Below are 72,089 nucleotides of genomic sequence, written 5' to 3'. Positions count from 1 at the left end.
CTCCTCTCCTTCTTGTGCTTCCTAATCCCTCCTCGGTTGTCACATTGTAGCCGCGTTTGTTGCATTGCAAACGCAGGTAAGAGCTCTACGCATTGACGTAAACACATCACAGTATTTTGTAGCTTTTGGCATCGCCGACCCGTGGCCTAATTTCATCATAACTATGAATTTATCACTTTCATATAAAAAACTAAGCATAGGTGGGGTATTGGGGCATCATTGCTAAGCATTTAGATGCATTCTGGGTCGAAAACAACTAGGTCAAAAATCCACTGATGTTAATAATCGCGATTTTGGAACTTGACCTAAAGTGGGGTTTGAGACCATAAGCATGTGTGCTTAGGTCTTATAAACATGTCCTAGAAGTTTCGTTATGTTTGGATGTCATTTGATGTTGTGAAGGATGTGATCTGTTTGCCGATGAGCGATTGGCTTTTGGTGATTTCAGTCGCTTGAGTGTAGCTTGAGTTAGATGCGAGTTGTTAGTTGTTTTCCGAGAGATTGGCAACCTCTTGTAGCCTCTATGCAGTAGTCAAGTCAGCTTTGTCCCATGGATTGACAATTTAATCGTGGTTCTCGCTAATTCTACAATAAGATAGGATGGTGAGGTTAGACATGCGTCCCACATTTGGCGCCGCTGCTGGGGATCGAAGAGACCAAAATTAGGGAAAAACACGAGTGTCTTGTGAAGTTATCCTTTAACTTTCTCTAGGATCGCCTAGAGTTCAAAACTTTCTTTTAGAAACCGCATAGCTTAATATTGTCGTCTTTTGCTGTGCAGAGATAGCTTGGAAGTAATCGTACTTGCTGAGTGCCTTTAGGATTGTAGAAATAGACTAGGATTTTGAGAATGAGTGGTAGACGAGACAAGTCTTAAGATCAATGCTCAAAAAACCATAAAAGACAAGAAAACGAGTGTTTGTGGACACTTTCCACAACCCCATTGCATGAGAATCTAGGAGTAGGGTAAGTAGGATCCGAGGTGGATTTCAGAACATTGCTCTCTCTGAAAGAATCAAGTGTGAGTTATTATTGGAAGCTGCAAAATTGCAGGTCTACGGCTAGAAATAGCTCGAAAAGACTTGAAACCACTCAATCTTACTGGAGAGTAAGCTTAAAAGTTGTCTGAATCAATTGGTAAGCTCAAGGACACTTAGAGGTAAAAATTTCAAGAGTTGGCAAAAACTCAGATTATTTACTTTTTCATGACATTTTAGACCAAATTAAGTTTTGACTTGATTCATAGGCTTAAAATAGCTCATGTAAAGACTGTCTTTGAAAAAATTGCAAAAAAGTGTTCATTTCAAGTCTGAAGTTAATAATCGTGATATTAACTTTTAGCTCAGATTTGACCAAGGTTCATACCATTGACTCATTGCATGTGTACAAACAACTTTTGTAAAGGCCCAACAGATTTGGATCACCAAATTTGGCAAAAAACTGGGTAAAAACTAAAGTTTGTACTGACTTTTTGAATTTTGAGTGTAGATTGGGAAAAAATTTGTCCAAACTTGTTGAAAATTGATTCATAGGCTTATATTGATGTGATAAACATGTGTACATGCTCAGTTGACCAAAAAGATGCAAAAAGTTGTCAATTGTAAATAATCGTGATTATTTCATATGCCCCATTTTTTAACTTTTTTGATCAAGTCAGTATACCACTAGTTTTACCATGTTATATAATAAGCCCACAAACCAAATTTGGTAAGATTTGGATCACTGGATTGAAAATTGTGACCAAATTTGCAAAGATACTCTGCACTTGACAAAAAAAATTCCAAACTTGATGAAACTTGGCTAGTGACCTTAACTTGAGGTGCTTAAAAGATCTGTGTCAAAGTTGGGGCAAAAAGTTACAAAAATATAACTGGAGTAAATAATCACGACTATTTACATCTGCTTCAAAACTTGAAAATTTTGCAAATTTAAGTATACCACAAGGTCAAGCATATCAAGTAGACCCCACAAATGAATTTTGGTGAAATTTGGATCACAAAAGTGAGACTTAAGTTAGATTCTTGAAATCAGAGTCTGCGGACACAAAACAATTGATAAACTTGATCAGATTTTGTCCAAACTTGTTGAAAATTATCCAGGGACTTTAACAAGTTGTATACTTGCCAAACCAATCCAAAAAGTGCAAAAAACTAGCAAAAGTAAATAATCATAATTATTTACTACTGCTACCCAGGGACACCAGTTTTGACTTTTGAACTTGAACAGTGTTAGACCAACATAATACAAAGCCGGCGGGCAATTTTGGGTTCAATCGGATCCAAATTGGTGCATGTTCACTCAATTTCCAGGTTGCAGATTAAACCTTTGATTTTTGCTAAAGTCAAATATGAAAGTCAATTTTTGACTCCCATAGCTCGAGTTGAAGTGATACACATAGACCAATCACGAGATTTAGCAAAAACTACATTGTCTTTATAGAAGAATAGCTAACTTGATCAAATTTGTACATGAATCAAGTTGCAGATGAGGAATCAGTGGCTTAACAGAAAGTTTCAATCAAATCATGTGGAAATTGACGGCAAGTCAATCCAAAGGTAAGTACTCTATCCAGGGCTTCATAAGTCTATATGAACCTTAGATCTGATCGTGTACTAGGAAATCAGGGCATACTGGGAGAAACCTCTCGTAGAGTATCCACCGAAGAAAGTGTGAATCAAGGCAATTCCTTGCACACAATTCTTGAAGAATTCTCAAACACTTTATCAGATTCAACATCTGAAATGTCTTCTTACTCGACTCACTTGAAAATCGCAACGACAATGCGCTATAAGCATATACTCTCTCTTTACAAGACTAACCGCCATGGAGCCCGGGTTTACTTGGACCCTAACAAGGAGTATGATATTTGCATTGATGACCATGGTATTGAGCTTGAAGAAGAGATTAGGGCAAACAAACAAGGAAAAATGTACATGGAAAAAAACGGAACTCGGTATGTACAGGTCGAAAACCCTGATGTGGTAGACAAATGGGGGTTAGAAATAAACACCATAATCCCAGATATGTCAGCAAAAGAAGAACCACCAACTTTAGAATTCGAGGGATACAATCAAGTAGATTTGAAGCCTTTGAAACGGCTTAGTACGGATAATCCTAGGATCGGAGCCTATTGATGGGAAGATAGAAAACCGGGTGGCACTAAGGCCAGTCCAGGGCTACATGGGTCACTATTTCCAACAGACTGGTTTGAAGGACTTGGAACGGGACCAACAACCAGAAGACCGGGGGTTGAACCAAACAGACGTGTCATACCAGCTGATTTTCAGAAATGGGTCAAAAAATACAGTGGTTCAAGGGATCCATACGACCACTTAGCAAGCTTTAAGCAAGTGTTAAGAGCAGAACGTATATTTGATTTTCATACTCAATTCGAGGGGTTTGGAATGACATTAGAAGGAAAAGCATTGACATGGTTCCAAAACATTCCACCAAGGTCAATCATGGACTTGAACACATTAGCTCAAGGATTTGTAGCTGCTTGTTCCAAAACGTGGATCAAACATAATACGGTAGCTTAAATCTATAGCTTTAAACAAAAACATGGTGAGTCTGTTAGGGATTGTGCAACTCAAATGAACAATACATTGCCAGATGCCCAGGGCTAGAGATACCTGCAGAAGAACGACTTCTATCTTTGTTTCTAGAGGGACTGTTAAACAAAGAACTTCATGCTATACTCTATAGTAAAAAGCATACAACCCTAGAAGAGTGTGTGTCATATGCTATTGACTTAGGAAACAATAGTGATATTTTTAACGAAGAAGATGTTCCTAAGGATAACCAAAGCAAGAAAACAACATCCACTAAACCAACACAAGTGGAAACGCGGCTCCTGCTGTAGCACCACTTTCAACCATAGAAGACATGCTCAAACGGATGAACGACATGATGAACAACATGCAAAAAGCACCTATGAGGGGACCAGGACAAGGGATACCTCAACAAGGACAACCAATTAGGCCACAAAAATGGTGTGCAATTGAGGGTAAATGGACCAACCATGAGACCCGAGAGTGCTACTTCAGACCAAAGTATGATGGGAATGTTCAGTAGGTGCCCATGAGGCCACAAGGACAATCCATGTACAAATATCAGCCTAATATGGCCCAAGCTCAAAGACCACCAATGGGTATGAAAAGACCTCAACCATTGTTGGGTCGACAACCTCCGTATCCAAGACATAATGCAATGCTTGTAAAGTACATGCACTCGGAAGGAGCATTAGTGCCTGTTACACCCTATGCAGAGCCTAGTCCATCTACAATAATGGTAGAAGGAGATTGGTATAATTCACATCAACCACCAATCGAAGAAACCATGACTTATGCTCCACCAGAGCTCGCACCAATGTATTATGTAGCTAATCAAGGTGTCAGACCTCCCATGGTAAGACCCATGATTAAGCCAAGAACGAGAAACTGTCACAACTATGGTGCTGATGATCACTGGAAAAATGAATGTCCAGAGCCTGACAAAAACCTCAAGCCAGTTGAAGCCTATTGCATACAATGTTGCAAAAAGCCAAGACAATTTCCGGAAGATTGTCCTAAAAATCCTTTAAACAAGGGTAAAACAATAGTAAACTTAGTCCAAGTGATACCTAGTAGCTCATCAAAGAGTGAACCGATTGTTCCAATCATGGTAATCACTAGAGCCCAGGCAAAGAAAAAGAAACACAACTCCTCTGATGATTCAAAAAATATGAAAGTTTCCTCTCAAAGAATCAAAAGAAGCAGAAGCAAAAGATACGCGATGAGAAAACAAAAACAACGGGTCAAAATTGAGGAGAAAGCAAAAAGGCTATTCCTGGAAAAGTTGAAAGAAACTGGAAGTGAAATCAAGGAAACAACCATGAAATCTGGAGGATTCATTTTGGTTGATAAAATTTTTTAGCCTATTAATGCCGCCTTGGAAGCCTACCAAGCAGGACTTAAAGCATGCCAAAACATGAAAAACAAATGGAAAAACTATCCTTCTCCAGACATGGAAGCAGCTAAGCTGGAAGCTTATCAAAATTTGGTAAGAATCACGCAAGAAATGCTGGAAAAACAAAAACCCAAGCATGAAAGTATCGCAAAACCTGAGGAGCTTGTGGTAAGAGACATTAAAGAAAAATTTGATGTGGTGGCAGAACCCCACCTTGAAACAAACCAGAACTTATAGTGTCGGACAGCGAGGATGCCTTAGACAAAATTCCATTCGTAGAGGAAGACTGGCCAGGACACTTATGGAAAAAAGTTAGAGAGATCAATGATGGGAGCCTAACTCTAAAGTCAGCTCCTACAGAGGAAGTCTGGTTGGATAACCTACCTTCTGATGTAAATATGGATGTAAAATCCTTGTATGGGGATTGCGGATCTGAAGCTTCAGGAATGTCGAAACCATTGACCTTGAAAACATTACCTTCTTACTTGGGAGATAACGAAGATGAATCCATAGTGTGTAAGACCACTCAAGTAAAAAGAGTTGAACAAACCCTAGAAGTAGACAACATTCATTCAATCATGTCTACACCTATCCAATGCACTCTTACCTTGGGAGAATTGTTAAAACTTAGACCATACTTATGGAATGATCTACAAAAAAACCCTAGAGAAGGTGGGGATAACGGGGTTAATTTCCAAAAAATTGGGAAAATTGAAAATAAAATGGACAACAAAGAGATTTGATATGTTCCCATGAACAAAGTCAGAGAATATTACGAAGGGGAAGAAGGAAACACCACCCTTCCAGTGAAATACTGGATAGTGGAGCAGGCATAGCCATAGCCACAAAAGTAGTATGGGAATCCTAGTGACAACCAACCATTAGACAAACTTGAACAAAATTGCAATTGGTTGATGGACACATTGAGAGACCATTAGGGCTACTTGAAAAGGTGATAGTCAATTCCTGTGGAATTGAATATCAACACACTTTGGCCATAGTAGAGTTTGGGAAAAAACTCAATTATGAAATCATATCGGGAAGACCTTTCATGCGATAGGTACAACTTATCCAAGTGGGGAAACAATTATCTGTACTTGAAGCAAATGGGATCTATAACAAGAGTAAATCTAAAAGATCACACTTATAGAGATGTCTTGAAAACACCCATACAAGAGTTTGATTCAGTCTCTTCTGCTGAAACTAAGCTTCCATCTTGGTTAAACAAAGACACTCCTTTTTGGATGTGTGGAGCTTCAGAAAATGGGAGTTTAAAACGAGAACAATGTATCCTAGAAAGGGACTGCACAGATGAAGCCTATGTACCTAAACCCTTTCCAGAGCATTTGTTTGAGCCATTCCAGTGGCCTCAAATTTTTGCGACCATGGATGTATGTGTGATACGTCTTTGCCTACTCAATTTTGCAATGAGGATGGCTACGACATAATTCCCATCCAAATGATTTCAACCCTCAACATTGAAGATGAAAAGGAGGAACCCAATGACTTAATGAAAGCTCAACAAATCTTTTCAGACCTCTACTATGATGCAACAGATGAGTTGGATGAACACTCAGCTACCTCAGAAGGTTCGGGGTCAGAAAAAGAACATATGAGAGCTAAGCTACTCTTGAAAGGAGGGGAGGAAAAGTTTTTTGACTTTCCAAACCAAAAATCAAGAAGAAAAAAATGGTATAGACAAAAAAGAGACACTAGAAATGTGAAAACACAACCTATGCCATCAATCTCCAGTAGAACACAATTTCTGATGCAGATAGATTCAAATGATTGTGTCAAGGACAAATCACTAGCATATATCCGTCAAACAAAAATTCTAAAATGTCTAAAACATCGAGAAAATCAAGAAAGGATACTCTTGCTAAGCAAACCCACAGGATAAGAAACCACTCATGACCCGAGTCGAGCGGAAAAAGAAATATCAAGAGTTGAAAAAAGCTCTGAAGGAGATATATACGACCAAAAAGGAAACCACAGAAGAGGTTGGTAAGGATGTAATGAGCGTTCCATCCCATTACAAGAAGTATACTTTCCAAGATCGAAAAATCATAGTCGGACAACCTGTTAGGGAACTATGGAAACAGGGCGAGTCCTACGAAGGGCCTGAAAACGATAAAAAGAAAGACCTGGCTGAACCAAGAGAAGAACCCAAACCTGGTTACATTGCGAATGACCTAACAGAAGAAGAACAAGAGCTCTTGCTGAGCTTGCTAAAGGAATACCGAGATATCTTCGCTCGGTCTTACAAGGATCTCAAGGGTGTTGATCCAAAAATCTGTCAACAGACCATACCCATGAGACAAGAATGTGAAACCAAGTAGACAAAGGCCATACAAGTATAATGAAACACTTGCCAGGAAGATACAAGAAGAGATTGAAAAACTAAAGGAAGCCAAATTCATTTACGAAATTGAACACACAGATTGGGTGTCTCCAATTGTGGTAGTACCCAAGAAGAATGGAAAATTACGAGTGTGTGTTAATCTCAAAAAAGGGAATGCAGCTACCATTAGAGACAACTTTCCTCTTCCAATCACTAAGCATGTTTTAGATCGAGTTGCAGGAAAAGAAGCTTACAGTTTCTTAGATGGTTTTTTGGGATACAATCAACTTTTGGTTGACCCAAAAGATCAGCATAAAACTGCTTTTGCAACAGAATGGGGTATTTTTGCCTATAAGGTTATGCCATTTGGTTAACTACTGCTCCATCCACATTTCAAAGGTTGATTGTCAAGACAACGGCAAGGCCGGACTAGACAAGGGCAACACCGTGCTAGACAGTGTGGAAAGGGAGTCCAACTAGGGCAAAGGGCTAGGAGCCATGCTATATAGTGGGTGGTTGGGAGGTGGACTCCAAGGTTCTAGTTCCCCTTGTCTAACTTGGTATCAAGAGCAAGGTTCCTATTTTTGGAAAGACAGGCCTAGTGTTTGAGAGCCACACAAAGCTTTGCATGTTGGGGTCAAGAGCACCATGGAGCTCATCCCCTGTGAGGAGGATGATGAAGAAGAGACTGCGTGGGCAACCCCGCTTGCGAGGAGATGGGCTGAAATAGGACAAGCAACAAATCTTCCCCTCTCGGGCTTGACAACATCGGGAGGTGTTAGAAGTTGGACACACCCCACGGCATCTAACTACTCGACGGATTATTATTTTTTTGTAATTAGTCATTCATTGAGGAAAACCCGGTTTTTCACCTTGTAAATATTGGGACTTACAGAACTTTCCAGATTGTATCCTAGTTTTGATCGTTAGATGGAGTAGATGGATGATTTTGAAACTTTAGGGTTTGAGAAGTTGTAAGGTATATATATCACTTTTTGACCCTAATGAAAAACCTTTTGTCATTTTAAACAAGTTTAAGTTTGTGAGTGAGCGTACTGTGTACGTGAGAGATAGTGTGAGCTTTGTCTTGATGCTACGTGTGCAACGGTGGTCGGAATCGAGTGCGGAGAAGTGCAGCGTGTTGCCCCCGACTAGAGCTACGAGCCGATACCAACATTACGCGCGTACGGCCCGGCTTTGGGAGCTCCTTCTACGAGCTTCATCGGTTGTTTGGGTGAACATACGTTGTTCGATTTTGCATTGCAGCATATCCATGCGTTCACAATGAGTAGAACTACACATTAGGAACTTCATATTTTGAAAACGAAGACCTGCAGATTTCGGCCAGACATCCTACGTATTTCTGCACCGGGTGTTTAGGGTCGTGATTTTGGTGCACAGACCTTAGGGAGAGTGGCCTATAGGTATTAGTAGGGTCTCCTTCAAGTTCTATGGTGTTTCGGAAGTGTTTGATAGGTATTCGGCTCTAGCAAGCGTTGTAGGAAGCATCCTCTTTTGTTCTCTTGAAGACTGTGACTTAGACAAGTGGTAGGAGCCTCTGTAGGAATTAGTTGGGATTCGATCAAGTCTAGGTTGACACCTTATGCTTGCTTCCACGCGCCTGCGGGTTGAGCTTCGTCCTTAGCTGACATTACTTGTTAGGTGAGTTCTCGCTATGCTAACGTCCGTCGCGGTGAACCCGTCCAACATTGGCGCCGCTGCCGGGGACGAAAACCTTAGGTAGGTGACCGAGACTAATCCTTGAGGATTGGTATTTTTGGCTTGCCAAGAGTCTCGCTTTACATTTAGATAGGATCAGAGGGTGGAGGACTCTCTAGGTCTTAGAGGGAGTCTAGGAAGCGTGTATCTGGCTTAGATCCTTCGACTTAGGTAGAGGAGGTAGACTTAGGTAGTTTTAGGTAGTAGTCGAGTCTAGAGTAGAAGTGGGAGTGGTAGAAGCGGTGAGAGTAGAGCTTGAGAGTCCGGAGAGGCCAAAAAAGCAACCAAAAACACCATTATCACCATTTCCTCATGGTAGGTAGGAGTAGAGTAAGTAGAACATCATGATTCAAATCTAGAGCATTTCATGCATGTATACTTGCTTGGTAGAATCATTACAAGTTTGTAAAAGACGCAAAAGTGTGGTTGAAAGCCTAATTGAAATCCAAAAGTTACTGTGAGTGTTTCTGATAGGCCTACAGAGCATCAGGAGCATTTCTGTCAGAAAAAACTTTAATTTTAAGCCAGGAGACATCCTACGCGTAGGATGTCTACAGGCCAATCTGGGAGGGATTTTGGGATTTTGAGTTGACCAGTGTGTTTTGAAGGTAGGGTTTACCCTAATTTCAACTGGAAAGTGGAAACTTGGCCATCTCTTGACAGGATAAGGCCAGATAGACTGAAATTGCTAGACATCCTACCCAATTAGTGCCAAAACATCAACTTGAAACCAAAACCATAAGATGGCTGCATGAGTGTGTCTTTCATGATATATTGAGTGACTGAAAGGGGTTTCACCTCAGTCGGGTAAGAAAATTGGGTTCAAAGTGGACTTTAGCACTTTTGACTGAAAAAGCAAAAACAGCTGAAGTTTAGGACTTTTGACATCCAAATCAAGATCTAAGCATACCACTGGGATACTGACATCAGGGGGAAGCTATGGAACAAATCTGGGGTCAAACAGACCAAATAGACATCCTACGCGTAGGATGTCTTCTGAGTGATTTGGGACTCCAAACTGAAATCTGAGTATACCAAGGTGATCATCAGCTCAAGGAGAGCTTAAGTCTTGAGTTTAAAGCCATTCTGATTAAAAAGACATCCTACGCGTAGGATGTCTAATGCAAGAAAATGAAGCCATAATTGGACTTTGACAATTGTAAGGTGTTATATAGCCTAAGGCAAGCCTGCTGGTCAATTTTGGTCCAATTTGGAGTTGATTAGACTGATCAACACCATCACCAGGCCGTCGGAACAGATTTCTGACTCATTGACCAGCTTCTAGAAGTCCAAATCAAAAAGTAAAAAACAGATGTAACCTCAGCACAACGAGGGGAAAATACAGTGCAAAAATCTAGGCAAAATGCAGCAGGAGACATCCTACGCGTAGGATGTCTATTGGGGCATTCTACAGGGAAAATTTGACCTGGCCTAGACAGTGAGGTTCTATTTGGCTTACGGGTTCCAGAACTCCTTTCAGAAGTAAATTTGGACCTTGGTTGCCCATTTGACAAAGCAAAGACTGAATTCAAGCTTTTTCGCTTAAATTGGCCAACATCAGAGAAAAGTATTGTTTCAGGTTAGCAACCTAATCCGGAACATCAACAGTGTATAAAATACAATAGTGGTTGAGATTAACTCTCCAGTTATACCAATCATTACTAAGATAACCTCTAGCAGATAAGATTGGTGATTCAATTGCCGAAATTAAAACTCTTGTGTATAGGTCTATTTGGCAGCAAAGCAAGAAGTTGTGCAGAAACCGATCCATTGCCAGGTTAGTGGTTGAGCTTGTGATAAGTTGCATTGATAAGTTTGATGAATTTGAGATCAGGAAGATACATTGTTAGAGACCAGAAGGTGGCAGGTGACCAAGGTAGTGTAGTGTCCACCGAAGAGAGTGTAACTCAGGCAAGGTTAGATCCGCTAGCACCGATTATTGAGGAAGGTAGTGATACTGACACTTCGTCAGACAAATCTTTCTTCATGATGGGTAGCCAATAGCTAGGAGGTTTCACCTATGATGGACCTATGCGAGGAGGAAGTACCTCCCAAAATCCTTTGAATGATTACAGGCTTACGGTGATCTTCTTGGAGGGAACAAACTAAAGAGAATCCCTAGTCTATTCTGACTATCGAGGTCGCAAGTGCATTTGCATTGAAGAGAAGCCAGCACAAAGATTGGAGATAATCCACGTGTATGATGATGGAGATATATTCCAAGACAAAAAGGGGAACCACTATTTAATAGTTAGCAACCCTGAAGATTACAACAGATATGGAGACAACGTGGCTAAAGGGAAAATGGTTTCAGAAACTCAAGAGCCGCCACCAAACATTGATCGGCACAGAGCTATTTTCATGTATGATAAGAAAACAATCATGGTTCCAACTTATAACGAGAATGTGGGAATCTACAAACACGAGAGCGAGGGTATTGTCTCTTACTTTCGCAGTAAAGAACCATACATAGACGAACTAAGCAAAGACAAGGTTCTTTACTTATTCTCTTATGAAACTGCTACGGGGAAGGGCATAGTTTTTGTTGATAGATATGGGCGAGAATACCAACGTATTCTTCCAGAGGAAGTAGAAAGAGCAACAGGTCCAGGAGCATCAGCATACGCCCCTGAGGAAATACCGAGAGACGCCCACACCCCAAGCAAGTCAACGAATCCGTTTTCAGATGAGTATGACGCTACATCACATTCCACCAGACCACAAGCATTCACCAACCAAGACCAACCAGCAAACCAGCCATCATTGCAGGCATGGCTTCAACAAAGTGCAACAATGGAACCAGACCGAAACCGAGAGGGTTATCCAACTTCACGAGGGCTCAGGGATTTGCAAGAACCCCCACACTATTCAAGGTATCAAGCAGAGAGTAAGCCAAAGACACAAGGTTCGACAGAGCTTGGAGGACCACCCATGGAACGAGTTCGAAGAGAAGGACCACCTCCGGTGAGAACCGTTAGAAATTATGGCTTAGGAGCACCATTGGGCGAGGAACCAGCCTATTACAAAAGGCCTGAGGAGGGGTATAGACTTGGAAGGGGTGATCCAATGATGAGGTTTGTAGACCATCGCAGAATTAGACCTTCTCAAGTGCAAAAATGGGTAAACAGGAAATACACAGGAAATAGAGACCCAAGAGATCATGTAGCAGCCTTTGTACATGTGATTAGAGCCGAAGAGGTGTTAGACTTTCCTACCCAATTCGCAGGGTTTGGACTAACCCTAGAGGATGATGCTGCAACTTGGTTTGACTCTGTGGAGCGTAGAGACTTTGAGTCGATGGAGGAAGTGTTTGACGATTTTATTGAGGAATTCTCTCAAAGGGAAATAGCTCATAATACCGTCTCACAAATCCATAAATTCAAACAAAAAGATGGAGAATCTGTACAGAAGGCATCCCTAAGACTAAAGAGATATGTTAAGTTCTATCATGTTGAAGAACTACCAACTCAGTCCAGACTTATGATGATATTCATCCAAGGACTAAGGAATGCAGATCTCCAGAAAGAATTACATATGAAGAGGAGCACTACATTGAATGAGTTGACCAAGGAAGCTTTGTACCTTGTGGAAAATTGTGATGTCTACAAAGAAGGGGAGTTCAAGGACCTTGATGACGATTCATCTTCACAGCAAAGTGGGAGCAAGTCCTCCAAGACAACACTGAAAGGAGAAATAGCGGTAAACCAGGAGCAGCTCGTAGATGAAGTGCTAAAAAAGATCAACTTGTACACCAAACCCCACGCTAAACAGCCCAAGTGGTGTGCTATTGAACAAAAATGGACAAACCATGGGACCGAGGAATGTTACTATAACAAGGGATATGTGAGGGAGAGACCTTATGCTCCCCAAGCTCCTGTAGCTTCCCCTCAAGTTCCACATATGCCTAGATATCAAGCAGGCAACTTACCAGGACCTGTAGGTGTAGAGAGACCACAACCGGTGTTGGGGCAACAACCACCCCTACCAGGATTACGACCAGTTGGTGTAAGATACACCCCAACGGTAACTGAATCAGAAGAAAAGGCTTTGGTGCCTATGCATGCATATTATGAGGATCCCAACGGATATGCGGAAAACCCTGTCTATTATCCGCCGGAAGAACCCTCGACACCAGATCCATGGAGCATGATAGGGAATCAAGGACCTCCAACTGCTGCACAGGCCGCAGGAGAAGGAAGATATAGCTTAGATGAACGAACATTGTTGTTCATAGCCAATGGAGGCATGGGCGGACAGAGATAGACTTACCAGCAATGAGGAGCTCAAGGAGCACCTCAACAACCCAAGGGCCCCTGTTACAAGTGTGGCGGAGATTGGATGAGAGATTGTCCCCATGATGAAATCATTAGAGTCAATGCGTATTGCCCAGAATGTGGGATTACTCATTTGATTCCTGATTGCCCTAAAAACCCGAGTAAAGGAGCAAAAGCCACCTTGAACCTGTTGGAAACAGTACCCTCCAGTGAAGTATCAGAAAATGAAACAGTCATACCTGTTCAGGCGGTGACATGGGCCCAAGCCCAAAGAAGGACGAACGAACCCATAATAGAAGAACCAAAAACAGATGCCCAAAGTTCAGAAACGAAAAATCCGAGAAGCACTTGGAAGGCAAGAAAGGCGCGTAGGAAAGCCAGGAAAGAGCAAGAGCAAACAGCCCTATCCGATGAGTTGAAACATACAAAGAACAGGTTGGAGCGGTTAGAAGATCTAGCTAGCCTAAGCTCACACACCACAGCAGCCATAGCACCAAAGGAATTAGCTGAGCCCAAAAGTGCAGGATCACGAGGATCTGTGCTGGTAGACAAGGTAAACGAGCAGCTGGATGCGCTTCTAAAAGCCTATGAATCTCGACTTAAAAAAAACCAGACCCAGGAGCAAAGGTGGATGACATATCCATATGCGGAAATAGAAAAACAAAGGTTGGATATGTGTAAAAAGATGATCGATACAGCTCAATCATTGATGGAAGACCCGTTGGGAAAACCGGCAAATTGCCATGACGCACCAGCTCCAACCCTATCCAACCAACATTGGAGAAACATGAGGAAACAAAAGAAAGACTCACTAATAAATATGAATCCAGGGGAGAGCCTATCATAGTTCCCAATACCACCGATGAGGCAAGTGACGGGGTCCATCCTAAAATATTGGCAGAAATGGGAAAGGACGATAATGGTCTAGATGATCTGTGGAAGCAAATCCGAGAGGCCAACGAGGCTAATAGGATGAATGACCACATGAATAGCACGAGAAAAGAAAAGAATGTGATCCTACCTCCTATTGAAGAATTTGAGGCAAGATCACAAATAAACTTTGAGATACATTCACAAGGGGGAGACCAAGGATCTATTAGTTCGGGGAACAGCCAACCAGACTCTTTGAGAACCTTACCCTCTTACCTAGGAGAATATGAAGCTAAGTCGGAAGTGAGAGCAATCCCATCTCAAAGACTTTCGTCTAACAAGGTGATGGATTCACAAGGATTGATTGAGCTGTTATCCACCCCGGTGGCATACAAAATCACGTTAGCAGAACTCCTAAGGCTAAGGCCAAACATGTGGACCACCGTAGGAAAATGCCTAGAAAAATTTGGAGTGAAGGACCCCACCTTGAAACTACAAGAAGGAATCAGGGAATTGGACAGACCTAACCTAAACACTAGGCCGGTACCATTGAATAAGGTTGGAGAATATTGTGAGGGAGAAGACGGAAACACGACGCTACCTGTAGAATTCCAAGGAGTAGTTTCCAAAGCCATTCTTGATAGTGGAGCTGGAGTTGCTATCGCCACCAAGGAAATCTGGAAAAAATGGGGAAAACCAGCTCTGAGGGCTACCAGAATGAAGCTGCAATTGGCAGATGGTTTCATGGAAAAGCCTCTCAGACTCTTGGAAAAAGTAATTGTCACTTCGTGCGGGATCCAGTATGAGCATACATTTGCAATAGTCGATTTCGACAAAAAGAACAATTATGAGATAATCTTGGGACGACCATTCATGCGACATCTGAAGATGGTCCAAGATTGGGGTTATGACCACATATACCTCAGACATGGCGAGACGACAACTAAAATACAACTGAAAGACCATAGTTACAAAGATGTAAACCAAACACCGGTGGAAGAGTTTGATTCGGCTACAATAGCAGGATCAGAGCTACCATAGCAGGATCAGAGCTACCAGCATGGTTGGGGCAACCAAAAGAGCTATGGATGTGCGGAGCTTCACATTGTGGAAGCTTAAGGAAAGAGGAATGCGTCTTAGAGAGAGCAATTGAGGACAAAGAGTATATTCCGGAACCATTCCCTGAAGATGCCTTGGAGCCTCTAGAATGGGAACACATACTGGAGACGTTAGATGTCTGCATTATCGACAGTCTAAAAATAAATTTTTGCGATAAGGATGGTTACGATGTGCTGCCCTATTACATGGTAAGCGTGGTGCCAGAAAAAGAGACGGTAGTACCTCCAGAACAAGAAGAGTTTTACAACTCTTCTGAACAACTGGAAGTAAATGATGAGGCAGATAATGAGTGTTCGGACACCTCCAGTGAGCGTGGGAATGAAGCCGAGAATATCAAGTTTTATGATTTTGCTAATCAACACCCTAGACGCCAAGAGCGCTATAGGAAGAAAAGAGCCGGAAATAAAGTGAGAGAGAACCTGATGCCCAGGATAAAAGTTAAAACTCACTATTTGATGCTTGTAAAAGCAGAGGATTGTGTGAAAGATCAAATATCAGGGAAATTCTCAGAAAATCGAAAAGGATGAACGCGAGAAGAAATAAAACAGGAAAGAAAAGCTAGGGCTGAAACAAAATCACAAAAATCTGAAAAGTCAAAAAAAGAACCAACAAAAGACCAAGAGTGGACCAAACTGGAGCGTAAACAGAAATACCAAGAACTGAAATGGTCTTTGAGGGAGATATGGACTACTAAAGAGGATAGTGATGGTAAAGGGGAGTCAGGAAAGGGCAACATGAACGTACCACCACACTATAGGAAATTTACTATCCAGGATAGAAAAATCATCATGACACCACCAATCCGGGAGAGAACCAACCAAGAATCTTACGATGGGCCTGAAAATGCAAAAAGAATAGACCTCGCAGAACCAGGTGAAAAGCCCCAGCCGGTCTATATAGCTAATGATTTAGAGCCTGAGGAGAAAGCACAGCTAACACAATTTCTCACAAAATATAAAGATGTGTTTGCTTGGTCCTATAAAGACCTTAAAGGAGTTGATCCATTAATATGCCAACATACAATTCCTTTAAAATCGGATGCAAAACCTAGCAAACAACGCCCTTATACATATAATGACACATTTGCCAAACGAATCAAAGAAGAGATTGATAGGCTGATGGACGCAGAGTTCATCTATGAAATTGAACATACAGATTGGGTTTCACCTATTGTGGTCGTTCCCAAGAAGAATGGAAAACTGCGAGTGTGTGTAAACCTCAAAAAGGTGAATGCGGCAACCATAAGGGATAATTATCCCTTGCCAATTACAGAACATGTCCTTGAGCGAGTGGCCGGGAAACGGGCTTATTCCTTTCTGGATGGGTTTTCAGGATACAACCAATTGGCAATAGCAAGGGAGGATCAACACAAAACAGCTTTTGCCACAGAATGGGGGATTTATGCATATCGAGTTATGCCATTTGGCTTAACAAATGCACCAGCCACTTTCCAGAGGTTAATGACTCACGCTTTCAAGGTATACCTAAGAATATTCTTAGAAATATACATGGATGACCTGTGTGTACACTCTCTTCTGCGAGAGGAACATATCAACCATTTGCAAAAGGTCTTTGAAAAGTGCAGAACATATCGAATCTGTCTAAACCCGGAAAAGTGTGTATTTATGGTTAAGCAAGGACGAATCTTAGGACACATTGTCTCAAGAAACGGCATAACCACAGACCTGGACAAAGTCAAAGTCATTGTAGACCTGCCCAGGCCTACTAATGCAAAACAAGTGCAATCCTTTATGGGGCACTGTGGATATTATCGAAGATTCATCTACATGTATGCGGTCATCGCACAACCTCTGTATCGTTTGCTAGTCAATTTCGAATGGACCAATGAGTGTGAGACTTCATTCCAAAGGCTGAAAGAAAACCTTATATCCGCACCTGTGCTAAAGGCACCAGATTGGGACAAGATATTCCATGTGCACATTGATGCTTTGGCATATGCCATTGGAAGCATTGTAGCTCAACCTGGAGACGGAACAATGGATTTTCCAGTTTGCTATGCGAGCCGATAGTTAAACAGTGCAGAAAAGAACTACACAACCACCGAGAGGGAAGGGTTAGGAATGATTTATGCTGTAAAGAAATTTCGGCATTATTTGCTTGCAAACAAATTTGTGTTCTTCACGGATCATCAAGCTCTTTTATACCTAGTAAATAAACCTTGCAACACAGGGAGGATCGTACGCTGGTTTATTATATTGCTAGAATTTGACTTCACAGTGGTGGTCAAAATGGGAAAAACTCATCTGCGAGTTGATCATCTTTCAAGAATACACAACAGGGAAGCTCCTCAAGGGGTAGATGATGACATACCAGATGCTTATCTTTTCAACATTGAAATGGTACCCAAATGGTCTTAGAAAATAGTTAGCATTCTCTCCTTTGGAAGTGAGTTTGATAATATAGGATGTAGATCCAAACGGTGAACAATTCGACAAACAAAAAAGTTTCAGTTGATAGCAGGACGGCTGTATCATCTTGAATCTGACCTAATCCTACGATTATGTATAAATCCGGAAGAATTCGAGTGCTACCTGGAAGAGGCTCATGTCCAAGGTTGTGCATTTCATTGTTTGACAGTGAAAACACACCAAAGACTGAAACAATTAGGGGTTTATTGGCCAACTATGTATGTGGATACACATTCTTATGTTACCAATTGTACAGTATGTAGTGCCAAACGACCAGTGGATCACGCAACTTTGTTTCGGGTGAACATAGCACCTGCATGGAGTCAATATATCATTGACTTCCTAACCACCAGAACGTTCCCTGAGAACACTACAAGAGCACGGGATAAAGCTATAGAGCTGGAAGCTCGTGACTTTCAGCTAATTGGAAATGAACTCTATAAACGAGGAAAGGACAACCAACTTAGAATCTGTGCAAGTGAAAGTGAATACCTGCTGATTCTAGAACATGCACATAGCGGAGTAAGTAGAGGCCATTTTTCGGGCGATAAGACGGCAAAACTTGTCTTAACCGCAGGAATTTGGTGGCCTACATTGCACATGGATGTCGAGGAGTTTGTCAAACGTTGTGATGCATGTCAACGCACCAAGGTACCAATCAAAAGAGATGAGATGCCATTAAGGCCAATGATGGGGGCAAGGGCATTTGCAAAGTGGGGCATTGATTTTGTGGGACCTATATCACCCCCTGCATATCGCACCCATACCCAATATATCATTGTGGCTACGGATTATCTCACAAAATGGGCCGAAGCCAAAGCAACACAAAAAGCTGATGCACGCACCACGGCTCAATTTTTGTATGAGAATGTTTTTGTACGTTACGGGTTACCAATAGAAATTGTCAGTGACCGTGGAACACACTTCCTCAATGAAGTCATTGAATATCTACTAGAGGATTTCATGGTCATACATAGAAAATCAGCACCATACCATCCACAGGCCAATGGGCAAGCGGAGGCCACAAATAAAACACTATGCACGGTTCTCACTAAAATAGTGTCACATTCAAGGACCGATTGGGATCAGCAGCTACACTCAACACTATGGGCATACAAGGTAGCTTACAAAACCTCAATAGGAACAACACCATACAACATGGTGTTTGGGCTAAATGCTATACTACCCATAGAGTTTTTAATCCCAACTCTACGAGTAGCAACAAGCTTGGATTGGAAAGGGCATGAACTCTCTTCACGAATTAATGATCTTAAAAATCTAGATGAACTCCGCTTACGAGCTGTCGCTTCGATCTATGCTAAAAAGAGAAGACAAAAGGAATTTTTCGACAAACATGTGCGTACCAAAGAGTTTAAAACAGGTGATTACGTACTTGTTTATACCTCGAAGCAACATGCCAAGAAACTGAAAAAGCAAGGGATGGGACCATTTGTGATTCATGATCTTTGTGGGGTTGTCAAGCTTGCTACATTAGCAGGTGAAGAAATGCCAAACTGGATTAGTGGGTGTCGACTAAGGAGATATCACCTACCACTCACACAGGAGATGCTCCAAAAAATTCATCAAGGAAAGCAAAGAATGAAGGAAAAAGAGAGAGTACGGGAGGAAGCTCAAACCGAAGCACAAGAACGCATTGCAAAAAGACGACTTCTGCGACAACAACAACAATGTAAACCACCATTGAGAATCAATGCCATTCAACTGATGAACTTGGAAGAGGACACAGTAGAGCCAATAATTACAGTCAAGGTGGAAAACAATCAAGTTGAATCACCAGCCTTGCTCGATTCGGGTGCTCAAGCAAATTTGATCTCTTACGGATTATACCAACAGCTCCAAGTCACAGATCAACTTCATCCTACTCCCCAAGTGCTGGAAAGTAGCACATCACATCCATTGAAAACATTAGGGTGGATTATATTGCATATTGTTGGGGTATAAAGCCCAATGTGGTCGCCCAGGTAAGTGGGCGGGCCACCAGGTATGTACACATATTCTTTTGTAAAAACCTAATAAGAACTCACTATGCTCTACACATTACAGTAGAGCGAGTTCACCATATCGTCGTGCTCTTCTTCTCGCACTCTCTCTCGCGTCGCACTTCCGCTCGTACTCCTTCAACTGGTATCAGAGCTCAGATCGAGGCTCGGGGCAGCACTGCAGGAGGCTAGAGTCACCAGCTTAGATTGGAGTGAAATTCGACAGGCAAAGACACGGCCCCAAATCTTGTGGGCAAGCCCGTAGGGCTTGGTGTGCTCAGAATTTCATTCTGAGGTCATCTCGGCCACCGTTCGGCTTCGACAAAGGTCTGCGCAGGCCATTTTCGACTACGTGGTCTCAGCGGGTGCAGATTCGACTCTGCAAATTTGAGGTTTTCGGCCTACGACTGCAGGTGCTGAGGATATCGACACTCCCAGATTGTTGATTTGTGGTTGTCTACACATCGAAGGACGGCTCACAGTTCTTGGAGGCGTGCCACATACGACACGGGCGCATCTACACACAGACTATAGGCGACATCCACTAGTTGATTTGTGGTTGTCTACACATCGAAGGACGGCTCACGGTTCTTGGAGGCGTGTCACATATGACACGGGCGCATCTACACACAGACTATAGGCGACATCCACTAGTTCATCAGGTAGCTTGTGTTTGCTGCTTGATATTCCAGATTTCATCCTGACATTGCAGGTACTTCCACATGGGATGTATTGTCAGCGATTATGTATGTCTGTTGAGGGTTTGCTGGTTGTGAGTCACAGCAAACAACCGCCGCAGCGGTTACAGCATACATTGGGAAATTTGTGGATGTATGACTTTGTGGGAAGTCTATGTACTGTCAAATTTACTGCAGCCTTTGTTGAGGGTCGAGTGAGGTTTTATTGAGCTGGGGGATTCTCGAATGTTGAGATCATTTCGGTGATACAGGTCTTGGAGCGATCCCTCGAGCACGCTTAGATAGGCAGCTAGGATGTATTGACTGTGAGTTAGACAGTTGGGATTGCATCTTTGCTTTAATGCCGTTGAGGCATTGTCACAGTCTATGCTTACACGACAGTGACAGGACAGTAAGAGACAATACAGGTGTAGGACAGGTTTAGCCGCAGCTTACAGTGTCAGGGAGACAGTGTTTTTTGAGCTGTTTTTTGGTCTGTTTTTAGTACACTAGAGCCATTTTACAAAGGAGACTCTGCCGAAATTTATGCAGAATCTGAAGCTTTCTTGGTTCATTTGACAGGTTGATATTGGTTCAGAGGTCAGCTTACAGGGGAAACTCTACCGAATTTTTCCCAGGAAAGTAAACCACTGTGAAGCGTAGCTATGGCTGGATCACAGGACACTGCTCTTTACAATATCAAGAAGCTGGATGCAACCAATTTCCCATTGTGGAAGAAGCAGATTTGGCACGTGTTGGTACAAAAGAAGCAGATAAAACCTATAAAGCTCAAGGGGATAAAACCAGAAGATATGGACGAAGATGAATGGAGCGAAATGGATGAATTGGCACTTTCTACCATTATGCGGACTTTGGCAAAAAGAGTTTACTTCAATGTAGCAGACGAGATGTCGGCTTATCAAGCATGGTTAAAGCTGAGTGATCTTTATGAGAAGCAGAGTGCAGCTTCACAGGTATACTGCCTTAAGAAGCTTGTTGACTTGAAGATGAAAGAAGGGACACCTATGTCCAATCATCTGAATGAATTCAACACAATCTATAGTCAGTTGTCAGCTCAAGGTGTCAAGTTTGATGAACCTATTAGAGCTATGTTCCTGTTTGATGAACCTATTAGAGCTATGTTCCTGTTGATCACATTGCCGGAAAGTTGGGACACTTTTCGCACAGCTTTGAGTAATTTTTCACCTCCAGATGGTTTGAACATAGTAGGTGTAGAAGGAAGTCTGCTTACTGAAGAAACCAATAGAAAGACAATGGACAAAGGCAAAGGAACAGCCTTAGTTGTCAGGGGAAGGACCAAAGAAAAGTACAAAGGTGGAAAGAGGAATCAGTCTCGTAGCAAGTCCCGCACTGCTAAAGGCAAGAGTGACATAGAATGCTACCATTGTGGCAAGAAGGGTCACATGAAAAGAGACTGCAGAGAATGGAAAGCAGAAAAAGGCAAAGAGAAAGCTGAAGACCATGGTGAGAAGAACAAGTCCTTAGTGAAGATTCAAGAAATAAATGTGACAAACACTGTTGCAGAGGATGACAGTCTAGTATCAGGAGACATCTACTTCTTGAAGAATACAATGGACTCAGGTCTTCTTACATCATCTGATGGAAATGCACTGAGTGACTGGATTATAGACTCAGGGGCATCACTTCATGTGTCTCCAAACAAGGAGTGGTTTACCTCTTATGTGACCACTAAAGATCATGTTCGGCTAGGCAATGGGCAGACATGTGAGATCTTAGGTGTTGGAGATGTTCAATTGAAGTTTCAGAATGGCTCTTCTTTCACGCTGAAGAATGTGAGACATGTTCCCGCAATTACAAAGAGCTTGATCAGCACAGGTTTACTTGATGATGCTAGCTACGTCACCACTTTTGGACAGAACATGTGGAAGATATCCAAGGGTTCTATGACAGTAGCACATGGAGTAAAGTATGGAGGACTTTACATGATTTATGTATCAAATGTCTCTAAAAATGTAATCAATGTAACCGAGCAGCCGAACGTTTCTTTGTGGCATAGCCGGTTAGGACATATGTCCAAGAAGGGAATGGAGATCTTGTCTCGTTCTAGTTATTTTCCTGGCTTTTCATTTAATGATTTTGAATTCTGTGAACATTGTCTGTATGGTAAGCAAACACAGCAGCCACATAAGCATAGAAGCAGTAGAAGAGATACACAGTTGGCACTTGTTCATAGTGATTTGTGTGGACCTATGCCTAAACCTATCTCTAGGGGGAGCTTCTTACTTTATGACATTTATAGATGATTACTCGAGGAAAGTATGGGTTTACTTTCTCAAGCACAAGGATGAAGCGTTTAGTGTTTTCAAAACGTTTGTGACACTTGTGGAGAATCAGAGTGGCAAGAAGCTTAAATGCTTACGCACTGACAATGGTGGAGAGTATGTTTCAAAGGCCTTTCAGGACTTTTGTGAGTCAAAAGGTATAAAACGTGAACTTACTGCTCCTTACAATCCTCCTCAAAATGGTGTTGCTGAGAGGATGAATAGGACCATACAAGAGAAGGTCAGAAGTATGTTGTCTAATGCACAACTGCCAAATGGGTTTTGGGCTGAAGCTGTATCAACAACTGTTCATCTTGTAAATAGATCTCCTAGCAAGGTTTTGCAGAAGGATCCAGTGCCAGAGATGGTATGGTCAGGCAAAATGCCCTCATACAAGCATCTCAGAGTCTTTGGCTGTGAGGCATATACTCACGTTCCAAAGGAATTTAGGAACAAACTTGAGCCAAAGAGTAGAAAGTGCATCTTTCTAGGCTATGGTAATTCTGGTTAGATGGGGTACAGACTTTAGGATCCCGAATCCAGAAAGGTTGTCCGCAGCAATGATGTTCACTTTAATGAATCCAAATATCATTCTAAACCAGAGAGGGTTGAGGAGATTAGAAGAGTTGTCTTCCAAGAAGATGGACCTGCACGTGCAAGACAAAATGTCAGGGCTCAAGAGGAGCAAGGACAGGATAGAGTGGAACCACAGGTTGTGGCTGAGCCTGAGCCACCTATTGTGCATAGATCTGGACGTGTCACACGACCTCCTGATAGGTTTGTTCCATCTATGAACTATGTCATGTTGACTGATTGCAATGAGCCTTCATGTTACAAGGAAGCAGTGCAAATGAAGGACTCTGGGAATTGGCAATTGGCCATGCAGTCAAAGATGACAGCTCTGCATAAAAACAAGACATGGAAGCTAGTTAAATTACCACAGGGCAAAAAGGATCTACCTTGTAAATGGGTTTACAGGTATAAGATCACCGCTCATGATAGTCATCAAAAGTACAAAGCAAGGCTTGTTGCCAAGGGTTTTAAGCAAGAACAAGGCATTGACTTTGATGAAGTCTTCTCTCCGGTGGTCAAGATGACTACATTGAGATGCTTTCTTGCATTGGTTGCCATATTATATTTGGTGTTGCACCAAATGGATGTCAAGACAGCGTTCTTCCATGGTGATTTAGATGTGGAAATTTACATGCAGCATCCAGAAGGGTTTGTTGAGAAAAGCAAGGAAGATTGGGTATGCCAGTTGTTAAAGAGTCTTTATGGCTTAAAACAATCACCGAGGGCATGGTACCATAAATTCCACAAGTTTATGCTTTCTCAAGGCTACAAACGTAGTGAGTTCGATCACTGTCTATATACAAAGAAGGCTAAGGATGGTAGTTGGCTGATCCTTATTTTGTATGTGGATGACATGTTGATTGCTGGCAAGCACTTGGAAGAAATTGCAGCTTTGAAGTCAAAGATGGCAAAATCGTTTGACATGAAAGACATGGGTGAGGCAAGTCATATACTTGGTATGCGCATTGAGAGAGACAGATCAAAGAAGTTGATTTGGTTATCTCAAACAGAGTATATTGACAAGGTTTTTCAACGTTTCAATATGGAGAAGGGAAAGGCACTGAGTGTTCCATTGCCACCATATGTGAAACTTAGCAAACAAGATTGTCCTGTGTCTGAGGAAGAACAGGCTGAAATGGATAAGATTCCATATGCGTCTGCAATGGGTAGTTTGATGTATGCAATGATTGCTACTCGCCCAGACATTGCATTTGCAGTGGGAGTAGTAAGTCGATACATGTCAAACCCAGGCAAGAAACATTCGGAGGCAGTGAAAGGAATATTGAGATACCTGAAAGCTACAAAGAGTATGCGTATATGCTATGGGAGTCAAGAGCTAAGTGTAAAGGGTTTTACAGACTCAGATTATGCAGGTGACTTAGACAACCGAAGGTCTACGTCAGGGTATGTCTTTACATTGGCTGGTGGAGCAGTATCATGGCGTTCTAGATTACAAGATTGTGTTACTCAGTCTACTACAGAGGCTGAATATGTTGCAGCATCAAAGGCATGCAAAGAATCAATTTGGCTTAATCGACTAGTAACAGATTTGGGAATCAAAGAAGAGATGCCTGTGTTATATTGTGATAGTCAAAGTGCTATACAATTGGCTCGCAATCCAGTTTATCACTCAAAGACAAAGCATGTGGATGTGAAGTATCATTTCATCAGGGAAATGCTCGAGGATAAGAAACTTCACCTTGTCAAAGTTCACACCACAGAAAATCCTGCTGATCTACTTACAAAAGGACTTCCCTCAGAGAGCTTTGCGCATTTTTGCAAGCAGTTAGGTGTAGGGTAGTACATCACTTCTCTACATTTCTTGTATATTAGCTTGTATAGTAGCTTCTCTCACACTTAAAGTACCACATTGGACTTTAAGTGGGAGGTTGTTGGGGTATAAAGCCCAATGTGGTCGCCCAGGTAAGTGGGCGGGCCGCCAAGTATGTACACATATTCTTTTGTAAAAACCTAATAAGAACTCACTATGCTCTACACATTACAGTACAGCGAGTTCACCATATCATCGTGCTCTTCTTCTCGCACTCTCTCTCGCGTCACACTTCCGCTCGTACTCCTTCACATATACAGTTACATCAATATATTTACCCACACAAATTCTATGTGGTGACAGATGAAAGCACACAACAACCAATGATGCTAGGGCAAGCTTGGCAAAAAGCATACAATGTCCAAATAGACTGGAAAGCACAGGCGATCAAAATCCAGCACGAACACGAACAGCAGGTGATAGCTTTTGCTCAAAAGGACCATCAGGATCAAATGCAAGCCATGCAATCACTGGCAACAAAAACAAAAGAACACATACCACCAAAGATCAACATGAAACCTGAGACAAACAACCAGGTAAAGGCCAACCATGCTCATCACAGACAGCCGAAATCACCGGCTACACTGCAAAAATCTAGGCTACCAAAACAAGGTAAACAAGTATGGCTGCGGAAGGATAGAAAAGCCATGGCGGGAAAAACACAATGTGACAACCGGATTCCAACAAAGCAGATGGTGCAACCCAAAACCAAGGTAACCAAGCAGATATGGATTCCAAAGAAAATGCTTAGCCAAAACCCTAATATCACTCACATTTGGATACCAAATCAAAAGACAAAGCAAATACCTACGGTACAAGCAACAATGGAAAGCAGACATCTGCAGGTCAACTGAGCAAACAGATATAAGAGGGTGCTGATGACAGAAAAACCAGTGGCAAAGTTGGCAGCACCAAACTACCAATGGAAAGCCAAGGCCATACGGCCCATAGCTATCACATCCCAGCCAATTCCATCCTCAGAAACAGCTACGACTCCATCAACAGTGTCGGCAAAGCAGTTGCCTCTGGCCAGAAAGACCATTAAACAAAGAGCAGTAGAATTACAGCTGCTACTTGCAAAGAAAACAGGAAACCTCGATGGCGAATGCCAATAAGCATCTTGCTTATTCCCTTCTCTTGCACAGCATTAATTTTTCCATGCATTGACCGAGTATGCATAAAATAGGGCCACATTAATCGGCCAGGCATTAGCACGACTTTTTCAACCTATGCACGGCACATACTACGAGGCGAGACCTTGTCGTCTGGGAGGACTCCGACTAGGAGGGGGGGAGGCATTCTCAATGCGGAACCAATAACAGAAACAGCAAAAAAGGGCATGATTTTTGACTTTTTAAAGGGTTGACGTTTGATTGCGAAATTTTATGGAGTAACCCAAGTATATATGCCCTTATACAGCATGAAGCTACAGGTATATGGGGCCAAACACCAAATCAAGCCCTTAGGTGTGTGTATATAAGTAGGAATAGCCATTTTTCAGGCAAAATACTGGTAAAACGGAGAAATCCGGCCATAAAAATTTCATGTGAGTGTATATAATGTGTTGCAGCGATGTTTGTGATCTATTATGAATTTTGGGGATTTTCTGGGTTTGATTTGCTATTTTCCTTTTAATTTTGCTAATTTTCGGTTTAAAAACTTCAAAAATACAAAAAGCAGGTGAAAAACAGTCGTAATGAAAAACAAAAAATATGGGGATGACCAGTGACTAAAAGACAACCTATGGTAGGGTGGGGGTGCAATTATGAGACTAGAGCGGAAAGCGTGTTTTGGCCAGGTTTTGACCGAAATGACAAATTTCTGGTAAACAGAGCAAATGGAGTCCAAATCAAGAAATTTTTGAGCCTAAACCGCATCTTGCAGAAAGATAAGAGCACATGTCAAATTTCATGAAAAATGGTTCGGGGACCTCCAATATAAGAATTTTTCACCCCATTTTTAGCTCATTCTCACTATTGACCTTGTGGAGAGAGCTTTTGCCACCTAGAGCGCATCGATCTTCCAGCAGCTTCTACGACGCGCACGGCCAGCCGACCAGCTCCAGACATGAGAGGTAGGCTCACCACCTTGAGCTTTTCGCGCATGTTTGTCATTCTGTCACGAGAACTAGCGTAGAAGTCACACACAAAGCAGGCAGTGGAGACCTGCAAGTAGAAACAGCGGCCAAACGGCTAACCCAAAAGCAACAAGACTTCATCGGCAGCTTACCCTAGTCTAGGAGACCAGTCGTGGATAGCCAAAGGCAGTGGGAAACCATCGGGAAAAACCCTAATTCCCAGAAACCCGCAAGAGGCCACCAAATGGGAAATCGGTAAAACGGCGACCAAATGCTACCAAAATTTATGGGTAGGAGCATATCGACATGCTCAACAAGTCCATATGACCCGCATGACCAAAAAGTGACCCGAAGCGCCACTAAACCTCAGAAACGGCATCAGACAGACAAAGCGTCAAAATGCACTTGCGGCCAAACCGCAAGTCCGTTTGCCACCAACCTTCACGAGCGGCTTTCCTAGACCATCAACAACCAAGTCCTATGGTGGTGGACCACCACAAATCATCAAAGGTATGTAAACGCAGCCACGGGTGCTTCTAGAGCGACAAATTGCCAAGTGAAGCTCCGGTGAAGCCGAAGTCGACAAAAACCATACGGCAAGGATCCCCAAGGGATTGGGAAGCTATGGAGACCAACATCGAGGAATTTCATCGCCAAAAAGCACTTCAAAAGTCAGAAAACGGCTCGGAGGCTCTGAAGTCCACACAGGGAGTTATACTCCATCCATTTGACTTTTTTGTTGAAATTAGGCTCAAAAGGGACTTAGGGGGGCAAAGGGCAAGCACTGGGAGCACTAACAAAGGAAAAATCACCAGGAGACATCCTACGCGTAGGATGTCTCAAGGGCATTTTTTGGCACAAAACCCAATAATTCTTGTCATGCACATGTTCTGAATGACATTTACAAGCCATACCCCAAGTTTCATCACATTTGGATGAGATTGGACCTCATATGCATGGAAAAACGCAAAGTTAGGGCATAAAGGCACTAATGGGCCTTTGACCTACCAAATCTTGTCCAAATCTCATGAAACTTGCACAACACATTCACATACACATCAGCTAACTTTCTGTGTGGTCTGGGAGTTAAAATGAGGAATAGACATCCTACGTGTAGGATGTCTTATGGACCATCTGGGCATGAAGGAGAAGTTTTGTCATTTCAAAATTGATAACCTCATCAACAAGAGCCCATATGTCAAGCTTCAAGCCCTTCTAATCATTTTTGACCCCCAACACCTTCAAGATACACTTTTTTGAGCCCAAAAACACCTCAAAGAGCCCTACAGGCATCAATTATTATCCAAATGTAAATCCAAGAACATGGCTATGTTCCATAGGTCAAGGACAACCCACAGATCAAGTTTCATGCAATTCTGATGAAAAAGACATCCTACGCGTAGGATGTCTTAAGCTTAGATTTAGACTTCTGTGCAAGAAATGACATCATAGGAGCTAATACCATGATGCATTGAGCCCATATACCAAGTTTTAACCCATTTGGACATCAATTGCTTCCCATGATAGACAATCTACCAAAATTGTGACCTAAAGCCTAAATCAGCCCAAAAATCCACTTTTTGATATCCAAATTCAAATCCAAGCTTATAACCATGTTCCATGAGCCTTACACTACCTACATGTCAAGTATGAACCATTTCTAAAGAAAAAGACATCCTACGCGTAGGATGTCTAGATGGATTTTTTTGGTCAAATTTGCACTGTGAGCACATGCACAACTTCACAAGTTCCTTTTAGGCTATAATTTCAATTTTCAAGTCATTTGGATAAGTAATACTCAGTTTAGCAGCTGATATGGAAAAAACGCTAACTTCGGATTGTTGAGTGCAACAGGGTCTATGGCAGCCTTGAAGTCACCAGCAAAGAAGAAGAGAATGACAATCAAAGACTATCTGGACGAGGTGGAACCATTTGTCATTCCAGAGGGAACATTAAAGCCCACAAGCACCTGGATACAGGAAGATCTACTAGAATCAAACGACCTAAAGATCTACCAAGGTGTGTTCAAGGACAATGACGGAAATGTAATAGAGCTGCCAATGCTGCCAAGGGAGCTCAATGAATTTGTCCGAAGCAAAATGGCCGGCTACTTGGAGAAAATTGACCTCCATAACTATTTCGAAGCAATCCCAGCAGGGGTGGACGTCAAAAGGGTATGGGAGTTTGTGACCAGCATTAAAGAAGATGGAGTGGCCAAGGTGAATGATTTGCACGGCAGACCCAACACAGAGATCATTATCACGGAAAGGGAAGTCGCCCATGCACTAGATCTCTCCAATCAGGGAGACAGCGTGACAAAGAGAAGGGATGAAGTAAAGGTGTGCAAAGAGAAAAAGGCTAATTACACTTTTGAAGACATCGCCAACCCAAAGGTGGCGATCATGAGCCAATTGTACAACCAATACTTCCACATGTGCATGAAGAGGCCGCAGAAGTACAAGATGCCGCCAGGTGCAATTGCCACAACATTTACTTGGGCAATGACGAAGGGCACCCCAAAGATAATCAATTATGCGGCATACATACATGACAGCTTGGTGAAGATGGGAAACAAAAAGCCAACCTACATATTGCCAGGAGAGATGATAACCAAGGTAGTTTATGCAGCACTGCACGCCAAGGGAAGGTGGCCTGACCCCCCATCTCAGAATGACTGGCTCAGGGTGAAGGAAGACAAAGAAGGCGAGCCACAAAGAGCACCAAGGGTGGCTACAAGGTTGAAGAGACGACTAGAGCCAATGGAAGAGGAGAAACCTGAGCAGAAGAAAGGCAAAAAAGAATCTGCTCAAGTGCCGGTCAAAGAGACTCGATCACAAAAAGCGGCTAGACTCGAGAGGCTAATGGAGAGTTTCCGAGCAGAAAGAGCCCTTAAGGGCGATTTAAACGAATTATGGAAGCCATCCCTCGAGTCTATGTCCGGATCCTCAAGAAGAGTGCAGAGGGACCGCTTTGAAGACTACATCAAGAATTTTGAGATTCTTGATGCCGCAACGGAAAACATTCCCCACATCCCTTTCACCGAGGAAGAAGTGGAGCAGATACGGCAGACGTTGCTAGATGAACAAGAAAACCATGAAAGGGAAAGAAAGACGAAAGCAGATAGAGATATAAAGGGAAAACCTACAACTTTACTAGATAGCCCTAAACCTAGCCCACAGCCATCACCATCACCATCACCACCTCCTAGTAGCCCTCCACCAGAAGATAAGGAGGCTGGAGACAATCAAGAAGAACACCGTGATGAAGAGCAAGAGCAAAAGCCAGAACCTGAGCCCAAGGAAGAGGCCAAGCCTACATCTGAGCAAAAAGAACTTGAAGAATCATATTATGCATTTCTGGACCTGCTAGCTGCAAGCTATAGAAGGGAAGAAGCCGCCACAGTCTCATTCGACTTGGCGAGGACAGGGCATGAAGAACAGATGCCAGGCATCCGGCTAATTGAGCTAAAGGAGATTGCTACCAACACGGTAGACCTGCACCCGCCCTCGAATGATTGGGATGTGGTGATGACAATGCTAGCCGGAATAAGGGCACAATCTGTGGCATCAGACGAAGAATTGATAACTCTAAAGGCCACTGAAGTAAAGACCAAGATGGAAAGAGATCTACTGCAGGCAAAAAGCCAAGGACACAAAGAAAGAGAAGCTGACCTCTAGGCCAGCCTGGCCACTGCTCTACAAAACTGCCAAGCAAAGGAAGAAGCAAATGAGGCAGTGGCAAAGAGATTGCAAGCAGCTGAAGAAGAGTGCCTGCAACTCAGCAAGTCATTACGAGATGCAGAAAAAGAAAGAGATAATCTGACACTCCAGCTAGCACAAGAAACTAAAGAAGTAGAGGCCTTGAGGAATGCTAAGGAGAAGGCGGAAATAGAACAAGAAGCAAGCCTGGATGAAGTCCTTGAGCTCAAGGACCAATTAAAAGTCAAAGATCAAACCATCCAGAGGCTGAGAGCATCACCTGCGAGAGTTAGAGCTACAAGCTCAACTCAAGTTATTTCGGAGAGTCAAATGTATGAAGAGCAGATGCAAGAACTCCAAAGGGAGTTGACTCTTGAGAAGAAGCAGAGGGTGATCATGGCTGAAGGTTCTATCGCAATGCAAACCAAATTGGAGGACAGCCAAAAGGCCCTACAAGAAGAGTTGGAGAGCATAAAGATAAAGCTTGAGGAGGCTGAAAAAGTAAATGCTGAACTCAATGACCTCCTCGTGACTATGGGCGAACAAGCCGAAGTGTAAAAGCAGACGCTCCTCAAGCAAATTGAAGAGTTGAAAGGCCGGCAACAAGCAGAAGCAGAGAGCTCAGGGCCAGCTACCAATGAGGGCATCGACCTCAACAATGTGGCAAATCCTGTGGACACACCCATGCCAGAGGAAAGCATAGCAGGCTCCTCTCAAGAGCCCCAGGATCTAACATAGGAAGAGGAGGAAAAATTGCGAAAAGCAATAGAGGCAGAGCTCAGAGAAAGCACCAAAGAGGCCTTGGAATGGGAACAGAGGGTTTTCAAATCAATGACAATTCAGAAAATCGACGCCAGCGATCTCAAGCGTGAATGGCTACAACCCTCTCTCCCATATCCATTGCTTAAATATGAAGCGGAAACAATAAACCAGCGGATCAGAGAAGAGCCAACGGTCCCTCTCTACAACGCAGATACCTCGAGGCCAGAAGGAGTAAGGCTGATAGTGGATTCTCAGCCCAAATGGAGGAAGGCTTGGCTTACCTAGTACCCGCAGTACCTGATACACTTGGTAGAGGCACCTAAACACATCAGAGACAACCTCAGCTTCTGCCCTCTACCAAGGGTTAAGACGTGGAAAGCACACGAACTCTTACAGAGAAGGCAACCCACTTGGCTGAACTACCCAAAGCTGCCAGGCGTGAAGGCGGGTGAGAGAATAAGTGTACAATACATGGTGAAAACCCTAACAGGCACCATAAAGTTGTTCACTGGCTCACCTGACCTTACATGCATCATGATGAGAAAGATCTGCAGAACCATCCTAGCAGTGTTTGAAACCTTCAAGCAAGGACAGGTGACTGACAGCGTATTTTTCTTCCAGGACACGTACAGATGTGCTTATGATATGTTAGGTCAGCCTTCCAAGGAGGTGATACATGCATTATACCAAAGAATCATGTTCCTCCCATCTTATCACCTCCAGGCGTTTGAAGAAGCTTTCTACACGGGATTCTTTACCATGCATACAGACATCTTTGGACCAACAATGCTAAATCTACATGCATGGTACGAATCACTGTTAAAGATGCGGGAGACCATAAGGTGAAGCAAAAGATCAAGGCCATGTCGGGGATGACATGAACAAGGAGGGGGGGGATGTTAGAAGCTGGACACACCCCACGGCATCTAACTACTCGGCGGATTATTATTTTTTTGTAATTAGTCATTCATTGAGGAAAACCCGATTTTTCACCTTGTAAATATTGGGACTTACAGAAGTTTCCAGATTGTATCCCAGTTTTGATAGTTAGATGGAGTAGATGGATGATTTTGAAACTTTAGGGTTTGAGAAGTTGTAAGGTATATATATCACTTTTTGACCTTAATGAAAAACCTTTTGTCATTTTAAACAAGTTTAAGTTTGTGAGTGAGCGTACTGTGTACGTGAGAGATAGTGTGAGCTTTGTCTTGACGCTACGTGTGCTACGGTGGTCCAAATCGAGTGCGGAGAAGTGCAGCGTGTTGCCTCCGACTAGAGCTACGAGCCAATACCAACATTGCGCGCGTACGGCCCAGCTTTGGGAGCTCCTTCTACGAGCTTCATCGATTGTTTGGGTGAGCATACGTTGTCCGATTTTGCATTGCAGCATATCCACGCGTTCACAATGAGTAGAACTACACATTAGGCACTTCATATTTTGGAAACGATGACCTGCAGATTTTGGCCAGACATCTTACGTATTTCTGCACCGGGTGTTTTGGGTCGTGATTTTGGTGCACAGACCTTAGGGAGAGTGGCCTATAGGTATTAGTAGGGTCTCCTTCAAGTTCTATGGTGTTTCGGAAGTGTTTGATAGGTATTCGGCTCTAGCAAGCTTTGTAGGAAGCATCCTCTTTTGTTCTCTTGAAGACTGTGACTTAGACAAGTGGTAGGAGCCTCTGTAGGAATTAGTTAGGAGTCGGTCGAGTGTAGGTTGACACCTTATGCTTGCTTCCACGCGCCTGCGGGTCGAGCTTCGTCCTTAGCTGACATTACTTGTTAGGTGAGTTCTCTCTATGCTGACGTCCGTTGCGGCGTACCAGTCCAACAGGAGGCCCTTCTGAGCAGTTCACGTCACTGTGGCGGGTGGTTTCTGAAGTCGCGGAGCGGAGCGTGGGTCGACTCTCTCACACACACGCACACACACAGTGAGCTTACACAGTACAGTACGCAGAGAACTGTTAGAAGGGTTATCTCCCAATTCCTTTGTATTCACAAAGTATAAGTTAGTATATACAAAGAGTTAGAGGTAAGTGAGTTAGGCGGGCGGCCGGCCATATCCGCATAAGAGGCCACTTGGGCTTTAATCCCAACAACCTCCCACTTAAAGTCCAATGTGGCACTTTAAGTAACTGTAAATCTATGAACATAAATGTACAAAGATTTACATGGCTGCCATCTATCCAATGCCCAATAACTCACGACAATGCACAAAGCCCTCTCCTGGAAGTCCCTTTGTGAGTAGATCAACAGGATTGTCCTTGGTGTGGATCTTCAGCAGTTGTATCTGCTTGTCTTCAAGTACTTCCCTAATGAAGTGATATTTATCTCCCAATTCCTTTGTATTCACAAAGTATAAGTTAGTATATACAAAGAGTTAGAGGTAAGTGAGTTAGGCGGGCGGCCGGCCATATCCGCATAAGAGGCCACTTGGGCTTTAATCCCAACAACCTCCCACTTAAAGTCCAATGTGGCACTTTAAGTAACTGTAAATCTATGAACATAAATGTACAAAGATTTACATGGCTGCCATCTATCCAATGCCCAATAACTCACGACAATGCACAAAGCCCTCTCCTGGAAGTCCCTTTGTGAGTAGATCAACAGGATTGTCCTTGGTGTGGATCTTCAGCAGTTGTATCTGCTTGTCTTCAAGTACTTCCCTAATGAAGTGATATTTATCTCCCAATATGCTTAGTCTTCGAATGGAACACTGGATTCTTTGCCAATTGTATAGCACTTTGACTATCACAATATAACTCTGGCATATCTGCATTGATTCCCAAGTCTGCAACCAATCTACCAAGCCAAATAGCTTCTTTGCATGCCTCATTTGCTGCAACATACTCAGCTTCTGTAGTAGACTGCGTAACACAATCTTGTAATCGAGATCGCCATGATATGGCACCTCCAGCCAATGTAAAGACATAGCCTGATGTAGATCTCCTCTTATCCAAGTCTCCTGCATAATCTGAGTCAGTGTATCCTCTGACACTCAAATCCTGACTACCATAGCATATGCGCATACTCTTTGTATGTTTTAAGTATCTCATGATACCTTTCACTGCCTCCCAATGTTTCTTGCCGGGATTTGACATATATCTGCTAACCACTCCCACTGCAAATGCAATATCCGGACGTGTAGCAATCATTGCATACATCAAACTACCCACTGCAGACGCATATGGAATCTTATCCATTTCAGCCTTTTCTTCCTCAGACACAGGACAATCTTGTTTGCTAAGTTTCACATATGGTGGCAATGTAACACTCAATGCCTTTCCCTTCTCCATATTGAAACGTTGCAAAACCTTGTCAATATACTCTGTTTGAGATAACCAAATCAACTTCTTTGATCTGTCTCTCTCAATGCGCATACCAAGTATATGACTTGCCTCACCCATGTCTTTCATGTCAAACGATTTTGCCATCTTTGACTTCAAAGCTGAAATTTCTTCCAAGTGTTTGCCAGCAATCAGCATGTCATCCACATACAAAATAAGGATCAGCCAACTGCCATCCTTAGCCTTCTTTGTATATAGACAGTGATCGAACTCACTACGTTTGTAGCCTTGAGAAAGCATAAACTGGTGGAACTTATGGTACCATGCCCTCGGTGATTGTTTTAAGCCATAAAGACTCTTTAACAACTGGCATACCAAATGTTCCATGCCTTTCTCAACAAACCCTTCTGGCTGCTGCATGTAAATTTCCACATCTAAATCACCATGCAAGAACGCTGTCTTGACATCCATTTGGTGCAACACCAAATCCAATATAGCAACCAATGCAAGAAAGCATCTCAATGTAGTCATCTTGACCACTGGAGAGAAGACTTCATCAAAGTCAATGCCTTGTTCTTGCTTAAAGCCCTTGGCAACAAGCCTTGCTTTGTACTTTGGCTGACTATCATGAGCGGTGATCTTATACCTGTAAACCCATTTACAAGGTAGAGCCTTTTTGCCCTGTGGTAATTTAACCAACTTCCATGTCTGGTTTTTATGCAGAGCTGTCATCTCTGATTGCATGGCCAACTGCCATTTTTTCGAGTCAACCACTTGTAATGCTTCCTTGTAACAAGATGGTTCTCCGCAATCTGTGAGCATGACATAATTTAGAGATGGCACATAACGATCAGGTGGTTTGGAGACACGCTCAGAACGTCTCACCACAACTAATTCTGCCTCTCTAGCCACTATAGGCTGTTCCTGAGCCTGACCATGCTGTCTTGATGTGCTAGCACTAGGTCCCTCTTCCCTGAAGACAACTCTTCTGATCTCCTCTGTCTTCTCTGGCTTAGCGTGAAACTTGTCTTCATTGAAATGCACATCATTGCTACGAATAAGCTTTCTGGACTCAGGATCCCAAAGCCGGTAACCCATCTCGCCCGATTCTCCGTAGCCAAGAAATATACACTTCTTGCTCTTTGGTTCTAACTTATTTCTGAACTCCTTAGGAATATGGCTATAAGCTTCACAACCAAAGACTCTGAGATGCTTATACGAAGGTGCCTTGCCTGTCCATAGCATCTCGGCCACTGCACTCTTATCCAGAACCCTACTAGGAGACCTGTTGATCAAATGGACTGCTGTAGCCACTGCTTCCGCCCAAAATCCATCAGGCAACTCAGCATTTGACAACATGCTTCTGACCTTCTCTTGTATGGTCCTATTCATACGTTCTGCAACCCCATTTTGTGAAGGATTATATGGTGCAGTAAGTTCCCGCTTAATCCGTTTTGCTTCACAAAAGTCTTGAAAAGCTTTGGAAACGTACTCTCCACCATTGTCAGTTCTCAAGCACTTCAGCTTCTGACCACTCTGATTCTCCACCAGCTGCAAGAATGTCTTAAAGACCTTGAGCACCTCATCCTTGTGCTTCAAGAAGTAAACCCATACTTTGCGAGAATAGTCATCTATGAATGTACAAAAGTACGCTGCTCCCCCTAGTGACAAACTAGGCATTGGTCCGCATAGGTCACTGTGTACAAGAGCTAACCGTTCGTCCCTACGATTCCTCTTTGATCTGTGCGGTTCCTGTGTTTGCTTACCATAAACACAATGCTCACAAAACTCGAAATCTTGAAATGAAAAGCCAGGCAAATAACCATAATGAGAAAGTATTTCCATTCCTCTTTTTGACATATGTCCCAACCTACGATGCCACAGTGACACACTTGGCTGCTCAATCACATTAATTACATGGTTTTTAACCTCTGAAACATGTAAAGTGTACAGAGTTCCTGACTTGCTGCCATGTGCTACAGTCATCGAACCTTTGGAGATCTTCCAAGCGCTGTTCCCAAAAACTGTCACATAACCCGCATCATCCAACTTCCCTGTACTAATCAAGCTCTTTCGGATTGCTGGAACATGTCTGACATTCTTGAGCCATAAAGAAGAGCCATTCTGAAACTTCAACTGCACATCTCCCACTCCAAGTATGTCACAAACCTGCTCATTGCCAAGTCTGACATAATCTTTAGTAGCCACATATGATGTAAACCACTCTTTGTGCGGAGAAACATGTAAAGATGCCCCTGAGTCGATAATCCAATCACTCATAGCATGTCCATCCTCTGCAGTCAAGAAAACAGAATCAAGATTGCTTGTAAGGAAGATGTCACCAGCTGCTATACCAGAATCACTGTCTGAACCAGATCCTGTGACATTCACCTCTTCAATCTTCACTGAACTCTTCTTTTCATTTTGCTCAGAACTCTTTGTTTTTCCTTTTTCTTGTTTCCACTTCGTACAGTCTCGCTTCATGTGACCCTTCTTGCCACAATGGTAGCATTCTATGTCATCCTTTGACTTCGAATCACGAGACTTACTTCGGTTTTGTGCCTTCTTACCCTTCTTCTCTTTAAACTGTTGTCTCCCTCGAACGACCAAAGCATTATTGCCTTTGCCTTTGTCAATGTTGTTCCTGTTCACTTCCTCTGTGAGCAAGCTGCCTTCTACATTGGCACTTGTAAGACCTTCTGGCGCGACAGAATTACTTAACGTTGTACGAAAAGTATCCCAACTGTCTGGCAAAGTGATTAAGAGAAACATAGCCTTCACTGAATCTGGAAAGACTATCTCCTGTGCTGTTAACTGGCTGAAAATTGAGTGAAATTCATTCAGATGATTTGACATGGCTGTCCCTTCCTTCATCTTCAAATCCACCAATTTCTTGAGCCAGTAAATCTGAGAAGCAGCACTTTGTTTCTCGTACATATCACATAGCTTTTGCCATACGCCATACGCTGTAGTCTCTTCTGCTACGTTGAAGTAAACATTTTCTGCCAGTGTCAGCATGATTGTGGAACAAGCTAACTCGTCAAGCTCTTCCCACTCATCTTCAGCCATACCTTCTGGTCTCTCCCCTTTGAGCTTCAGTGGCTTCACTTGTTTTTTCTGCACCAAAACCTGCCAAATCTGCTTCTTCCAGAATGGAAATTTTGTGCCATCCAGCTTCTTTATGTTGTAAAGAGTCTCACTTTGAGAAGATGCCATATCTGCCAAACTGCTTACTACTGAGAAAAATCCGGCAGAGTTTCCCCTGTAAACTGGCCTCTGTACACAATAAACAAGCTGTAATCAACAAGCTGAACACCTCTCCTCAGGAACTGTCAGTATTTTGAAAACTTTTTGACAGAGTCTCCCCTGTAAACTGAGCTCTGGGAACCAAAAGATAGCTCAAAAAACAATCATAAATAGCTGACCAGTGACAAATCGTGTAAGCATACACTGTCTCCTCTCTGGGCGTTGACAAAACCTGTATCTGTCTCAAGACTGAACCCTGAACAATGCCTCAACGGCCTGACGCATAAGATGCAATCCAGTGTCTACAAAAAGTCATACATCCTAAGGGATAAAAGTCGCCGAAGAGGATGCGTGTAGAGGGGAACTCCAGCAACCTAATCCACCTCACACTGGGTAACCCAGCCCCCAGTGCTTGGCTTCAAAAAACCTCACACACGACCCTCTCAGATGGCTCAGCAAACTGCCCAGAACTAGCATACATCCTATAATAGACCAATCACTGTCCTATGATCGCTGCAGCGGTCTGTCTGCTAGCGTGACTCACAACTAGCAGACCCACAATCACAGTACATCAATCTGCAATACATGCCAGTGGTGTCAAGCCGTCGTATGGCCACACCTCCCCTGGAACCTGGCAAGCACAAGAAGTAACAATGCAGACTGCAATATATATATCTGATGATATATATGTGTACCTGGTCTATAGATGATGCTCTGAAGACTAATAGGTGATGTATGTCGATGCCGATATTGATGTCGACCACCTCCTGCTTGCCAATCTACACAAGACGGATTTCTTTGTGGCTGAAACCTATCTTCTGCTGTAGTGCTCAGAACGAAATTCTGAGGGCATAAACGGCTTCGAAAGGGGGGTAAAACGCCAGGTCGCCCGGTGGAAACGCTCCCGGAACGCCGAGTGTGAATTTTCGAACTCCGGATCCAGAATCTGCCGAAAAAGTGCGCGCGCGCGTGATTGCGCAAATCCACACTGAACCAAGGCTCTGATACCAATTGAAGTCGCGGAGCGGAGCGTGGGTCGACTCTCTCACACACACACACAGTGAGCTTACACAGTACAGTACGCAGAGAACTGTTAGAAGGGTTATCTCCCAATTCCTTTGTATTCACAAAGTATAAGTTAGTATATACAAAGAGTTAGAGGTAAGTGAGTTAGGCGGGCGGCCGGCCATATCCGCATAAGAGGCCACTTGGGCTTTAATCCCAACAGTTTCAAGCCACACCCAAGGCGGGCTGAGCGGTTCTTGCACCGCGTGCTAAGGGTGAAGCCGCCATCCACTATGTAAGCTTTTTTTTTTCATACTCAGTGGGCACCCAACCCTTTGGGTTAGTGGGCACCTTAAGTTTTTTCACAAACAAGGGTTGATACCCACAGCAGGGTACCCTCCCTCCCTCTTATGAAGCTTCGGGCGAAGCTAGGCATACCGATAGGCCCAAGCAAGGGCAAGGCCGGGAAATACAAAGGGCAAGTTGCTAGTTCTGTTGCGTATACTGCATATTATTTTTTCGTAACTTCATTCAAGTCGTCTTCAAATTATCCAAAATACATAGACTAGTGCAGTATGGGTGCTCAAGGCAAACACACCTACACTATCGGATTGTTTTCTTGGAACCCGGAGTAGATTACATCCTAAGCGGAAATTGGAGCACGAACGAGATTAGCAAGGCTAATTGCTGATATCAATGAGATGCGTTATCGGTATTTACCGATTGCGGTACATCCTACATCTGCGGAACATATTGTCAACATCAGGTATTTTTCTTGCTATTCCTTTCACTGCACCGTGTCGCCATGGATTCATATATCAATATGACTTTTGATTTCGAGCAAAATACACCTGATCCTGCCCATGATGGCTCGTGGCCAGATTCTCTCACGGAGAGTGCCCACGAGGTGACGACACTTATGAATTGCTTGATATTCAAGAATTTCATGCACTTCAGACACGCATATCAGTCATGGAAGGAAATTTTAAATCTTTAAATGAAAACGTCACTAAATTATCCACGTTAGTGATCCAATTAATACAACATCAATCCAGGGGTCCTACTGACACGCACATGCATGAGCACGTTGCTACACAGGGGCAAGGCCCTTCTGATCATGGACAAGGTCCATCTACCGATGCTTTACACACTCTCACTGCAAAAGAGGTGGATGAGTTGTTGAAAAGCACCAAACCACCGACTTATAAGGGAGAAGACCGAGACCGCAATAAGGATGCAATGAATATCTTTCTCAGCAACTGTGATGGAATTCACGCCTTACGACGTACTCCGGACGCAGTCAAAGCACTGCAAACAAGTTTAACTCTTGAAGACAAGGCCTACAAATGGTGGATGTCTCTTAAGGATAAGAATATCATACCACAGAGTTGGGCAGCTTTTGAAACTATGTTCCACAAAGAATTCTTGCCTATAAATGAGGCAAATCGGAATTGAACGGCTTGAGACACGTGTTCCATGCGCCAATACCCATCAGTACTTGAATATATATCTCACTATCAGGATGGTATCCTCAAGTTGGAAGGCCTAGATACCTTTCAGCAAGTATGGGGGTTTATACATGGTCTGACACCAGAGCTTAAGAAGCACGTCAAGATCCAAGACCCTAAAACACTTGAGGAAGCCATAGTGAAAGCACATATTCATGATGATCCAGATGAAAAGAAATCACATCATAATCACGTGCTTGCTAATACACATGGTAATCACATCATAATCATGTGCCTGCTAATACACATGGTAATCACATCATAATCACGTGCTTGCTAATACACATGGTAATACATGCACACAGTATGGGCAAAATAAAAGTAAATTTATAGTAGCCAATTCAGAAGCATCTAAAAAACCCAAGGGGTCCAGAGGTCCTCTCTCTCCTGAGGACTTTGATAAAGCTAAGAAAGAGAAATTATGTTTTCAATGTTTAGGAAGCAGTCATGGCAAAAAGTATTGTCCCAAGGGAAAATCTGTTGCTCATGGCAAGGAGAAAGTAGTGCACACGGTGCACTACTGCCTCTTGAGTCTTCCTCACGATTCTCTACAGTGGAAGTAACACACACCGAGGTGGTTCATGAATGCTGTCTCACAGCTTCCATGTGGTAACAGACCTTCAAACCACATGAGTTAGTACGTATGCACAGATCTCTACAAGGGCACAAGGTGTGCATCTTGGTAGATGACAGTGCTACTCATAATTTTATCAATTAGGGAGTGGTGAAAAAACTCAAATTGCCTCAAACTCAGAGTACCCACCACTACAAGGTAGCAATGATGAATGGACATGATACCAAAATCTGGGATACTCAAGTCCGAGTTGTTCCGTTGGAAGTACAAGGCTACTCCACATCCTTGGATTTTTAGGTTATGAACATGGAGAGGGCAGACGTGGTCCTTGGTAGGGAATGGTTGCATAGCCTAGGACCATCACTGAAGCGTAGCTATGAGCACAACAGCTTGATGTTCAAGTCCCATGGCGCACATGTGTTGTTGTTAGGAGAGAAGGATGTACCTTCTTCACCATTGATATGTATAGCTGAGCTTATGCAGCTTGTTTCTGATAATGAAATAGATCAGGTTTTATTGTGTTACTCACTATCTCATTTTCTCTCTAACATTGAATCTGTTGAACATTCCTCAACGTTGCATGCTTCTCTCTCATCTCATTCACCATGGTTGCATAGCCTAGGACCATCACTGAAGCATAGCTATGAGCACAACAGCTTGATGTTCAAATCCCATGGCGCACATGTGTTGTTGTTAGGAGAGAAGGATGTACCTTCTTCACCATTGATATGTACAGTTGAGCTTATGCAGCTTGTTTCTGATAATGAAATAGATCAGGTTTTATTGTGTTACTCACTGTCTCATTTTCTCTCTAACATTGAATCTGTTGAACATTCCTCAACGTCGCATGCTTCTCTCTCATCTCTTTCACCAATGGCTACTTCCAAACAAGCAAAAGTTTCTAGTGAGTTACAAAATTTATTAAAGTAATTTCACGACATTTTTCCTAATGATTTTCCACCAAGATTATCGCTGACATGATCGGTGAAACATAGCATCGATGTGGTTGCAAGCAGTAAACCTGTCAGTAAACCGCCCTACCGTATGAGTTACTCTGAAGCTGCTGAGGTGGAACGTCAGCTTGCTGACTACCTTAGCAGAGGGTTTATCCAACCCAGTTCTTCACCATGGGCTTCTCCTATCCTATTAGTGAAGAAAAAAGACGACAGTATACGGATGTGCATAGACTACCGTGGCTTAAATGCGGTTACGATTAAGAACAAGTACCCATTGCCATGCGTGGATGAGTTGTTTGACAAACTCACTCATGCTTGTATTTTTACGAAAATAGACTTGTGGTCAGGTTATCACCAAGTCCGTATTCGACTTGCTGATATACCCAAAACTGCATTCCGAACAAGGTTTGGAACTACGAGTTTTTGGTTATGCCCTTTGGGTTAACCAATGCGCCCGCAACATTCATGACACTTATGGATAGTGTCTTGAAGCCGTATTTGGGCAAATTTGTCATCGTTTTTCTCGATGACATTCTAGTCTACAGTGCTTCTGAAGAAGAACACTTACAACATCTGAGGTAGGTGTTCGAATTGTTACGAACAAATAAATTATATGCCAAGGAATCTAAGTGTGATTTTCGAAAAGAAGAAATTCACTATCTTGGGCATGTTATTTCCACTAATGGGCTATTTATGGATCAATCCAAAGTGGAAACAATCCGGTAGTGGCCTTCTCCTAAAACTCTAGAGAAGCTACAGATTTTTTTAGGATTTGCAGGTTTTTATCGAAGGTTCATTAAGAACTATGCTAATATTGTTGTTCCCATGACATACCAACCGAAAGGCAAAGGGAAAGCTTTTTAGTGGGGACGCGCTCAACAGCATAGTTTCGATACGCTCAAGGATGCATTAGCTACATCTCCCATACTAGCTATTATGGATCCTTTGAAACCATTTGTTTTGGAAACAGATGCCAGTGACCGTGCTATTGGAGTAGTCTTGTTACAAGACAGATGGCCAATTGCATTTGAAAGCAAGAAGCTTGATACAGCTCAGCAGAACTACTTTGCTTATGAGCGCGAACTCTATGCAATAGTGTCTGCCTTAAAAACATGGCGGCATTATTTATATGGTGCTCAGTTTGAGATTGTGTTTGACCATGAAAGCATAAAATGGTTTACACAACAAACGGATTTGAAGGGTCGGAAAGCCAGGGGGGCCGAGATTCTTCAAGAATATGATGCCAAGCTCCGGTATCGTAAAGGACAATACAATGTGGTGGCTGACGCTCTAAGTCGTATGTCGGAGATCAATTCTCTCTTGTTCACGGAACTTCGTAGTGAATTTTTGGATTCTCTAAAGGGAAAATATGAGCATGATGAAGCATATTCCAAAGTGTGGAGACATGTACAAATGAGAGATCCTTCTCACTCCAATGATGGTAGTGTAACGTTAACCTCCACACATAGTTCTTCTCTATTGAGTGATGAACTACAGCGATGGAAGCATTTCACCATTGACAATGGGTACCTACTCCATAAGGGGAGAGTTTGTGTACCGACGGACACAGACATTCGGCGCCAAATTCTTTATTAATGTCATGATAGTCCAAGTGCAGGGCACCCGTATATTAGAAAGACTTACGCTCTCGTACGACGACACTTTTATTGGCCAGGTTTACATGGCTTTGTTCAAGCTTATGTCTTGCATTGCCAAAACTATCAAGTTAGCAAAGCAGAGTGCCTAAAAGCAGGAGGACTCTTACATCCTTTGGAGATTCCCAATCAAAAATGGGAAAGTATCTCTATGGACTTTATTGTGGGTTTACCAATCACTATACAAGGTCATGACTCGGTATGGGTGGTCGTAGACGGGTTGACTGAACTATGTAAGTTCATTCCAACCAAATCAATGGTTAAGATTCCAGAACTAGCCAATTTATTTGTGGACAATCTATACAAGTTGTATGGTTTGCCAAGCTGTAACATTGTCAGTGATCGTGATCCCAAGTTTAACAGTCATTTTTGGAGGGCTGTGTTCAAACGATTGGGTACACAACTAAACCTCAGTACAGCCGATCATCCAGAAATAGATGGTCAGACTAAATGAGTTAACCAAGTGCTAGAGGATATGCTAAGAGCATACATTAGCAAGAAACAAACAGACTGGGCAGAATAGTTACCTATTTTTGAGTTTGCCTACAATAGTGCTAAGCATATCACAACTGGATTTAGTCCTTTCATGCTCATGTATGGGTTTCAACCTAGGTCACTTGTTACGGTGGGCTTGGCAACCAAAAAGCTCCAACAGGTTAAGTATTTTCTCCAAGACCACATGGATATGCTGAAACTCGCTCGTCAGAATGTTCGACAAGCACAGGATTGGTATAAGAAGTATGCTGATGAGAAACGTTGGCAAGTTACGTTACCTTTGAGGAAGGGGAGGAAGTATTTTTACGTGTGCGAGAACATTCAGAAAGTCTAAAAACTGGGCCAACACCTAAATTATCTCCACAATATTGTGGGCCTTTCAAAATACTCAAGCGAGTAGGTGATCGTCCCTACAAATTATTACTACCTAGACATTCTCGTATTCATCTGATGTTTCACGTAATTTGTTTACGTAAGTGGTTACATGGGGACGACAATGTCATTGACCAGCAGATTTTGGTTGATTTTGTTGAACCTCCTACCTTACCGCATGAACCTCCTACCTTACCTCCTACTTTACGTATTCTTGACTATCATGATTTACGTATGCGTTATCATGTACGTCAACAAGCCTTAATCAAGTGGAAAGATCGACCTGAGGAAGGCGCCACTCGGGAAAACATTAGTGTTCTTAAGAAGAAGTTTCCCACTTTTGTTTTCGAGGACGAAAACTCTTCTTTAAGGGGGAGTAATGTCAGGACAACGGAAAGGCCGGACTAGACAAGGGCAAGGCCGGGCTAGGCAGTGTGGAAAGGGAGTCCAACTAGGGCAAAGAGCTCGGAGCCATGCTATATAGTGGGTGGTTGGAAGGTGGATTCCAAGGTTCTAGTTTCCCTTGTCTAACATTGATGAGCCATGCTTTTAAATAATATCTTAGGAAATTCTTAGAAGTTTATCTGGATGATCTATGCGTACATTTATCAATCTGGGCTGATCATTTTGCACACCTCAAGAAGGTATTCAAAAAATGTAGACTTTATAGGATTTGCTTAAATCCTGAAAAGTGCACATTCATGGGTAGACAAGGAAAACTTCTTGGACATATAGTGTCTAAAAATGGCATAGCTACTGATATTGAGAAGATTCATGTCATTGCTAATTTGCCTAGACCAACAACAATCAAAGGGATACAAGCCTTCATGGGGCATTGTGGATATTGCCGACGATTCATCTACATATATGCTATAATTGCAAAACCCATGTATAGCTTAATTACACACTTTGAGTGGACCGAGGCATGTGAAGAATCCTTCATGAAGCTTAATCGAGCTCTCACCTCAGCTCCAATATTGAAAGCACCAGATTGGAATAAGATATTCCACGTACATATAGATGCTTCCAATTTTGCTATCGGTTGTATACTAGCTCAACTAGGAGACGAGAAAATTGACTTTTCTATTTCTTATGCTAGCCGACAATTGAACATGGTGGAAAAGAATTACACCACCACCAAAAGGGGAGGATTAGGAATGATCTATGCCATTAAAAAGTACAGACATTACCTATTAGCCAGTTTGTGTTCTTTGTAGACCACCAAGCTTTGTTGTACTTGGTCAACAAGCCATGCAGCACAGGAAGAATAATGAGATAGTTCATCATTCTTCTGGAATTTGATTTCACTGTGGTTGTAAAGAAGGGCGCTATACGTCAATGAGCAGATCATTTGTCAAGGATTGTTTTAGGAAAATCACCTAAAGGGGTAGATGATGATCTACCAGATGCCTATTTGTTCTCCGTGGAGATGATACCTCGATGGTCGGAAAACATGGTGTCATTGATGACAATAGCTCAAGTGGATTCACAAATACCACTTCCTATTACGATCGGATTAATCGAGCAATTAGCTATGTATTAATTACTAGCTGGTAGGCTATACAAAAGAAATTGAGACAGAATATTTCTCTTATGCATTAATCTTGAAGAAAAACAACAGTACCTAAGTCAAGCACATGTTACCATAGTAGGACTTCACTTTGCGGAAGACCAAACTATGCAACAAATTTTGAGACTTGGAGTATTTTGGCCGACTATGAGGAGCGACGTTCGATCTTTTGTAAAGGATTGTCCTCAATATCTCAAACAAACACCCATACCTCATGTAACATTGTTTCAAATGTCGCGTATTTCTAAGTGGAGTAACTATCTAGTTACTTACTTATCAAGCCGAACATTTCCTGAGGATATGAGTTAACGCCGACAAAGAGCAATTGAAACTGAAGCAAGAGACTATGCTCTTATTGAGAACCAATTGTATCGAAGAGGTAAAGATCAACATTTGCGTCTTTGTGAAAATGAAAATGAGTATATTCCAATTATAGAATAAGCACATACTGGATTAGCTGGAGGTCACTTTTCTAGTGAGACCACCGCAAGAGCAATCTTGATGGCAGGCATATGGTGGCCAACACTGTTTGCACATGCTAAAAAATATGTTCGAAGGTGTGATGCTTGTCAATGAGAAAAAATGCCAACACGTGTAGATAGCCAACCCTTAAGATCAATGATGGGGGACTAGAGCTTTCACAAAATGGGGTATAGATTTTGTTGGGCCAATACAACCACTTGCTTATAGAACCCAAGCTCAATATATCATTGTTGCTACGGACTATTTGACCAAGCGAGCGAGGCTAAAGCAACTCAAAAGAATGATGCCAGAACCACTATTGCATTCTTATATGAGTATGTATTCATGAGATATGGACTGCCAATAGAAATTGTCAGTTGATCGGGGAGCTCATTTTCTCTTAATGAGTTTATGGTCATCTATAACAAATCAGCTCCCTATCACCCACAAGCAAACGGACAAGCTGAGCATACAAATAAATTCTTAGCTCCGTGCTGACTGGTTAGTTCAGGAAGGACAAAGTGGGAAATGAATCTCCATTCTGCTTTATGGGCTTATCGAGTTTCATTCAAAACAGCTTTAAATGCTACACCCTTTAACCTTGTTTATGGTCTTGATGCCATACTACCAATAGAATTTCTATTGCCGACATTAAGGGTAGCAATGAATCTTGAGTGGACTGGACATGAATTATCAGAGAGATGTGAGGATTTGGAAAAGCTAGATGAGCAAAGGCTAACTACTGTAGCTCACATCTATGCACAAAAGCGGAAACAAAAATAATTTTTTGATTCCCACTTAATCACCAAAATCTTCAAGAAAGGGGACTTAGTTTTAGTCTATTCCCTTAAGCAACACATTCCCAAGTTTAAGAAAAAGGAAAACGGACCGTTTATCATTGAAGATGTAGCTCCAAGTGGAGCAATAAAATTGTCCACCCTAGATGGTGAACCAATGGCTAATTGGATTAGTGGCTGTCATTTAAAGAAATACAATTTGCCGTAACCAATGAATTGCTAGAAAGAATGCATGCAGCCAAGAAAAGGAAGATTAAACGACAGCAGGGTATTGATGAATCCCAAGAGGAAGCTCGGCTTCGGGTACTTAAACGAAAAGCTGCTCTCAAGAATCAACAGATATCGATTCCCATCAACACTCTCGAAATAGATGACTGACAATGGGAATTACCTAAAGATGAATAAAGTCGAGGTGGTGATAACTAAAGAAATAGTGGCAGAAGCACTCAGACTATCCATAGAAGGAATTACCATGAGAGCAAGGGACAAAAAAAGAGTAGAAACTTTTACCAAAGAGACCGCCGCAGCCACCTTTGCAGATCTAATTCACAAGCAAGTGGAAGAGCCAGCCACGTTATACCACCAGCATTTCCACTTCTTGGCTAAAAGGCCACCAAGGTATACCACTCCAAATCACGCGGTTGCCACCACTTTCACGCAAGTTCTCAAGTCACCAACCAAGCAACCGATGGACCACGCCCAATTTGTCTTGACCACCCTAAAGGGCACAAAGAAATAAGGAAAGATCACTTATCTGGGTGTGTCATAAGTCTTGACAAGGATTGCATACCATGCCATCGGCATGGCCGACAACCTACCACCTACCCCTGATCAAAACACGTGGATACTGGCAGCACAACCATCTCCTCGAGCTACAAGATCAACCAAGAGATCCTACAGATTTGATGAAGAGTCGATCGAAAGCTTGCCGGAAAGACACAGCAGCGAAAGCTCAGATAATGAGGAATAGAGAGCACGAAGAGAGGAGATGAAGAGAAAAGCAGTGGCTGCACACCAAGAAGAGTTCTTGCAGAAACAAGCCCGCTTTAAAAGAGAAAAAAATGCTTACCAGCGCAGCCCGACAAGCACAAGGAAAGGACCCGGAAAAATGGGTGCCTAGTGGACTGAAGGGACCAAGGACAAAGCATCACACGAGAAAAGAGGCTGAAGATCCAACGGAGTCCTTAGAAAAAATGTATCAAGAAGTAGAAGCCCTGAAGTAATTTGCACTCTGATTCCAATCTGCAAGTCTATCACTTTTGTTGGCTATTCTAGATTTTGAATTTCTTGGTATGAACATATACAGTCAATATCAGTTGGTGCCTCAAACTCCTCCAAACAACATGATCTCTATCGTATCAATGCAAGACACATGGTCAACCAAAGCCTTAAGACACAACCCATGAAGGATGACATATGAGACAATTCCAATTGAGTACTTTTTTTAAAAAAATATTGTTGTGCACCAAGGCCCATCATTGTCCATAGAGTCAAAATGAGGAGTTGTGCCCCGAATCCCCAATCTGATCCCTATATATAGGACTCTCCCTTGTGAAAATATATCTCTTTTGCCTTATAAACCACCCCTATTGTACACACATGCAATACCATACAATTACCCTTAGTTAATACCTTGGGAGATGTGCAAGATAAGGTATGGTACAAAAATGGTGTCCGAGGCTTCATCTCAAGCAAAAAACCTTGGGCTACTAACTTGGGATGCAATACACTACTCTGGAGCTATGGATTAATAATGAGCAATCTTCCCTCATCTGGGTGTTGCAATCAAATCCTATGTGGTAGATAATCATGGGATAGTCACTTGAGGTGTACACTTATAAGAAATAATGTATATCATATGCATTTAAATGGTATTAAACAACCCCCTATACTTACATATTGTGTTGAAATAAAATTATCCCTTTTTTTGTTAAACTTATGGGTTTTTCTATTTTTAAAATTGAAATTTATTTAATAAGTAAAATAATTTAAAAAAGAATAAATTGAATGAAATAAAATCCCCACAACACATACGTTCAAGATGTATTTATAGAACTTCTCTACACACATACTTTGCCATGAATTAAAAGGTGTCTTTTCTTTCGTAAACTAGTAACTTATGAAAAAAAGTCATTTTTGGCTTTCTAAAAGAAGCCTTAGAGAAGTGTTGGGCTAGACATACTTTTAATGTTTTCAGTGATAATTGAGACTCGCCTTAAATGTTATTTTGGTTTTAAAGTATTAAATGGATATTTTTATTTCACCTTCCGTTTCACTTTCTCACATAGCTTGACTTCTCTTGCATTCTGTTCTTTTAGAATGATAAAGTGAAGCTTCACCATGCATAATTCTAGTAAGTTCTATACATACATATACACACACACACACACACACATACACACACAGTGTGTGTGTATATATATATATATATATATATATACACACACACACACATAATATAAATAAGTAAATGTATAGTATATGTTAATACACTACAAGAGGTTGTGTGCTCTTGTGACGCTGTTAGCGACGGAAATACACTGGGTTTTTATAACCCCCGGCGTCGCTAAAACCGTCGCTACGAGCGTCGCTATAGGCGTCGCTATATAGCGACGCATATAGCGACGTTTACACAGAAGACTATAGCGACGCTCATAGCGACGTTACAGAGCCATAAATAGCGACGCTTATAGCGACGCCCGAGAGAAAAAAAATTTGGTGGCAGGGCATTGAATGCCCTGCCACCCATCAACCATATTGTACTTGATTCACTTTTTAAAAAAAGTGCAAAGGTAGATAATAGACCCAAAATAGTCACCCACAAGACGCATTGTTTGCAAAATTGACAATTGTACACATCATAGGCAAAATGAATCGATTGGCAAATGTAATAATGACAATTGTACAACATCATAGGCATAAAGAATTGATTGGCAAAAGGAACTGCGGTGACAAATGTAATAATATACATGGTTCAAAAAGACGTATAAAATCCGTCTCATGATACATAAGCTATGAGAAACCCTAAACTAATGCTATCTAGCTACGGCTAAACTGACGTCGTCTAGTCAAACGTCTCATCGCGTCCAAGCGGCGTATCTGTCGGATTCTGCAAAAAAAGACAATAAGACAGCTTTCAGTAAGTATAAACATATAACGACATTTATAAAACAATACAAAAAATAAAAAAGAGTAAACCCTAATACTAACCATGCCGCCGCGAGAACTGAGAATGTCCATCAGGGCGTTTAAGCCCTTCCTGCGTGCGTACTCGCGCTCGTACGGTGTGGGATCACGTCCTGTCATCGACCACTGTCAAAACATACAAAGATTTCATTATGTTATAACTAAAAAACTCATAAACCCTAAACTATCGAACATGCATAAAGAGCAATGTGAAAACACTTACAAAATTGGCCTCAAATGATGCCCATCCACCGCTCCCCAAGTGGTGCGAGCTCCCTGTCTCTACTCGCGCTCTGGCTGCATCCTTTTGTTGCTTCCACTTGTCGGGATTCTCGCGCGCTGCTTTCTTCGCATTCTTCCAATCTTCTTTGGCCAGCCAATCTGAGGAGTGTCGAGTGGGGTGGCTCCTGGCGGAGTAGGTAGAGGTGTGTAGCTTCTAGGAACAGTCAGCCGTGCAAAACCTGGCGTAGATGGCGATGCTGTGGCTGGTGTGGGGGCAGGCAAAGAAGGGGAGGGTAAAGAGCCTCGTCGAACACGAGGCGGTGTGGAGGCATCGGTGGCGGAATCCCCACAACAACCGCCACCGCCACCACTAGAGCGCCGGTGTCTAGACGAGTGTGAAGCTCGTCTCGTCACTTTATATCACCCTGGCACAATCAAGCTTAGCCATATTCCCCACTTTATATCGCCCTGGCACAATCAAGCTTAGCCATAGGTGCCCCTTCTTCGTAGTCAACCACGGGGGAATGTTGTAGTTGACGATGACAACGGGCCATACACTGTAAGATGTTGATCTTTGACCAAATGGATTTACGCCATCCATAGCCAGGCCTAAGCGCAAATTTCGAGCTTCCCTGGCAAAATCCGACCATGTTCCATCTATATGTTTCCACGCTACGCAATCTGCAGGAATTCGTAGCACACCATCCGAAGATTTATTCTCCTCATGCCATGATGCTAGGGCGGCCATGGACTTACATTCGAAGAAATGCTTGATGCGAGGAAGCAGAGGGAAATGTCGCAAAACCTTTTGTGGAATTTTTGTCCCGTGGAGATCTACTCGATTTTCGGACACTTCTCCATGTCTATGTATTCCCCTCTGAAAAGAATGCAGTCATTAGGACAAGCGTGGATAGAATTGTAATCCATCCCCAAGTTTCGCAAAATCTTTCTTGCTTCATCTCGGGAATCTGGCATCACATTGTCAGCTGGTAGTATGTGCTCTTTCAGCAATCTACACAACATAAAAATATGATACAGTCGTGTAAAAATCTATCAGATCATTATACATTTAGAGTTCTATTAAAGTAAACTAATTGTAATAGATCACCTGAAAAGCGTTGTGACGCTAGTGTCACTCCATCCAAACTTTGCCTGCATGTTGAGAAGAACCAGGAGTGCTTTCAATCTAGACATGCGTGCTCCATTATACAATGGCGTATCAGCTTCACTTTTCATATCATCATAGATAAGCCTTTCTGAATCCATGATCGTCTCGATCATTTCATCAATCTCGGGCTCAAACATTGCCTCGTTGGGAATGTGCTCTGCATGATCATCCCCCGAGCTGTCAGAGGCTACATCTTGTGGCCTCACATATGCTGCTTGACCAAAGCGCCTGCGAACGCGTCTATTGGGTTGCAAGATTGCTGCTTGTTGGCCAGCGTCAGAGTCCGACGAGTTATAATTGGCAACAACTCGATCTATAATAGATGGATCGAACTCGCCAAATTCGCGAACGTGCTGCAAAGAAACACGTCTTGTCCGTCGCACAGCATGCTTGCATTGATTACAAGGACATAAGACCCTCGTTGAGAGATAGGTGTTTCGGTTGGACGGTCCCACATCCTCGTCGCTACTCATAATGAGGATAAAAAACTTATAACCTGGACAACAAATTTAATATTCTATTGGCATTCTTTGTCTTATCTCTCTCTCTCTCTCTCTCTCTCTCTCTCTCTCTCTCTCTCTCTCTCTCTCTCTCTCTCTCTCTCTCTCTCTCTCTCTCTCTCTCTCTCTCTCTCTTTACCTCACATTCTCTAGTCATGTCCAATCCCCGCACACCTCGGTCTAGAGGTGCACGGAGATCAGAACCACCGGGTTATAATCTCGTCTTTATTGGTCAATACCTATATTTGTGGGTACAAGAAATCTACACACCCACGTCTACATGATACTGCATGTAGTGGACAAAACCCCTTTGCCTCTTCTCTAGCTGTAGCACTTCACTTCATCTTAACATCTTTTCACGGTAGATCTTTTCACTGTTCGTCTAACTCTAAACCCTAAACCGTAAGTAATTCTTGCGTGGACTCGATCTAACGTAAATAAGCGTAAATCTAAATAAACATAAATCTAACTAAAAATAAAGCTCAATCTAATTTAACGTAAGTCTAATGACTAGAGGTTGTCTAGATGGTCATTGTGTCGGGGATGTAGTGACTCTTGTCGCCCTGAAGATCCACCTTCTTCCCTATCTTCTGAAGACATTTCACCAGTACTTTTGGATCGACGGAGCCCACCATGAGTGAAGGCAGCAATATCCTATATTCCATTGAGGGCTTTCTTCACCCGCTTCATGCAGGCATCGCAGTCTATGGAGACCTAAATCTAATCTAATATAACGTAAATCTAAATCTAGCTTAAATAAACATAAATCTAGTTAAAAATAAACCTAAATCTAATTTAATGTAAGTCTACATATAACCTAATCTTTAACGTCTTTTAAGATAGTTTCCTACGACGTTATAACTCTCTTCTTCTTGTGTGTGTGCGCGTGTGTGGATGTGTGTGCCAATAAAAAGAGATAAATGGTATAACCTTTCTATCACCCATGCCAAGTATGATAGATTGATTATGCCATTTCCCTCTTGAATAATAGGTCTTGAGTTCAACTCCTCGTCGGCTAGATCTTTAGGTCTTTTAATTTTAATTAGTTTCCTACGACGTTAAATTAGTTTCTCTCTCTTTCTCTCTCAATGTGTGTGCGTTTTTTTGGATCGTATGCATGTTTTCTCTCTGTTTTCCTCTCTCAATGTGTGCATTTTTTGTTTATGCATGTTCTCTCTCTCTTTTCCTCTCTCAATGCGTGCGTTTTTTGTTTATGCATGCTCTCTCTCTCTTTTTCTCTCTCAATGTGTGTGTGCATTCTTTGTTTATGTATGTGTGTGTGCGTTTTTGTTTTTGTTTGTACTCTCTCTCTCTCTCTCTCTCTCTCTCTCTCTCTCTCTCAAAAACACTATGTGTGTGTGTGTGTGTGTGTGTGAGAGAGAGAGAGAGAGGGAGAGAGAAAGAGGGGAAGGAAACATGAGAATGAGGAGAGGGAAGGAGCATACCTGGCTCTCCTTCCTCTCCTCGTGTGTGTGTGTGTGTGTGTGTGTGTGTGTGTGTGGAGAAGAAAAAGAGAGAGAGAGAGAGAGAGAGAGAGAGAGGGAGAGCGTTACCTGCTCCTTGCTTGAGGGCGCCGAAAAACTCAGATCTGAGATCTGAGTTTTTGGGCGCGCTCGGTTATTTTTTTACCCCAGCCGGCGTCGCTATGAGTGTCGCAAATTTACAAAGAAATTTGCGACGCTCATAGCGACGCCGGGAAATTTTTTTTTGAGCGTCGCTGTGTGAGCGTCGCTAATATGAAGAGCCTCTTGTAGTGATAAGTTCTTTTTATTATGTATGTAAATTTATTAATTTAATGATCTTTTATACACACACACACACACACACACACATATATATATGTATATATATATTAATGAGTTATATATTTATTTATTTATTTATATTTATATATATATATATATATATATATATATATATTAATGAGAAACCATGGTAAAGAGAAAAAAATCTGGTACAATGATGTCAAAACTTAGTTCAAAATACCTACAAATTTCAAAAAAATTGATAGTATTTTTTGTTTACTTCTTTGCGAGGAGGACACTCGATCGCTTAATAAAAGGGACATTCTCAAACACTGCCCACCTTATATAATTCTAGTTAAACTCAACCTAATGATATTATCACTTTCTTATTGTTTTAGAAAGCCATCATGACCCTTTCACTTGTTAAGCTCCTTTTGTACAAGTAATCATGTACCTCTTTGACATATGAAAAACCCCTCCAAGTGAACTCACATGCTACACTTATATATTTTGAGGTGGATCCCCCAAAACTAAGTTGTACTTAAGATCTAATTCTGTAGCCACTTTCAACTTATGCAATTCAATTGTGTGCTTGATTATCTCTCATGTATTAGGGTTTACTTTTAATCATCAATGATCCATTGCTCTATCCATCCTAACCCTACCAAGTGCTATCACAGCTTGAAGTGGTGCTTGAAGTGGTCCTGGTATCTTAGTTAGTAGATTAGAAGCTAGTCACTCTACTAAGAAATTCCTAATAGCTTTGGACAAGCAAAATTTATGAGCCACTACCCTTACTTCATTTGACGATTTGGATTGATTAGGAGAGGACTAGGCATGTGCTAGACCATTTATGGATCAAATTTTTTACTCCCTTTGTATATCAATAAGAATCCTTTTGGCTATACTCTTAATCCTATAATCATTAACTAATTTGGTTGGATTTTCGTACTCCCCATTGGTTAAGTGATTGAAGGGCTAAGATGGCTTGCTTAATCGAGTTGTGTCGGAGTAATTTTGCATTGAAGCTTGTCTTCAATATTGCTTCCATAGGATTGCTTGATTGTAGCATCTGGAGACCACTAGTCCATTCAATTATAACATTAATCTCTCTTGCTAATGTAAGCTATGTGTGATTGTGTGAACTTCCTGCTAATTTGAGCTCAATATTCCTTCTATCTTTTGACCCTCCAAGGCATCAAGGGCATATGCTCCACGTGGCTACACACTAGAAGTATATATGACCTCTCATGTTAATAGGGTAAATGGGCCAATAGGAGGCCACCTAAGAAAAAAATAGTAATTTTGGGGGGTTTTTTCATATCTTGCTAGATTTGAAATATGAAGAATGCATTGAATTCCTCATGAAAAGATAGAACAGGTGATACCAAGATTGATACTTTTTTTATTTTGCATGAATGGTCGATTTGAAAAAGTTTTAGTTTTCAGAGGGCTTATTAGAGCACAAAAACACTCAAGCCCAAATAATGCTACACTTTTTCTTGGCAAAAGTCTCATTGTATGTATAAGGACGTTGTCTGCGTGGTCTGGCATCACTTTTAAGGGGTATCGTGTGCTGACAGATCTCTAGAACTATTCCCTTGTATGACCAAGCAAACATACCTTTATACCGTTGGAGTGTATCTATCAGAAGCCGCTCTTCTTCTTCGATGAGGTCCGTGGCAATGTATGCCGGTTTAGGTTCCTCGTCTGGTTCTGCTAAGTTTATGCATTTGGCTTTTTCACGCCCATCATATGAAGTTCCAGGCTCTTTTGGGTCTCATTTGGGTTCCTGCGCCACAATTTTTTTATCTTGAATAGTGTACTTCTTGTAGTGGGAAGGTGCATCAAATTTATCATCGTTTGATTTCTCATCGGTTTCCAATTCTATTGTCCAAAATTCCTTCAAAGCTCGTTTCAATTCATTGTACTTGTTTTTGTGCTTGGGTTTGGACAACTTCATTGCTTTTTCAATAATACTCTTTGTTTGTGTTTTTTGTGTGTTCTTCTTTTTCATTTTTGTTTTGGTTGAGTCAGGTTTCATGTACCTCTTCAAGATCCCATCTTTAAGGCAATCGGCTACTTCAACCAAACTTAAGTACTGCATTTTGTCGGTTAATAGAGGTACTGAGTATTCTTCCATCTTGTTTCATTTGTTCGTGCATTTATTCCAATACCCTACACTGTCTTCGAGGATTTTGGTTCAAAAAATCATGGTAGATCACTTGTCGATCCTTCCGTTTGATATTCTGATTTGTGAGCTACTAGAAATCTCATCGTCCGCGTTGTCCTCTAACAGCTTATCTGTGGAGTCTTGGAATGCTTCTTCATCTGTTTAGTCAAGGTTCTTTATTGAGATCTCATCCACTATGCGTCAACAATCTACAACTTCTTCCCTATCAGGGACTTTCAATTTTGATTTTGGATCTAGACTGACACTTATCATCTAAAATGGAATGATATCATATCCATCCTCATCACAGAATTTGGTTAGGGTCACCTCATTCACATAAACATCAAGAGTGGCCAGTATTTCCTGCCATCCAAAAGGTTCAAACATCTCTTTTGGAAAAGGCTCTTGTACATATGCCTCGTCTTGTGTTGACCTATCACGAATGCAATCCTCTTTTTTTAAACTACCACCCTCAGAAGCTTCACCTGTCCAATTGTGAGCTTTGTTTTGTAGCCAAGCCGGTATTTCTCCTTCTTGGACAGTTGTGGAGTTTAGTTCCTCTCCTAGAGTTCGTTCCACATCTCTATAGCTATGGTGCGTGGGACACTGATCTTCGTAGTGACATCCTTGTTCTTAGGTAGATGTAGTCGTAACCCCAATCTTATACCATTTTGAGCTAACGCATAAATGGTATGACCAATATGATATCAAAATTTCTGCTCTCATCAAAATTCATAATGATGAACGTGTGTTCATATGCAATTCTGCAAGAGTTTACTATGATTTATCAATAGGTCTCTCCAGATACCCATCTTCTAATTGGAGTTTCATTCAAGTTTCTTGAAGAGCAGGTTTTCCCAATTTTTCCCATATCGCTTTGGTGGCTATGGCTATTCCGGCTCCATTATCCAATATTGCTATCAACTTCATGTCTTTGTACTCCATGGGCATGGTAGTATTTTCTTCTTCCCCTTCACAATAATCTCCTACCTTGTTCACTGGCACTGGCTCATGTTTAGCTTGTTTCAAGATTTGGTATTCATTGTTTTTGGGGACGCATTTCGTGGCGGAATTAACAGACCTATTTTCTCCAAAAAAATTCCCACCTTTGTCCAAAGATGAGGTCTTATATGTTAATTTTGATAGAGTTAGCGTACTATGGATAGGGGATGACATCAGCTCATGAAGAGTTTTGGTATCCATCATCTTAGGATTAGCCTTCCATTGAGATGGTACTTTCTTTACCACTGATATGGTTTCATGGTTGTCAATAAATGAAGGTAAAGTCTTCAATGACTGAGGTTTGTTGTCTTTGAATATCTCCATACTTACATCACCATACAGTGATCGGATATCATTTGGGTAGAGCTCGTGCTCAAGGTGGATCTCCGTGATCAGTGCTGACTGAAGCGTTGTGCTTCCATCTTTTCTCTTTCTGATATGTTGCCACAAATCATGTGGCCATTGTTCTTCCACCTTAGGAATGGGCAGAGGTGCTTGCAAATACATTCCATCTATTGTATTGGCTGCTATCCTTGTATCCAAGGGCGATTCCTTTACAGAATCTGTTCGGTCTCCATCTCCGATTCCACTTTCCCTTAACTCTTGAATTTTTTCACAGATTAACACCTCAGTTTTTGGAGCAGTTGGAACTGGTGGTTCCATAAGCGCTTGAGCGGCTTGGATGAGCTCCTTGCACATCTTAACCTCTCTTTTTCATACCTTGGGTGAGGGTATGTTAATCACCTATCCTCTTGGGTTTGATTAGGCTTTAACCTAGCATCGTAATCTTTTAAGATCGCGTCCAAGGGTTCAAAGACCTTGTCCACCAAGAAAAATCCTCCTGACGGTATTGCTGATGGCTTTGCTACATCGCCTTTTTCCTTAAGGTCTCTTTTCATCCTCAATTGTTCCTCTGTTTGTAGTGATTTGGTTTTTGAAGCCGTTTTTTCTTTCTCTCTTTTGGCTTTTATCTTGTCTCATTTTGCCTTCAGGATTTCCTAGGGGTTTTGACAGACAAATTTTCTATCTTTGTTTGGCTGGCAGGGGTGTTCCTTGCAGCCTCTGCTAGCTCTTCATCTATCTTATCCTTGGTGCCAGTCATCCCCCATTTGTCCACAATAAAGGGGTTGTGAACCACTAAGTACATCATTCCCTCTCTGTCAAAATACCTATCCCCGTCATAATCCACATCTACAAGGTCTCTGAACTAGCTTGGCTTATTTTCCAGCTTAACACAGTAGCGGTCCATTCCATCCTTATAGATTTTGGCCTTAAGCACAGTTTCAGATTGAAACTTCAAGTACAACAATTTTACGTTAGATGCAGGTTGAGAAGGACCCGCCCCCATGGAAGCTGTTTCTTGAGGGTTCAACTTGTTGGAGTCCTCAGACATTAGGCTGTATGATCTTTCTGACGAGGTTTCAGAAACGCTTTCCTCTATAATAGGTTCTAAAGGATGTCGTGGTCTTTGATTCATGCTACCTTTAGTTGAGTGATTGCTCCCTTGGTCTATGATGCTGGGATTCCTATTCTGGTACAATCTTCCTGATCCAAATTCTTGAAGAATTGGTATTGCAAAAGCCAAACCGGGTTACCTCATTAGCTAGCCTGAATTCCTCGTTTTTTTTTTGGGTAGTATTCTTCAGTACCTGCAATCTGTCAGAAAATGCTTGATAGCTGTGAGTTTACAGCCGTTCCTGTTAGTTCTAGCTTTCAATCGATAAAATTTAATGAGGTTATTCAATAGCACATAATTTTATTCACAACATCAACAATTCAAGTCCAATTTCAATTTTGAAAAATCCACCAGGTTCTTGTGGGCTACCTCTCTGTGTGGTAAAAGAGGAACATGGATCGTGATCCATGCTGGGAAGCCAAATTGACTTTTCTTGGTACCATCAAATTCAGCATGATTAGGAGGTACTATGGCATCAAAATTTTTGGAAATGGACCTCTAGATTGGAATTCAGATCAACTTTAACACTTTGCCAAAGTTCTTGACAAGTTTGGGCTTTTGGTCTGGTTTTTTATATCAAATTCAGTTTTGAAAGGGCCACTAGAGTCCCTGTGATGTCCTCTAGCTATGGTGCAAGTTTTGTATCAAATTGTGTAAGAGGAACACGGATCACGATCCATGTACCTCAGTGCCAGAATGTACTAAAACTAAACACACAGCTAGTCCTTGGTCTACTGATGTTGGCTATATGGTTTTTGAGTGTTTTTGAGTTTTTTAGTTCAACCAAAAATCAATTTTAGGGTGTGTTCCAATGGTTTCCCCCTTTACCTGTTTTTTGCCCTTTTGTCCCACCTTTTGACCCTTTTTTATAAGAGTCCTTTGGGAGGAAGTACAAATGTTATCACTTTTCTACTTGTCAATTATCGGCTCAAAATTCCAAAAAGATACATGGATCGCGATCCATGTTTGGCATGATCTTTTGTGAGTTTGTGATGGAGGGTATGGTGATGCTCTTCCCCAAATCTTTTTGAATTTGACCAACTTTTTCCAAGTCAAAAGCAAGATTTTGTGTCTGCTTTGTGATTTTTTGCAAACAACTTCTTTTTTTATATTTTGATCAAGTTTTTACACTTTTTGGTTATGGCTCCTTTTGGAAAAGTTGTTCCCTTAGTAATCAAGAGTGCACTGGTCAAATTTCCCTTACAATTATCTACCAGGTACATGAATCGAAATCCATGTTGGCATCTGATCATGATTTTTTGTCCTGTTGGTTCCCTGCTTCTAGTTGATCCCAATTCTTACCCCTATTTGAATTTGGACAAATAAAGTTTAGTTTCTCCAAATTTTCTCAATTTTCAAGGTTTTGCTCTGCTTAACTCAGTTTCTTGATCTAAATGATCTTTTAGCACTCTATTTCTAGCCAAACTCAAGGTTTAGATGCCTGAGAGTTTGTTCTAAGCAAAGGAAACAATTTCTGCTTATTTTGCCAGAAAGGTACATGGATCGCAATCCATGTTGGAGAGGAAAACTAGAAAAATCTGCACAGTCTATCTCTAGCAAGCTTGTATATCCCCTTTTTGCAAGTTCTGTTGGTTTGGTTCAGCTTTGAGGCTCTGACCATCAATTTTTCAACTTTTCTGAGTTATGGTCTTCACCACCAAAATAAGGTTTTGGATAGTTTTTTCTTGATCCTTTTGGCCCAAATTGATGGTGGAAATTGTTACTTATCCTACTCCTATAAACTAAAATAGATGCACAAACATAAATGAATTTAACACTACAAAAACAACAACAAAATGTGTGGTGAAATAGTTCTTTCCAAGCATGGGAAAATCAAAGAACGAAATACTCTCTTGTACTTCACTCACAGCTTTCTTTGCTCATAAGGAGTAGCACTGGCTAGTCTCAGACTCCAGTCTCTACTAAGCACTAAACCTACGTCTAGATGCTTTACTATCTATCTATAAACGGAATGGGTGTCAAAAGCTTTGGAGGGGATTTTTTGTACACTGAGTCACTCGCCACCTAAGGATCGACTTCCCCGACAATGGTGCCAATGTTAGCGGGTCGCCGCGACGGACGTCTGTAGCATAGCGTTTTGGTACTAACATAATGTCAATATGCAAGGAAGTAACTCGAGATGGGGTACGGAGACTTAATGAGATGTCAATCTTACCAAAGTGAACTCAGAGAGCTATTCATACTACGACAAAAGTAAATCAACAACTCCCTAGTCAGAAAATCACTCTATGTCCGATCTCACCGCGCTAGGTTATCACGCTTTTTCGGCATCCAAACGAGTTCGGAATGCAAGGAAACTTAAGGAGAGGTACCACAACACCTAAGGGTACAATCCTACCAAGTTTTGCAGTCATCTGGAGAGGTACATAAATCACGATCCGTCACAAAAAAACGTGTAAAAAATTAAAACAGAACTATATGGAAAGGTCCCCCTTAAGCATAGAAACACTTATCCAAGGTCAAACCATCACAAAACAACCATTTAAGACCTCAAATCAATGCATTTAGCTCACAAGCAAGGCTTCACAAACTATGGCAAAATCAAGAATGATTACACTTAAATTGTAGAGCAAGAGACAAGGAACACAATGTGCTATTCGGAAATGAATTCTGATTACCAGACAAGGAGAAAAGTGGATTACAAGTTGTAGCAGCAAGAGGCTCTCACAGTGAACGTCCAATACTCTTCTTTGATAATGATAATAAGTTTTTTCAAAAACTAAGGGTTTTGACTTAAGATCTAAGGGGACTTTCCCGCGGCCATTCGGCCACTTACAAGGGGTGTAGGCTCAGAGAGACTAAGAGGGCATGACAGAATATATTACAATTGTGAATCCTTATTAGCTGAATTACACCGATTCTTTCAAAAAAATGAGCGAGTACTACAAGGTTTGGTGTACATCTGCCTTTTACGTGTCAGTCCAATGTGTCCACCAAACAAGCTGGTAGAAGTGCTCATAGAAGAAAATGCCCACATATGCAAGGCTCTTGCTAGATCTTCCAACATATTTTAAAGCACCAATGTGAGCGTGGATTACACATATGAGCCCTAAAATACACTCAATCTAACAAAGAAGGATAGACATTTGCAAGTGCAAACAACCAAAAGTAAGAGACTACTCAGTCTAACATCTAAAGAGAACATAGGAGTACATGACCTCCACTATTTCTATTGAATAGAAGTATGGAGAGAAGTGACTGACTGAGAATCAATATGAATACATTTACATAGCTTATGGGCTAACCCTCCTGAGGCTTCTTTGTGTTTGTTTTTATTTCTTTTAATACAATTGTACCTCTTCAAGAAAAAAACGAGACCAGAAAGGTCTCAAAGGAAGACTACAAAATGAAGGCTAGAAAGCACTTATAGTTGCATCATGGGTGATGCACCATTGAGACATTTCCTCCATTTGCAAACAATCACATCGGAGTGATCGTAGACATGTTGAACTAAAACCTCCTTCACAGTCTTCTGCTGACCTCCACTTTGAAATCAACAACTCGTGCTTTCTATGCAAAAAAAAACAAATTTGTAGTAGAGGATCTTTTTCTCCTTCTTGGCTACATGAGAACCCAAGAACCTTAGCATATCATTTGCTCTTGCCATTAACTATTTGTAGTGATGGAGTTTGAGATGGAAATTGAGCAGATGTTGTTGCTTCGACTAATGGTGAGGTTAGCCAAGGAGAGAGTACAACAACCCCTAGAGCTTTTAGGGCGGGAAGAAGACGAAGAAGGCATGGTTCTTTATGAGTGGAAGAAGAAAGCTTGAACCTTCTTGTAATGGAGGGAGGATCAATTTTGAATGCTTTCTTAATGGTGAATAGCTTTTTGTGACGGGAGTATGATAGCTTCTTGTAGTTGTCTTTTAGTACCTTTACTGCTATCAGAGTCCATCTACAATGGGTCCACATATAGAAACTGTAAAAGCAAGATGTTGCCTCATGTTTGAGTAGTTTTTTTGTATTTCTTGATTTGTTTGAGATATTTTCTAGGTTAGGCTGCCTTGCTGCTCATTGGACGCGCGTTTCCTTTTCTCTCTCTTCAATATGGTCCTTTAAAAAACCTTCAAAATCTCCTAATGGGTCAGTTTTAAGGATTGAGTAAAGTAATGATGGTGAACTTCAACGGTTTTGAGTGGTAAAACTTCAGGGATTGGTTGCACTACCACTTTTTCCTTCAGGATATAAATGCATGCTTCTTCTTGTGCTTTGTCAATCACTTGTTGTTGTTTGAGCTTGTATTCTGTTGTATGCATTCTTTACAAGAGGTCATTAGTTAATGGTAGATGGTATTTCTGAAGACGACATCCACTAATCCTATTTTTCATAACCTCTCCATCTAAGGTATCTAGTTTTATAGCCCAACTCAGCAAAACATTCTTGATGACAAGATGACCATGTCCCTTCTTCTTGAATTTAGGGATGTATTGTTTTAGGGAGTAAACTAGTACCAAATCCCCTTTTGAAGATCTTTCTCAATAAGTGTGAGTTAAAAAATTGTTTTTGTTTTTGTTTTTTTGCATATATATGTGCTATGGTCGCTAATCTTTGTCCATCTAGTCTTTGTAGGTCGTCTAGTCGTTCTGACAACTCGTGACCGTTCCATTCTAATTTGTGCACAACTCTAAGAGTGGGTAACAAGAATTCCATAGGAAATATTGCATCAGTCCATAGACCGAGTTAAAAGGAGTTGCAATCAAAGTTGTATTAAATGACACTCTTTAAGCCCACAAAGCTGAATGAAGATGCATTTCCCAATCAATTCTTTCCATCCTTACAATCTTGGTTAGCACCGAGCTCAAAATTTTGTTTGTATGTTCGGCTTGACCATTTAATTGAGGATGATAGGGTGCAGATTTGTTATGGGTCACCATAAAATTATTCTCAACAAATGTTCTATCACCTCATTTAGAAAATGTGTTTCTTCTCAATCACTTACCAACTCAATAGGAAGTCTGTATCGCATCAATATGCACTCATACAAGAACATTGTAATGGTTCGAGCATCATTCTTCCTTGTGTCTCTTGCCTCAGCCCATTTGATCAAGTAATCCATGGCCACAATAATATATTGTGCCTGAGTCTTTTATATCGGTGGTTGCCATTGGATAGACAAAGTCTATACCCCACTTAGCAAATGCGCGTGCTCCCATCATAGGTCACAATGGCATACTGTCAATTCTTGTTGGCATCTTTGCACATTGACATGAATCACATCATCGAACAAATTCTTTTGCATCACACATAATCATGAACATATTTCCTCATCATAGGCTAATAGAGTCCTAGCCAAGTTAATGATCGTAAGGTTTGGTCTTTTGCAAAGTGGAGTCCTACTACCGTTGTATGAGGTTGACTCAAATAGTTTGCATGTTCCTCACGGCCAAAGCACAATAGTAGAATCCCATCCTTGTTTCTCCGATACAACTTTCTAGCCAACAATCGATATAAAGCCAATTACTCAATCAATCATTGTGTAATAGGAAGTGGTGTTTTTTACTCTATGGTCATCAAAGATACAAGGTCCTCCGACCATCTAGGAACCATTTCCACAGAGAATAGATAAACATCTGGAAAATCATCATCTACCCCTTTTGGTGCTTCCCCCAAAGTGATCCTTGGTCCAAGTGATCTATTCTTTGGTGCTTCCCCCAAAGTGATCCTTGGTCCAAGTGATCTACTCTTAGTCAAACTTGAGAAGGATGATAAACAGAGTCGTAAGGCCATAAATGGGTTTTGCAATTACTGCATACATGTAAATAAATCTAAGGTAATAGCCACAATGCCCCATAAATGTTTGAACTTCCCTGATATTTGTTGGTCTCAACATCTCAACAATTATTGCTACTTTCTCCATGTCTATGGTAATACCATTTTTTTATTAAATTTGTCCAATAATTTTGCCATGTCTAACCATAAATACGCACTTTTGTGGATTTAAACAAATCATATATAGAAGGCATTTTTCTCAAGGACACACTGTAAGTGTTTGAAATGGCTCTCTCTTTTTTTAGAATTCACACAAAGATCATCCATATAAACATCTAGGAAATTCCATAGATATTCCTTAAAAGCATGACTCATTAGCCGCTAGAATGTTGTTGATGTATATTGTCAGTCCAAAAGGCATGACCATGTAAGCAAAGATTCCCCATTCCATGGCAAAAGTAGTTTTATGTTGATCTTTAAGATCTATGGCTAATTGATTGTAGCCAGAGAATCCATCCATGAAGCTATAAGCCTCTTTCCTAGCTGCTCAATTTAGAATATGATCCATGATTTGAAGAGGATAGTTATCTTGTATGGTAGTTGCATTCAACTTCTTGAGGTTCGCACATATTCGAAGTTTTCCATTCTTTTTTGGCACTACCACAATAGGTAGTACCCAATCAGTGTGTTCCATTTCATAGATGAACTCGGCTTCCTTGAGCTTCTCGATCTCTTCCTTGATTTTCTTCGCAAATGTCTCATTGTAGGTGTATGGTCATTGCCTACTTGGCTTAGCATCATCTCTCATAGGGGTAGTATGCTAACATATTTTAGGATCCACTCCCTTGAGATCTTTATAGGACCAAGCAAAATGTACTTATACTCTTTCAACGTCTGAATGAGAATTTCTTCCTCATCTAGAGACAAATTGTAGCTATATATGCTGGTTTTAAGTCCTCTCCCACTCTGATAGGTCAATTCATTTGGCATACTTAGGTCCCTCATAGGATTTTCCTGGTTCTTTTGGTTGTCACAATGGTTGCTCTACAATGATTTTTCAATCTTAGAAAGTATATTTTTTGTAGTGCAAAGGAGCACTGGTTGCTCCTAGTTTGTTAGTGTCTCACTCCACTTCAGTAGTCTAGACCTCCTTTAAGGTCCGTTTCAAACTCCTTATACTTCGCTTTGCACTCAACTTTAGTCATTGGACGTTCTTTCCCCTTATACTTGTCAGGCTTGCTCAATTTTTCTTTTTATTTTGGTGCGTCGATCCATGTTTTTTATTGTTGGATATCTCCCCATTATTTTTTCCTTGTGTTAGCTACTTAGCCAACAAAAGTACACCCTTTTTATTTTTACCCTCATTGATTGTATCACAACTTCATGTACTAATGAAAAATCCCATAAAATCCAAAGTCGTTGTATTATCAAGTGTAAAGGGGCTAAGGGCTTCCATTTGTAACTAAACTTAGCTCTTAAGCCTTGTGATTGAGCCTAAATAGCTAGGAATCCATTCTTTAAACCTTGGCTAAAGTATAAAAGTCAACTTTTGTAATTTTGAACCTAAGTTTTGGATAATGAAAGTGAGTGTATGATGTAGCCAAGTACTATGAGTTCTTTGTTTCTGTGGATTGCTCATGTCTCCCTAGTGTAGTGTTTCATTGTGAATCCGAGCATACCAACACGCTCGCAAGTGAAAGCTCTCACTTTCTATGTAAGTTTCTCACGATGAAGTTGTGTTTTCAAGTGTGCCCATCTATGAGACATTTTCATTCCCTACACACAATACACGTATCTAAACTGATTTTTGACCATAGGGATAGATAGAGCATGTCCTAAGGAAGTTGTACAGTGCTTCATAGGCCAAAACCAACCTGCCCAAAATAGGTTGTTTATCTTAGGTGCAATTTTTTCTGAGTGTCAAAAATGACATTTGAGCATATGGAGATGTTGCGAATACTGCACATTCTAGGTAGTAAGTTTCATTGCATTTGGAGCATTGTAGCTAGACAAAATCATCAGGTAAAGCTTGCGGTACGGAAAGTTGCTTTTGAATGTTTGACACACATCAAAGACCGATTTAGGCAAGAGCACATAGGACTTGAGATTATCCATCCCTTGTAGCCTACATGCACTAGCCAGGTCAGCTACATCCCAAGGATTGACATTTTATGTTTGTGGTTCTCACTTTGCTAGCATCAATATGGTGAGGCCTGGAAGTCGGTCGACATTTTGGCACCGTTGCTGGGGATGAGGAAACTTAGACTAGAGAAATATCCAAAGCGTTTACTTGAAATTCCATTACTTCCTCTAGTTTTGGCTAGAGTAACATATTTTTTTACTTTATCATGGTTGAGAGGTGCTTGAGAGTAGGGATACTCAGTAAGGACTGTGAGTGCACGAATGTGGTGCATGTACGGAGAGTGAGAAGGGGAGAGAGAGAGAGAGAGAGAGAGAGAGAGAGAGAGAGAGAGAGAGAGAGAGCACAGGATGTGGGTGGAGCAACCTCAGGGACTGACTCAGTGTATGAGTGAGGTGCTCCTTATTCTTAACTGTAGAAAGAATAAGGAAGTGTGTATACACAACGGGCGGCCGGACACTGAACGTCCAGGCCGGTCAAAAGGTGGAGCTCCTTTACCCCAACAATCTCCCACTTAAAGGCTATGTGCCAATAAGTGAGGCCTACTAGCTAAACTACTAGTATGTACAAGAAACTAGGTGAGAGTCTCTCCAACACCGAGAGCGAGCAAGCTATTGCCTCAAAGCTCTCACAACCATCATATTGTCCGCGATCACCAATACATAGCTCTGATACCAATTGTGAAGGAATGGATCGTAGGTGTGCGTGTGTGCAGCGAAGATGGAGAGAGAGAGAGAGAGAGAGAGAGAGAGAGAGAGAGAGAGAGAGAGAGAGAGAGACAGGGATGTGGGGTGCAGATCCCAAATCTCATTGTATGAGCACAGTGTGAGAATGAGTGAGAGGTCCTTATTCTTTGTATGTATAAAGAATAAGGAGATAAATGTGGACAGTCGGACACTGGCTGACGGACACGGGCAAAGCACGGTGAGGCACACCACCTTTACCTAACAAGGACCTCGGGAGATTTAGTTAGTGGGAGGGATTAGGTGAAGGATCCTTGAGACTGGCTAGCGGTCAATAAGAATGTTATCTTAGTAGAAAGTAGAAATTTGAGACTGAAAGTTGAAATTTCCACATTTTGCACTTTTTTTCATGTTCAAAAGGAGTAGGATAAGTAGAAAACCATCAGAATTGCATCTAATCCAAGGTGCATTGAAGAAAACCAAAAAATTATCAATTCTATCTTGGGCGTTTCTAAGATAGACAGTGAGTTTCTAGGACTCAAACTGACAAACTGATCTAGCAAGGTGGTAGGCCAACTTGATTAGACTACTCCCTTTTATTTGGAAATCATTTAGATCACTAAAAGACCTGGTCAAGCCCAAAACTGGAAAAGGCCACCGACTTCAGAGAGAATTAACAAAGGAAAAGTCAATTCTTGCTAAAACTTGAAACTAGGGTGTGGATAAATTCTAAAACTTATGGGAAAATCAATTTGTGAAATAAAAATTAAAAAATGTCAAAATATCATAGAGTTTTATCTTAGGTGCACCAAAGATAGAATTCCATCTACAGGGGGTATTTTTCCAAATTTTCAACTCAGATGGTTTCATTAGACCACAATACAGCTCTTGAGCAAGATTGGCCAAGTTTTGAGTTGTGCAAGGGTAAAAACACCAAGAAAACTGAAAACCTTGACTATGCGAACAAAAAGCGTGACAAGACACTGGAAAATTGTTAAACTTTGTGAAACTCATTAAGCAAGCTTGAAATCACATGTAGAAACCAACACAAGTCACATTGGCCAAAAATATGTTAAACTAGAGAAGATTTATCTTAGGCACACCAAAGATGAATTTTTCACAAGGAGGGTCTTTTTATGAAATCGAGACTAGAGATATCTTTGTTAAGCTATGGGGACCCCATCCAAGTGATAAAAGTTGAATTTACCTCTATAGATAGGTGCAGCCATCTTAGGCGCGCCTAAGATAATCTGAGCAAAATTTTAGAGATGGGGCAAATTGGGTGTGTCTAGTGCTTGAAGAAAGGAATTTTCAAATGTTTGGTGACTTCAAATTGACAATTGTGAAATCACATACGGTTTGAAGTGTTGGTGTGTAGGAAATTATGACTTTGCATAAAAGGGTAAGACAAGAAGCGGAAGCACTGTGTCTAAAATGTAACATTTAATGGCCTAGTAACTTGTGTGTAGCGGAAAAAAGCATGAACATAGTGAGCATTTCATTAGAATAGATTCTTAATGAGAATAACAAGAGTTCTTGGGTGGAGAGAGCAACAAAAAGTATAACACCTAGTTAATTAGATAGCATGAACAATACTTCAAAAGAGAGAGAAATTAAGCTATTGACAACAGTTGAGGACCGGATTTGCATGGAGCCGGTCCCCCCTCCAAAAGGCTTTGTATTATGGTTTCTCCCATCAAGAGAGACATTTTACAATAGAATTCTTTGTGTTCCTTCAATACTAGCTAGTGCAGTGAAGATGGAAATTTCATGCACTAAGCAAAACACTTATCAAACACAACATCAATTCCCTCACGGTCTCAGATCCAAGACCTCACACACCTTCGAAGATGGTGCGAGCTATTGGGATATGAGAGTAGATTGAGAGGAAGAAGGAGTATTCTTATGAGAAAGATGTACATCTCCTCACATAATCCCTCATATTAGCATAGCTTAGCTTAGTAGTTAGCATGGTAAAGGAGATGAGCATGCATTGAAGCTTGGCTCTTGGTTGGATTTGCATCACAAAGCCAAGAGTTGTTGGTGTAGGCCTCCCTTATCACAAGCTTGGAGTAGGTGGTAAGCTTTCCATCAAAGCTTGAGAAGGAGAGAAAGAGTCTTCTTGCTCCACACATGATATTTTGTGAGTGTGTAAGTGATAATGCCTTTGAAAAATCAGTCCCCCTCTCTCTCTTGGTAGACCCCTCTTGCTAATTGCTCATGCTCACACCCTATTAGACCTCCCCAGGCTTAGCCAATGGAAATTAAGCAACATAAGTGATAGCCTTCTAATATGTGTCCCCTTTCCCCTTTTGTGAGAGCTTTAGGTAATCAATAAATGCAACTAAACTCTCATTGGATCCCTTTTCCTCCTGGCCAATAGGAATCAGGCAAGCCATTCGGCTGCCGAATGCTAATTGGACCCCTTGGGAGACTATCCAATAGTCTTCTAGAGAGCTTAATTCTTATTGATTCTTTTATTAAGTGTTTTTAAATTAATTAAACTAGATTTACTCTAGCCTAATTCTCATTGGTCCACCTCCAAGGCCATCCAATAGAATTTGAGTACACCTTGTGGGCATCTGGGCTAGGGAGATGACATGTGTCCCTCATTCCTTTTGTGTAAAGGTAGCTTGTGTGAGTGTGTGTGAGTTTCTCTCTCATCCCCTACTTCTTGGGCTCGCCCCCTCCTATGTAGGACTTGAGAAGACTTTTTGGGACACACACAAAGCATCCAATTTCCCTAGAGTTTGACCTTTGGACACAACCTTTGAATTGTGGAACCTTGGCATTTTGGAAGCCTTAATAATGGGCTGAACCTTAGGGTCTTTTAAGCCCATCGTTGCACATTGCTCTTTTGCAGATGGCCCCCCCGTTGGATCCCTATTTTACCTCCTTTGGATCCCTACTGTGGCCGGTCTGCCAGCTTAACCAATATTCTATCTTTTTCTCCCCTGATACTTCCCCATATTGAATGATCAGTTTAACATGAGAAAATCATCTAGGAGAATTATGTATTAGTTATTATGAAATTACCTCTCTCTTGAAATCATAGTCGTCTTTGACTATGGAGTAGAGAATATAAAGCATACTCATTAGTCATTTTTCCTAGCGGGTAGAGGATCCCTACGTTACCCTACGACATCGTTCTAGAATGGATAACTTGTCCATTTGGTGCTTGAGAGCCTAAGCTACTGCAAGCATGTCTGCACATTAGTCCTATCAATCTTCCAAAGTAGAGTGACAAGCTCTACTTGGTGTTTGGGAGACGTCTTCTCCCCAAACTTGATCTAAGCATGCAAACACTTCATTTTTGTGCACAATAAAGAAAAAAGAGAGTCTTATAAGACAAAAACTTTGTTCATTTTTAACATTTGTACATTTGCTTACTCTAGGGAAGCATTGTTAGCATTGACAAGGTTTAGGTTATCCTTTAATTGTATGCCTTGCATCCATCTAGCATCTTCAAAAGGATAATTCTTAAACTTAATAAGATATCGTCCAATAATCTTACCACCTCTTAATACCTTGTCTTCATGTCGGAGAATGGACTCCGGCTGCAGCACCTCTTCTTGGTCCTCGATCTTCGGTGGATCTTCAATAGTTGGTTCTTGTGGTGGCTCTCCTTTGTAAGGCTTTAATAGGCTCGCATGGAAAGCATTGTGTATGAGCCAATGGCTGGGCAACTTGAGTTGATAGGCCATCTCATTAATTGGCCTAAGAATCTGGAAGGGACCATAGTACCTTTTTGCTAACTTAGCATAGTATTTTTGGTGTCCTGTAGGATTCTTGCACGTCGTGTGCCTTAATCGAGCCTTGGGAAATTTGAGTAAGACCCAATCATTTTCTTTAAAGGCTTGGGCTCTTCTGTGCTTGTCAGCCCCGGGGCGGTCACTGTTTAGAATGTGTATGATATCACGTGAGTTAACTGGAGAGGATTATTAAAAGACCAAAATGTATAAAAATGTAAACTTTTATGTATACATTAGAGGGGGGTGGGGTTTTTTTAAATAGGCTCACAGTGTAAGTATAGTATGTATATTGGGGTATTATTAATTACCTCTTGAACGCACGTGATATAGGGATCTTTTGATAAGTGATTGCACGGGTTGTCAGTAGCAGCCGTTTGCCTTTGCTGTGAGATAGAGATAGCATCCTTAATCTTTTGGAAAGATTCTTGTAGGTCTCGGCTATACTCATCTACAGTAAAGATCTTCACGTGCACCTTAAGTAGCAAGGGACTTTTTGATCTTCCCTCTATTACCTCAGAAGGTGCTTTTCCAATGGAAATATGTACAATGTTATTGTAGCCATACTCCACTAAAGGTAAGTACTTCTCCCATTGGGACCTTTGATCTACTTCCGTTACATAGGCTTTTAGTAGATCAAGAATTGTTAGGTTAGCTAGTTCACTTTGGCCATCCGTTTGTGGGGGATAGGCCAAAGAGAAGTTTAGCCTTGTCCCTAAATTCTCAAAGAGACCCTTCTAGAAACTACTGGTCATTCTAGGATCTCTATCCAACACTATGGACATTGGC

The sequence above is a fragment of the Adiantum capillus-veneris genome, chromosome 7 (genome assembly GCF_014529385.1).
Source record: "Adiantum capillus-veneris isolate H3 chromosome 7, ASM1452938v2, whole genome shotgun sequence".
In the NCBI taxonomy this organism is placed as follows: domain Eukaryota; kingdom Viridiplantae; phylum Streptophyta; class Polypodiopsida; order Polypodiales; family Pteridaceae; genus Adiantum; species Adiantum capillus-veneris.
This window is presented reverse-complemented; position numbering follows the sequence as displayed.